The sequence below is a fragment of the Dendrobates tinctorius genome, unplaced genomic scaffold (genome assembly GCF_039654945.1).
Source record: "Dendrobates tinctorius isolate UK_male_01 unplaced genomic scaffold, ASM3965494v1 ptg000372l, whole genome shotgun sequence".
NCBI lineage: Eukaryota > Metazoa > Chordata > Amphibia > Anura > Dendrobatidae > Dendrobates > Dendrobates tinctorius.
Window position 1 is genome coordinate 1024113 of NW_027362038.1, and position 63227 is coordinate 1087339.

Consider the following 63227-nt stretch of genomic DNA (forward strand, 5'->3'; position numbering starts at 1 on the left):
ACAAAAGTGATGAGAGGATAATGGAGATTTTGAATCTCTGCGCACACTTTTGGACACTGGACACTTGTGGATTGTGTGAGGCCCACTGATATCTGAGCGCTATGTGACAGGCTCGATGGCACAGCTGCCTGTGACAAAAGTGACGAGAGGATAATGGAGATTTTGAATCTCTGCGCACACTTTTGGACACTGGACACTTGTGGATTGTGTGAGGCCCACTGATATCTGAGCGCTATGTGGCAGGCTCGATGGCACAGCTGCCTTGTGACAAAAGTGACGAGAGGATAATGGAGATTTTGAATCTCTGCGCACACTTTTGGACACTGGACACTTGTGGATTGTGTGAGGCCCACTGATATCTGAGCGCTATGTGACAGGCTCGATGGCACAGCTGCCTGTGACAAAAGTGACGAGAGGATAATGGAGATTTTGAATCTCTGCGCACACTTTTGGACACTGGACACTTGTGGATTGTGTGAGGCCCACTGATATCTGAGCGCTATGTGACAGGCTCGATGGCACAGCTGCCTGTGACAAAAGTGACGAGAGGATAAGGGAGATTGGATTGCTTTTAAAAAAGCAGTTTGCAGAGCAGTGGGTAAACAGCAATGCCAGCGTGTCAGGAAGCCTTAAAAGGCAGCCCAACAACCAACAACCAACACCACTGATACACCACTATATAGCCTCCCCTTGCACTGCACACACAGTGACTTGTGTGTTGTGCAGGCCAAATCGCTTGTCTTCTTCCCTGCCTAACGCTCTCCCTACAGAATCAGCAGCAACCTCTCCCTATACTAAGATCGGCAGAAGTAAAATGGCGGTCGGCGTGCACGCCCTTTTATACCCCCTGTGACGCAAACCAAAGCAAGCCAATCACTTGCATGCCCTTCTGAAAGATGGTGGTGACCGGTGCCTAGGTCATCACGTTGCCCACAGTGTCCGTGGATCCTGATTGGCTGAAAAAGAGCGCAAAACATACTTTTGAAACGCGACTTTGGCGCATAAGTCGCCAACCTCGTGGCCGACCTCATCCTAGGGTCGGGTTTCGTTTCATGAAACCCGACTTTGCCAAAAGTCGGTGACTTTTGAATTTTTTCGACCCGTTTCGCTCAACTCTAATTATATATATATCTATATATGCACTCTATGTGTCTATATCTATTCTTTGGTTTCTGTTAGAAACCCTGTCATAGGGCTCCATTATATGTCCATTTTGCAAGGCGGCGAGAAAATCTCACCATACGGATGCCATACGGATTACATACGGATTCTTACATGCGCAAAATACGCGACCACACCTTGATTACGGATGACATATGGAGCACTGTTTAGGGGCCATTCATCTGTATTACGCATGTAAAATACTGACCGTATTTTGCGTTGGTTAGTGTGACCCCGGCCTTATCCATACCCTCTCTGAGGAAGCTGACGGGGTGAAATGCCCGTAATAGGGAATAGTGGTGAATCTGCCATCTTTCTCTGTACACTCCCGGCATGTCGTCTGTAGGATCTGTAATCTCCATCTCTTGTTAGGATGGTTCCTCCTTTACACTATATGGGCTGTGCTGTATTCCTGGGATATCCCATATAGCACTGGCTGCACTTTATATCTCCTATCTGTACTCCAGGGATGTAATGCGCTGTCAGCTCTTTATTCTCTCACTATTTATACCCTTTGCTCTGTGTCCTCTCATTATATAAGCTATTCATCTATAAGTGCTGTCGGGATCCTTCAGATACTTCTTTCACCCGAAGGACCGATGTTCTTGGGTGTAGGACACCATATGTCTCTGATTAAATCAGCTCCGTCGAGAAGAATTACACAGACACAAGCTGTATGATACAACTCGGGATGCCTGCCAAGATGCCTCTGGCTTATCAGTTAGGCTTCCATCTTTTATAGCAAAGAATTTTAGTATTTACAGACATGAGCAGTATAAAAATGATTTCACAGCTTGTTTCAATCACAGAGAAAGCCATGTAGGCTGAGAGACAGGAATTTATCTGTTATCTGGTTTCGGTTCTCAAGGGAACAGAAAAGATAAGTTTCAACAAGAAAATGCAACATAGACAGAACTCAATTTAACTCCTTCAGTTCCTATCATTCCCCCCTTTGACATCTTTATTCTTCACAATCTGGAACACTGCATGACAGCTGATAGTGTCCTATTCACCAGGTACTATCCCAGGCCGACGGGTTGCCCGAGGGAGACAGGTATCTTCTTTTACCCTCTCCATCCCCCAGTTACTAAGGCCACGTCTGTCGTCACAAGAGTACGCTCCTTCATGCCAGAAATGAGATGTCAACCTAAAACTTAAAGAAAACAATCAACTTTGGTATATGTTCTGTCATTAACTTATCTTTCTCATCTGTTTCTGTATTTTTTCTTACATACAGAAAAACACCAAAAAACAAGTTTCAAAAATACATATAATACAAGGAGACAAACAACAATACGTAGTAGACTTAGTATAATCCCAGCTATCCAACCTCCTATACCCTTAAACCAATTGACTGGATTCAGAAAGGAGAAAGTATCTGACCACCAACTATCTTTATTGCGATCATTGTCTTTATCATACTGATCTCTAAGTTTTTGAACATCCTCTAATTTTAGCTTTAACTTTATAGTGTTGTTGGGATCTATATAATGACAGCAAGCGGGTCCGACGACCTGACACATGCCACCCTGTGCTGCCGTTAAATAATCCAGTACTATGGTATGTTGGTTAGTAACTATAATAAGTTGATTCTGGACAGCAACAGTGGTGTTAAGTATATCCAATATATCCCAGATTTGATCATCTAAATAATCTGTAGCCCTAACCAATTTATCCCACATTTGCGTGATCATAGGATAGATAAAAATAGAACTAACAATTTTATTAGCCACACTCATCTGCACTATATGTGGTCTCCCAGAAGGACGAGGTGTATTATCTGCTGCTCTTTTGTATAATGTATGTTTGGGTACTGCCTGCATATCCAATTGTCGGTTTGGAATGATAAAGGTAGCCGGAGTCAAATGTCCCAGAGTACAAGTACCTCTTACCCCTACTGGCAACCATTTATATGCATTGTCTCCACATACCCAGAACATATCACTAGGTAAATCCCATAAGGCTGAATGTTGTAATACCAGTCTATGGACTAAATCTATGAACGCAGATACATTCTGAAGCATACACCAATTTGGAAGTTGTCCTAAAGGGCTACACTACCCTACATCGGGATTTCCACAGGTGGGAGTTCCTTTCTCATATCCAGATGACTCGTTGCAAGGTATATTACCTGAAATATTAAAACAAGTTTCATTATTGCCCTGGGGAAATAAATTGGAATACTCCCAGGACGTATTATGCAACCTTCTTTCTAGCAGTATTGGTTTGAAGGCATCAGTAGAGTGGGAAGTTACACTAAAACTAACTTGTAGGCCGTACGTTGGAACTTGCCCCAAGTTGATTAATCGAGTCCTATTCCTAGGTACCCAAGCCCCCCCCTTATATGCCAAATATTGAAGGTGAGTGCTACTTCCTGAAAGGTTACCTTGCCACCAGGGATATCCTACCCATCCCACAACAGGTATACCGATAGTCATATTCCATAACTTCATATTATTTGTGGAATTATTAGCGAGTGTGTCAGAACAGTCAGTCCAAGCGAATAACTCTTCGGGTGGGACAGGGATAACAAGAAAGGGAATACTCGTGGCTGATACTGGTGAGTACGTGCAGATCCAGCAATCTGCTGGAGGCTGAGTATCATTCAACCAATCTCTCAGTAATTTCTCATGATGTTGTATAAACCTATTATTCAATGGCATCGGAGAATTTAAACTGTCCCATGCAGCTACTGTCATTATAGGAAATGCAAAAAACCAAAGCATTATGCTCTTTTATATATTCTTATTGACTCCTGTGGCTAGTTTGCAATGTGATGCGTGGATCCAGGTTGATCGTCCTTCTAACTTGACAGAGGTAGGCGTTGTCAAGAGTACTTGATAAGGACCTTGGTATCGGGGTCCAAGCGTCTTTCTGGAGTGTTTCTTGACATATACGTAATCACCAGGTTGTAGGCAGTGTGTTCCTTCCACACTATCCGGATCTGGAATGGAAGAAAAAACTAGAGAATGCATTTGAGTTAAATGCTTTTGTAACTGGATTACGTAACTAGTCAAACCATCCACATTAAGTGTTAAAACCTGTGGGTAGTACAACCCTGTGTTTGGTGGTCTTCCAAACAATATCTCGAAGGGTGACAGTTTAGTTTTCCCTGTGGGTGTGTACCTTACTGAGAATAATGCTAATGGGAGACACTCTGGCCATGGTCTATGGGTCTGTTCCATGGTTTTCTGTATTTTCAATTTTAGTGTCCCGTTCATTCTCTCTACCTTCCCTGAACTCTGTGGGTGGTAGGGTGTATGAAATGCTTGTTCTACACCTATCATTTGCATGACATTTTGCATTACCTCAGCAGTAAAATGTGTGCCTCTGTCTGATTCAATTGTCTCAGGGACACCGAATCGTGGTACTAGTTCCATCACTAGTTTCTTTGCAGTGGTTCGAGCTGTAGCCGTTTTCACCGGGTAGGCTTCTGGCCATCCAGAGAACATGTCAACACACACCAGAACATATTCATATGGTCCACTTCTGGGGAGTTGAATGTAGTCAATCTGCAGTCTCTGGAAAGGATATAACGGCCTAGGACTGTGTTTCCGTGGAGTCTTCACTACTTGTCCGGGATTGTGTGCTAGGCATATGGGACAGGTGGTACAGTGTAGCTGCGCCATCTTCCCAAACCCAGGAGCAATCCAAACGTTCGTGACTAGGCGTGTCATTCCATTGGCGGACATGTGAGTTGGAAGATGAACTGCTTCTGCCATCCTCGGATATAAAACCCTAGGCAAACAGTACTTCTGATCTTTCTTCCACATTCCGTCCGTTTTTTCGGCACCCATCTTTTCCCAAGTTTCCTTGTCTGTCTGGGCGGAGTCTTCTTGGAACTTTTGTAGGTCTGTAAACAATCCCAATGCATCCTGTTGCACTATGTTTACCTTTTCTGGAGTTCCCAAAGCAGCTTGCTTTGCCGCCTGGTCTGCTTTCTCGTTGCCTTTTGCTTCCATGTTGTCTTTTCTGGTGTGTGCTGGCACCCTCATAATGGCCACCTCCTGTGTCTGGGCCACATTCTCGAGGATTTCTCTGAACAGTGTGGCATGTTTTATGGGTGTTCCTGCTGCTGTCATGAAACCCCTTGTGCGCCACAAAACCCCAAAATCATGTGCTATCCCAAAGGCATATCTTGAGTCAGTGTAGATATTTGCTGTTTTTCCTTTGGAAAGTTTTAATGCTTCATTCAGAGCTGTTAGCTCAGCTTCCTGAGCGGACATATGGGGTGGAAGTGCCTTTGCTACAATAATCTCATGTGGTGACACCACAGCATATCCTGTGTGGAATTTTCCAGTGTCATCGGCATATCTGCTGCCATCCACAAAAAGTACAAAATCTGGATTTAGCAGTGGTGTGTCTGTGACATTGGGCAAGCCAACAACTTCTTGCTGCATCAGTTCTATGCAGTCATGTTCATATTCAACTTCGTGTGGGGGTTCAAAAGAAAGTGACAATTGTTCCTCATTTACCTCATCTATCCCCCCTTCAGAATCCGCAATTGGCAACAGTGTAGCCAGATTCAGATTCTGAGTTTTGGTGAACGTAACATTAGGAGGCATAAGCAAGGCACATTGTAGTCTGAGTTGTCTGGCCATAGAAATATGTTTAGCAGAAACCTGATTCAGGATACCGTATATATCATGTGTGGTACAGACAGTTAGTGGGTTGTCCAATACAATATCAGAAACCTTGTCAAGTAGTAATGCAATTGCAGAAACTGCTCTGACACAGGATGGTGTTCCTTGTGCTACAGAGTCTAGCTTAGCAGAATAGTATGCAACGGGTCTATTCTTTTTGTCATGTTTCTGTGTCAGAATGCCAGTAGCATGCCCTCTGATTTCAGCAGCCATAAGTTGGAAGGGCATATCATAATTGGGTATGCCTAATGCTGGGGCTGATATTATGGCCTTCTTTAGATACTGAAATGAGGTTCGTGCGGTATCAGTCAGTTGAAAGGGTGTTGTGTTGATACAATCATACAGTGGCTGCATGTGTTCACTAGCATGTATGACCCATTGGCGACAGGAAGAAACTAAGCCCAAAAATGCTCTCAACTGCTTATGAGTTTTTGGTTCTTTCATCTGTTGGACAATTGTGATTCTGTCATTGGTTAAGTGTCGGGTACCATGAGACAGACAATGTCCTAAAAATACAACTTTTGGTTGACAGAACTGTAATTTCTCTCTGTTGACCTTACACCCATTGTCTGATAAAAATATCAATAATGATAGCGTATGGGTTTTACAGCTAGGCTCATCAGGTGCACAAAGCAATAGGTCATCCACGTATTGTAGGAGCGCAATGTCAGGTGGGTGTGGCCAGCCGGCCAACACAGACTGTAATGCTTGTGTATATAATGTGGGTGAATGCTGCATGCCTTGTGGCAGTCTGGTCCAGGCATATTGTTTGCCTTTAAACGTAAAAGCAAATAAGTGCCAACAGTTTTTGTGAAGAGGTACTGAGAAGAATGCGTTTGACAAATCAATTACTGAAAAACATTTCGATTGGCTAGGGATTTTCGCCAATAACGTGTGTGGGTTAGGTACTACAGGTGTCAAAGGAACAAGGATTTTATTTATTTCTCTCAGATCATGAACCATGCGATATTTTGGAGCGTCACCCGGTCCTCCTTTCTTTTTGACAGGAAACAATGGCGTATTAGCTTGTGATTTGATCGGTACCAATGCTCCGTTGTTTACAAGATCAGTGACTTGTGCTTCAATGGCAGCCTCTTGTTGGGCACTAATGGGATACTGCCGCAGCTGAGGCAACCTTGTGTCCACGGGTACCTCCACCACAACTGGGGATACGGGAAGTAAACCAATATCTGCATTCCCTTTTGCCCACAGGGTGTCGGGCAATTTATCTAAGGCTGGGTCCCACGGATGTGGTGTGGTGTCACAAGTGTCATCAGGACTTTGTGACTCAAGGGCTTGAATTATCATGCAAGCCTCAAGAGTGTCCTCATCCCCATCTGGGATAGTAAGATGCACTGTACCGTCTTCTGCAAATTTGATATCTGCCTGTAGTTTCTTTAGTACATCTACTCCTAATAGGCAAATAGGTGCTCTTTTGACAAATAAAAACTTATTCAGGAACATTTTAGGTCCTATTTTAACTGGCAGAGGTTTGCTAAAAGGGATTAAGCTAGATTGCCCACTAAATCCTGAAACAAAGGTTGAGTATTCTGAAAGGAGATCTGGAGTTATTACCTTGTCATTGACCACCGAAGAGGTTGCTCCGGTATCTACTAGAAAGGGTACCTTTTTCCCGTTGACTTTGATTTTAACTACTGGTTCCCTAGAGTCAAGTTGCATTCTAATTGCACCTAGTCAGTCAGTGGATTCCTCCCTTCTAGGCTGAGATTCTCTATCCGCTTTTCTCTTACGGCAATCTCTCTGGAAATGACCTGGCTTCTTACAATAGTGACATGTAAAAGTTCTCCTCCTAACCTCACTGATTGGATTTCCTTGATTGTCAAATTGGGTCACCGCTACCCTTGTTTTTGCTGGTGGTGCATTCTTCCTTTCCTGCACATCTAATTCGATTCCCATAGCTTTTTGTCTTAATCCATGGGCATCAGGTACTGACCTCCAATCAGGGGTGCTTATTTTCAGGGGATCTCGTATTTCTTTGAGTAACCCTTCCATGAAGGCTTTTGCCAATAGTCTTGATACTCCCTCATTATTTGTATCAAGACCCTCATCTTGGAAAGCCGTTTCCAATATCCGGAAGAAATCGGTTACTGATTGTCCCGGTTTCTGCGGTATGGCTGTCATGTTACCTCTCTGTCTCTGTTTTGTCTGCATAAAATTGTCAAGGGCAGTTAAAAAGGGCTCTCTTGAAGCCTGAGTTCGAGGATTACCCTCTTGGTCATTATCAGCAGGTCTATTTGGTCCAATAGTCTGTGAAAACTCCCCTTGGGTAGTTATAGGTAATTTTAATCTACATAGGTCTTCCCCATCCAACCAGGTCCCTCTGTGTACGGTCAGTACTTGTCTTATGTATCGGGTAAACCCCATAGGAAAGGTAGTTGGATCTGGAGCATTGGACAATAATGACATACATTCTGGGGCAGACCATGGAGTATAAAGATTAGTTTGAATCTGTCTGGTGTGGGTAACACCCTGTTCATCTACTTCCCTAAAAGGGCGTGTTTGAGTCCTAACAGGGGCTAACCTGCTAGGGTGGTGATAACGGGGTGCTCCACAGGCTAGGCAAGCATCTCTCCAGTCTGGATTTTGTTGACCACAATTACTACAAATCCATCCTGGATTGCCATTATCAGGTGATGGTGATTGTACATCAGGGCACAGTCCGGTGGACGGTGGTATAACCGGCACTGTAGGTGGGGCTGTTATACGGGTTGGGGCAGGATAGGGTGGTGGTTCCTGTTTCTCAGGCACAGGGCTAAATTCTTTGGGGCGTATCCATCTTTTTGTTTTCTCATTATACACCCAGTTTTCTCGCTTAGCGACCTGTGATACTTTAATGCATGCCTCTACCTGTTCACCCCACCCGTTGTCTGCAATTCTTCCTGATTTTGTGTCTTTTATCTCCTTCCATTTTTCTTCGTCTAAAGCTTCTTTACCTTTTAGCTTAAAAACTCTTAGTACCACCTTTAAGTCTTTTGCTGCACTACTTCCACATCTATCTTTTATTATTTCACATAGCAATTTTCCTTCTTCCGCTGTTCTCCCCTGACTGTTTCCCATTTTCTTATCCTGTATCACTTATCCCTTCTGTTAGTCCCCCGCCTTAGGTGGTGTATTGGGTAAGCTCAAGACTCAGCTCTACTATACCTCGTTACCTTCTTCCTAAGGTGCTAACAGACTGGAGTTTCTGTTCCTCTTTGTACTACGTGTTTCGTGTACTTGTACGCTATATATGCTGCAAACAGAAGCACTCCCACAACACACAGGGATGTGAACAGGATATCCATTCACTGGGTTTCTTCAGTCATATCTTGTCACAGGCTTATTTTGTGATCCTGTGCTCATTCAATCATACTCTTATCTGTCACAAGGTTTATTCGTAAAGGGTGTTGATTTAAGCTTAGGCGGTGACCTCCCCGAAAGGACGCTGTCACATGACCCAGTTAGGCAATATCACCACTCTTTGAACGGATACCTACTGTGCAGCTTATTTTCTACTTTCCACAATCCTTCAAATCAAAGTAGTCACTCAACAACCTCCTCGATTCCTAATGCGGAACCGTCTATTGTGAAAAACTTGTCCGTCTGGGCTTTGTAGTATGAACTGTTCACCTAGTCTTAGGTTCCGTAATGTCTGACCTCTCAACGTGTTACTCAATGGGATATGTGTATTTAATGCTAACAATATCCACCACTGTTCTCCCTTTTTGACATAATGAAACTTTCTTATGTTTGTGTCTGGGATTGTCCCTGCAAATGTCCAATCACCATACCCGTTATGATTTGCATCAGTTCTTCTCCTAAAAATAGCAGTACACAGGCAGAATCTGCAATAACCTCTCATCCGAGCAAAAGTTACATATGTATGTCACACCCGATTTCCTCAGAGTTCTTATACAGACCCGATTTTACGGCCCCCTCCTCTACTAGATTCCCCTTGATACGGACCTTAGTTAAAATGATATATTATGAAGAGCAGAGAAGAGAAAAATGATCTCTTACCTGGCCAGATGTTTAGGTCTGCTGTTCACAATATCATCAATAACCGGTGTGGTCCGGAGGTCGGGTAATCTTGGAGAGGTGCCTATATCAGGTCCCTGTTCGGGCGCCAGGAAACTGTCGGGATCCTTCAGATACTTCTTTCACCCGAAGGACCGATGTTCTTGGGTGTAGGACACCATATGTCTCTGATTAAATCAGCTCCGTCGAGAAGAATTACACAGACACAAGCTGTATGATACAACTCGGGATGCCTGCCAAGACGCCTCTGGCTTATCAGTTAGGCTTCCATCTTTTATAGCAAAGAATTTTAGTATTTACAGACATGCGCAGTATAAAAATGATTTCACAGCTTGTTTCAATCACAGAGAAAGCCATGGAGGCTGAGAGACAGGAATTTATCTGTTATCTGGTTTCGGTTCTCAAGGGAACAGAAAATATAAGTTTCAACAAGAAAATGCAACATAGACAGAACTCAATTTAACTCCTTAATAATAATAATAATAATAATAAATTTTATTTTTATAGCGCCGACATATTCCGCAGCACTTTACATTTCAGAGGGGATTTGTACAGACAATAGACATTACAGCATAACAATAATCACATACAGCAGATTATAGCAAATACCAAGAGGAAAGAGGGCCCTGCTCGTAAGCTTACAGTCTATGAGGAAAGAGGTAGACACGAAAGGTGGGTGGTAACAGTTGCCCTGATTGTATGGACCAGCCATAATGTTAGGTGTGTGACAGTACGGACACAGAGGGCTAATGGATGCATAAAGCATGTGGGAGAATGATGCGGGGAACCTGGTTATGGTAAAACTTTTGGCTCTGCCACACAGGGATAGGTTAGGTTAATGTGTTGAGGCGATAGGCCAGTCTGAATAAATGCGTTTTCAGGACACGCTTAAAATTGTGGGTATTGGGGACTAATCGTATTGACCTGGGAAGTGCACAGGATCTATTCCCCTTATACACTGATATCCAGTGACAGATCTACAATCCGGTTCCATATATCTATGTATGGATTTATCTTATACTCAATAAATACGGTGCACTTATCTCATCTCTACCTTGATAGTGACACTCTCTTAGGAGACATGTTACTCTATGATGGCACTTTCGCACATGGCCACTAGATGGCGCTACAACATTTGACATTTACCTGAATTTTTATATCTACACATGGTTTACACAAATTATATTTTCTTGTGGTAACTCTATACTATTTACCATTAGAAGCTGTGTATTTCTGTAATTATTTGTATGTATACATGATTGATTACCACTTCTGTCTCTGTAAAAACAATCCCCTTTAACCCTTTCCGACATTGGGTGTAAATGTACATTGATGTCGGACTCCCTCCCTTTGATGTGGGCTCCAGCACTGAGCCCACGTTTTTTTTCCGGCACATGATGGACCGGAAATTCCACCCATCGGTGACCCTGTCATGTGATCGCGGGTCACCTTTGGGTTGGCATGACAGCTAGAGGTCTCCAAAAGACCTCTATGGTTTTGCCATTGCTGGATCCTATGAGCGCTGACAATATGGTCGGCGCTCATAGCAAGTGAGCTACACACAGGAGATCTGGTCATTGCCTCTATGTAGCAGAGCCGATAGGGTTATGGCAGCTTCTAATCTCCCATGGACACTATTGAAGCATGCCTGTAGAGACATGGGGAAGTAGTGGGTGCTCCGGTCCGCTAGCCGAAACCACATGGACCAAAGATCGTCCTGCCAAACTCCCGCTGTCATTTTAACGTGGTCAAAATGCTACTCAGACAACACAGGGTGAGGGTAAAACAGTGTGGGCAATGCTTTATTGTACCACAAAACAGGCAGATAACACATTGAACAGTCCCAGCAAAATACCCAAGATGGGGCACATTACAGAGTCTCACCCTCCACTGACCCGCTGGGATAATAGCAGCTGTGACTACAGATCTTCCAGGGTCACTCCCCCACCTGTGGCACACACAGAGAGGAGGTAACGACAAGCGTAGGAAGATGACAATCCAGACAAGGCCAGTTGATCCGAGTATCACAACCTGGCTTCATCTTCCAGGGTCGGTTACTCCACCTGTGGCCCACACACAGAGAGGAGGTGACAACAAGTGTAGGAAGATGGCAGTCCATTGAGTCCATACAAGGTACAAGGCCAATTGATCTGAGGATCACAACCCGTCTCCAAACATATCCATGGTTTATCAATGGTCAATAGAGCAGACCTGTATTCTTCTAACCCAGGCTGAAAACCCCTAGGTTGTTTCCTATAGAATGATAGATCTGTGTCCCTCATAATGTAGCCATGATGTAAAATGGCTGCTGTCCTGTCTCTGGTCCTTTTAGGATGTATGGATGTCTTGGCAGAATCTCTCTGGTTGTTTCTCTCTGTCTCTTTACTCTTTATGCAGAGTTATGTAACCTATTTTTAGACTTAACAAGTGTCCCTCATTCAGTATTTACATAAAGGGTAAGAATGGAGATGAGATTATTATAGCATTACTTGATTATTTTAACTATTTGCATAGTTTTTCCCTCTCTGCTTTAGAAGCCAACAAACTGGCTCCATAACACAATGCATAATTAGCATATCAGTAAACATCACCAGTGATCAAGGATAAGCGCACAATAAAAGTCAATATTACCGGCTTACACAAACAAAAGTCTGTTTTCTTGACCAACCAGAAATCAACACTTAAATTTGAAAGCCAACATACAGATAACATTCTATTATTCTTTGTTTGCTAAAAATAGTCGTCTGGTTAATTAACATACAATGCTGTATGTCTTACAATGACAAAAAAGAAAAAAGTGTTTTTAAAAATATATAAAAAAAATATATAAAAGTTCAAATCACCCCCCTTTCACCCCATTCAAAATAAAAAGAAAAGAAAACATATACATATTTGGTATCGATGTGTTCAGAATCACTTGATCTATCACTATAAAAAAGAATTAACCCGATCGCTAAACAGCATAACAAGAAAAAAATCAAAACGCCAGAATTACGTTTTTCTGGTTGCCACAATATTGCATTAAATAACGGGTGTTCAAAAAAAATTGTATCTCCACCAAAATGTCATTAAAAACGTCAGCTCGGCACGTAAAAAATAATCCCTCACCCAACCCAAGATCACGAAAGTCTTAGTTACTCACCGGTTAACGGTATTTTTCGGAGTCCATGACAGCACCACCTGAGAGAGGGGATCCGCCCTTCAGGAACAGGAAACCTACAGATACAAAAGGGCGGCACCTCTCCCACGCATCAGTTGGATTACAGAGCACAGAGGACCACAATGGTTAATAGCATAACTTATATACAATACTATACACGACTATTTAAATTACCCGTGTACGTATAAGAGGCAGGAGTGCACACCCAAAATAGACTAAAAGGGAGGGAATATACGGGTGCTGTCATGGACTCCGAAAAATACCGTTAACCGGTGAGTAACTAAGACTTTATCGGTCGTCCATGACAGCACCACCTGAGAGAATTACAGAGAGTAATAACTATTTAGGGAGGGACTACAGCCTGCAGCACCCTTATACCAAAAGAGAGGTCTGTGGAAGCACCCAGGTCTAGCCTATAATGACTAGAAAAGGTGCTCGGAGAGGACCAAGTAGCCGCCTTACATATCTGGTCGATGGAGACTTCTGATCTCTCGGCTCACGAGGTCGCCATGGCTCTGGTGGAATGCGACCTCAGCTTCCCAGGTGGAGACCTGCCTTTTGAAGTGTATGCTACAGAAATTGCTTCTCTAATCCACCTGGCTAGTGTATTTTTTGACACTCTACAACCTTTCCTAGGGCCTTGGTGGGAAATAAATAGGGCATTATCTTTCTTCCAAGGATCGGTAGCTGCCAGATATTCTATGAGGCAATTCCTAACATCCAGGGTATGTAGTTTTTCTTCCTTCTCATTAGCTGGATTAGGGAGGAAGGATGGAAGGACTATTTCCTGAGTCCTATGAAAGTTAGAAACCACTTTAGGTAAGTACGCCGGATCAGGTCTGAGTATTACCCGTCCTAACCTGTATATAAGGAGGACGCCTAAATAATGCCTGGATGTCGCTTACTCTGCGAGCTGAGGTTAGAGCTACCAGGAAGGCTACTTTGAGGGACAGATTTTTAATGGAAGCTGATGAAATAGGTTCGAATGGAGCTTCCGTCATGGCCGTAAGGACTAGATTCAAGTCCCATGGCATGAATCTATCCTTCACTACTGGCCTGGACCTACCTGCTGCCTTAATGAACCTACGGATCCAGTAATTACCTGCGATGTTGCAGCTAAAGAGAGCCCCCAAAGCTGATACTTGTACTTTAAGAGTACTAGTGGAAAGTCCCATATCCAGACCTTTCTGAAGAAACTCTAAGATCTGATTTATTGGAGTTGAACCCCCAGCAACTATTTCAGAGCGCTGCAGGAACTTCTTCCAAATTCTAGCATAGATCCTGGTAGTAATGGCCTTCCTATTCTTAAGTAGGGTGTTAATCAAGTCTGGGGAGAAGTCTTTTTCTTTTAAGAGTGCCCGCTCAAACTCCACGCCGTCAGATGTAGGCCAGCCACCTGAGGGTGGAAGACTGGGCCGTGGGATAGGAGATCCGGGATGTCCGGAAGAACCCAAGGATCGGACACCGACATGGTCCTGAGGCATGAGAACCATGCCCTCCTGGGCAAAAATGGAGCAATGACTATGACCCTTGCTCTGTCTCTCTTGATTTTTCTCAACACCAAGGGTAGTAGCTATAGGGGAGGGAAGGCGTATGCTAGCCTGAAGTCCCGCTTTATCAGAAAGGCATCTACTGCCAGGGGGTTCTCTCTGGGATTTTGGGAGCAGAATAGTCTTAATTTCCTTGGTGGCGAAGAGATCTACCTCTGGCTGTCTCCATTTTTGTATAATCAGGTCGAAGATTGAATTGTTTAGGGACCATTCTCCTTGTTTTAGTAGGTTGCGGCATTTATGTCAACAGGACAAGGGATTCCCAGCCAGTCTCCCATGCCGGTACTGGCCCGGCCTCAAGCTGCTTAACGGCTGCGCTCTGACGAGGGCATGCACATTCAGCTTAGAATGGCTGTTCTGCTAGTTGGAACAACCGTTCTGCCACATTCCTCAGGGGTTTGGAACGAGTCCCACCTTGGTGGTTGACACAAGCCACTGTGACCTAATTGTCGGAGAACACTCGCACATGATGGCCCTGCAGATACATAAGTAACTTCTTAGCTGCCTGCTCTACTGCTGTGAGTTCTTTTCAAATTAGATGACATTTTTATCTGGTGATGGTCCCATAGGCCCTGGACTAGGACTTCACCCATATGAGCCCCCCAACCGGAAGGGCTAGGATCCGTAGTGACTATGGGGGATATGTCACACTCCCAGGGAACCCCTCTGGACAAATTATCCTTTTCTAGCCACCACTCTAGGGACTCCCTTGTGCTGGCTTTGAGTCTGCTACTGCCATGGTGGACCTTATTGCTTTAACTAGCTTGTCCATCTGGTCTAATGGGAAGCAGAATCGGCTTGAGTCTTCATCCGAAGAGGATGAAGTGGAGGCCGGGGAATCCGTGGAGTAATTGTTCCTAGGGGCAGCTGAGGACTCCGACCCTGAGAAACTAAATTCTCTCCCCCTAGAAGAGTCCCTTTTAGATAGGGCTTTCATCTCTGTCCCTGTAAGGATGGGGGAGAGTGCAAGGGCCTGTCAGTCTATGCCTGGGCCCCCGTCCCTTTCCAACCCCTACCGTCTGTCGCACACATGGCTGACATAGTCTTTTGGGGTGGCCGTCTGGTAAGGGGCAACTACAGAGCGCACATTCCCTGTGCTTCTGTTTTACTGTAGCTTTCCTCCCCTGCGAAACCAGCATAAGGGAACACTGCATCAGGGTACATTCACGGAGATCTCTTACCCATGCAGATGAGGCAGGTACCGGATCACGGAGGGAGGCAGGGGGAATCCTTTAGACTGGAGGAACTTCTGCGGCTCTGCTCACTCGTCCGCTTCCACTCGTATGAGGCTTCACCGAGGCCTCCTTCTGTGGGTGCTCCTGCACGTCCTGCTGCTCTATGGGGGTTCTGTCATCCATCGCTGGGCCTTCAGAAGCACCCCGGCAGCATCACCTCCTGCCCTTTAAGGCCTCCCAGTATCCGGTCAGCAGGGCACTGGCGCGGCACCTCCCCCAGGAACCCTCCCGCGACCTTCCCCCGCATGAACCGTCCCCCCCACCGCCTCGGGTACCGCGCGTCCCCCCGGATCGCGGCGCACACGCGGCGCACACTAGGAAGTCGGCCGGCACCCGACTTCCGGTTTTGGCGTTCCCGGCCCCGCCCCTTCCACCGCGTCACTTCCGCCGCGCGTCAGAGGCCGCGGGAGCGCGCGGAAAGGAGCCGGCACGGCGCCCCCGGCTCCGGTATGCCCGCCGCCCCCATGCGCGCCAGCCTGCGCTTGGCGACCGGACGCAACCGCCGACCTGGCCGGAGGGGGTTTGAGACCGGACCCCGGGGGAAAATGCATCAGGAGGGGCCTGCATACATACCTGGTGCCCGCATTCTGGAGACGGCTGTCCACCGGACCCTTTGCTCCGCCTGCTCTAACCACTGCCGTGGCGACCTACCCAGCCCCATCGTGGCGCTTCCAGGTACCCCGAGCTTGACCGAGGTAGGAGATCCCCCCGCTACCTGAGTCGGTCAGCCGGCCTGGGAATCCCTCGACGACTCCATGATGGACGATCTGAAGCAAGTCCCGTCCTCTAGGAACAGGAAACCAACTGATGCGTGGGAGAGGTGCCGCCCTTTTGTATCTGTAGGTTTCCTGTTCCTGAAGGGCGGATCCCCACTCTCAGGTGGTGCTGTCATGGACGACCGATAAAAATGGAGATGTGACGGGTATTGGAAAATGGCGCAATTCTTTTATACTTTACCTAATAAAGAGTTCTTTTTACCGATAAATGTTTGTTTTGGGTCGATTATTTTCTGTTGGTATTTGGTTTAACCTATAAATCTCCCATATAATATTCTCACCTTGAATTTATCCTATAAAACTCCCATATAATATTCTCACCTTGAATTTATCCTATAAAACTCCCATATAATATTCTCACCTTGAATTTATCCTGTAAAACTCCCATATAATATTCTCACCTTGAATTTATCCTATAAAGCTCCCATATAATATTCTCACCTTGAATTTATCCTATAAAACTCCCATATAATATTCTCACCTTGAATTTATCCTATAAAACTCCCATATAATATTCTCACCTTGAATTTATCCTATAAAACTCCCATATAATATTCTCACCTTGAATTTATCCTGTAAAACTCCCATATAATATTCTCACCTTGAATTTATCCTATAAAGCTCCCATATAATATTCTCACCTTGAATTTATCCTATAAAACTCCCATATAATATTCTCACCTTGAATTTATCCTATAAAACTCCCATATAATATTCTCACCTTGAATTTATCCTATAAAACTCCCATATAATATTCTCACCTTGAATTTATCCTATAAAACTCCCATATAATATTCTCACCTTGAATTTATCCTGTAAAACTCCCATATAATATTCTCACCTTGAATTTGTCCTCTAAAGCTCCCATATAATATTCTCACCTTGAATTTATCCTATAAAACTCCCATATAATATTCTCACCTTGAATTTATCCTATAAAACTCCCGTATAATATTCTCACCTTGAATTTATCCTATAAAACTCCCATATAATATTCTCACCTTGAATTTATCCTGTAAAACTCCCATATAATATTCTCACCTTGAATTTATCCTATAAAACTCCCATATAATATTCTCACCTTGAATTTATCCTATAAAACTCCCATATAATATTCTCACCTTGAATTTATCCTATAAAACTCCCATATAATATTCTCACCTTGAATTTATCCTATAAAGCTCCCATATAATATTCTCACCTTGAATTTATCCTATAAAACTCCCATATAATATTCTCACCTTGAATTTATCCTGTAAAACTCCCATATAATATTCTCACCTTGAATTTATCCTATAAAGCCCCCATATAATATTCTCACCTTGAATTTATCCTATAAAACTCCCATATAATATTCTCACCTTGAATTTATCCTATAAAACTCCCATATAATATTCTCACCTTGAATTTATCCTATAAAACTCCCATATAATATTCTCACCTTGAATTTATCCTGTAAAACTCCCATATAATATTCTCACCTTGAATTTATCCTATAAAACTCCCATAATATTCTCACCTTGAATTTATCCTATAAAACTCCCATATAATATTCTCACCTTGAATTTATCCTGTAAAACTCCCATATAATATTCTCACCTTGAATTTATCCTATAAAACTCCCATATAATATTCTCATCTTGAATTTATTCTATAAAACTCCCATATAATATTCCATCCTTGAACGCACGCCGCGTGCATCATGTTTTTGTACAATCTGTGAATAATATATATAGGTTCTTCTCATCTGAGTTATTTTTGAAGGTCAACAAAATACGATTTTCCTGTCATTCATTTCTCACACTCTAGGTATAATAATGACTTTTCCCTGTGTGGGATTTTTCATAAAAAGGTTGACAACTAGTTGGACAACCCCTTCTCATTCCTCATGTTTGGTCCTGTTAAAAATAAAAACACTTACACAAACCTCCCATGGTGGCTCCATTTCAGCGGTGTTGGCACTTGTGTTCTTGGGTCTCTTTTGAGGTTTTTACATCATGTGAGCCCTGTGCCCAATCAGCGCTGACGTCACTGTCCCCACCTACGTCCGAAGGAAGGAACAGTGAAGCTGCCGCTGATTGGGTGCAGGGCTCGTGTGATGTGAGAACCTCACATAAGCCTCGGGACAGTGAGTCTCGACACCGCTGAAGTGGAGCCGGCACGCCAGCGGAGTATGAATGTTTTTATCTTAATGAGGCCAAACATGAGGAATGAGTTCACTGAAAAAAAAAATATATACCGTATTTTTTGGACGATAAGACGCACCTAGGTTTTAGAGCAGGAAATTAGGAAAAAAATTAACGCAAAAAATGTGGTCAACTCTGTACTTAATATCCCCTATCCTGGTATATATGGTCCCTTCACTCCCATCCTGATACACATGGCCATCTCATCCTTACCTAGTATGCATGGATCACTCATCCCTATCCTGGCAGGAATGATCGCCCTCATCCCTATGCTAGTATGATAGCCCCATCCCTATCCTGGTGTGCAGGGCCCCCATCCTTATCCTGGTATGCAGGGCCCCCATCTCATCCTAGTATGCAGGGCCCCATCAGAAAATATTAAAAAAAAATTACACTTACCTACCCAGGGCTCCCTCACAGCGTCCTGCTCCGATGCCAGCAATTGTTTTAGGCTATGTGCCCACGCTGCAGAAATGCTGCAAAATTGTCTGCAGCATTTCCACAACTCCCTGCCGTGGGTAAAATGCATGCGGAATTTGCAAGCGTTTTCCGGCAAAACACAAGCATTTTGCAAGCGTTTTTAGCTTCCATAATGCTAGCGCTTTCCAACCGATTTGAAGCATCGCTTGAAAAAGTGATAAACAGGTTGGTCCCACTTGTCAAGCATAGTGCTTGACAAGTGTGACCAACTTTTTACTATTGATGCTGCCTATGCAGCATCAGTAGTAAAAGATAGAATGCTAAAAATAAGAAAAAAATATGTGTATACTTACCCTCTGTTGGCCCCCAAAGTCCTCCCGGTCCTTAGCGACGCTGCCAGCAACTTCCGTTCCCAGGGATGCATTGCGTGAATGACCTCTGATGACGTAGCTGTCACGCAACCGTGACGTCACAAAGGTCATTCGCGCAATGCATCCCTGGGAACAGGAGTTGCTGGCAGCATGGCTGAGGGCCGGGAGGACTCCGGGGGCCGACAGAGGGTAAATATAACCATTTTTTTTTATTTTAATTCTATTTTTTTTTTACAGGAATATGGTACACAGGGCATGGAGGAAAGTCTCCTCCAGACCCTGGGTACCATCCGCACATGAAGCACTCACTTTACGTATAGTGGGCATAGCCACATGTGTAAAGTGAGCGTTTCAATGCAATCCTATAGCAGCGGAATCGCCGAGATTCCGCAAAATTAATGGACATGGTGCGGATTTTACCGCAATGCGATTCCACAGCGAAAAAATCCAAGGCATGGGCACAGCAATTGCGGACTCCCATAGGATTGCATGGGAATGCGTTGTTATAGCGTTATTTGCACAGCTGCCGGAGTGCTCACCGGGACTGTTCATCAGAGATAGCGGTGAGTATTCATTGTTCTTCAGTAGCGCGCAGTGTCAGCCACTGGCTTCCTGCTGCTGCCAGCGGTCACGTGTGCCGCTACATAACAGAAATGAATATTCATTGGATTCATTCATTCATCAGGAGACTATTTGATATTGAACTATATTCAAGCGGGACTAGATGAAGAAAACCCTAAAATCATGTATCATGTTATCCAAAACAGTCAGAAAACTAGCCCCATATTGGCAGATCCCAGACCTCACACTATATACTGTGTAAGTTTATAAGCCCCTCCAGTGTCAGGAATAGATAGTATGTGAAAATACCGTATATACCGCTCAGGGAACACTTACCTTTCAGAGATAATTTCCATATTCATACTAAATAATGGCACAGATCTCCCAGACATTATGATTGCACATATCCCTAGTCTGTATAACGATATTGCACTCATTCCCTGACAGACCGCAGCATGGCCATTAGTTAGAAGCTGCTAATGATCTTTGGAGCAGGTACGTTTTCCCTGAGTGGTACATATTGGGCCGTCTGAAGACTGAGTTTAGTCTAGGACAATTTGTCTGCACTACTAATTAACAGCAGTTACATTACCAAACTAGGGCAGTCCCTATAGGAGAAAAACACAAGAATTATACTGTATTGTCACATACTATCTATTCCTGACACTGGAGGGGCTTATAAACTTACACAGTATATAGTCTGAGGTCTGGGATCTGCCAATATGGGGCTAGTTTTCTGACTGTTTCGGATAATATGATTTTAGTTTTTTTTTGTCTAGCCTCACTTGAATATAGTTCAATATTAAATAGTCTCCTGATGAGTCGCCTTTGGTGAGGACGACGAAACCCATAGAAATGAGAGTCTTGGAGAGTGTGTATACATCACCTCACCCTATGTACTGTACTGAACTGTGGGGTACATGTTTTTTCTTTTAGTCACCTATTGACTAACCTTCAGGGGATGAATTATGGGTATAGTTTTATATTTGGAATTAATAAAACTTAGTTTTATCCTTTTGTCAGCATACATGAGGAATGACAAGAGACAACCCATTTAAGAAGATTCAATTTTGGCTAAAACTATTCCAACATTATGAACACAAAAAAGACTTCTCCCCTATGTGACATCTCTGATGTTTATTAACAGTTGATTTCCAAGTAAAACATTTCCCACATTAAGAAAATGAAAAAGGTTTCTCCTCTGTGTGACTGCTCTGATGTCTAACAAGAAGCGCTTTCTGGTTAAAATATTTCCCACATTAGCAGGAAAAAGGCTTCTCTCCTGTGTGAGTTCCATGGTGATTAACCAATTGTGATTTTCGGTTAAAACATTTCCCACATTCTGAACATGAATATGGCTTCTCTGCTGTGTGAATTCTCTGATGTGCAATAAGAGTTGAATTCTGAGTAAAACATTTCCCACATTCTGAACAGGAAAAAGGCTTCTCCCCTGTATGAGTTCTATGGTGTTCAACCAAATGTGATTTCCGGTTAAAACATTTCCCACATTCTGAACATGAATATGGCTTCTCTGCTGTGTGAATTCTCTGATGTGTAACAAGAGTTGAATTCTGAGTAAAACATTTCCCACATTCTAAACATGAAAAAGGCTTTTCTCCTTTGTGAGTTCTTTGGTGTTCATCAAGATACCATTTCTGGTTAAAACATTTCCCACATTCTGAACAGGAAAAAGGCTTCTCCCCTGTGTGAGATCTATGGTGAATAATAAGAGTCCCTTTGTGCTTAAAACATTTCCCACATTCTGAACAGGAAAAAGGCTTCTCCCCTGAGTGAGTTCTATGGTGAATAATAAGAGTCCCTTTGTGGTTAAAACATTTCCCACATTCTGAACAGGAAAAAGGCTTCTCACCTGTGTGAGTTCTATGGTGATCAACCAATTGTGATTTCCGGTTAAAACATTTCCCACATTCTGAACATGAATATGGCTTCTCTTCTCTGTGAATTCTCTGATGTGTAACAAGACTTGAATTCTGAGTAAAACATTTCCCACATTCTGAACATGAAAAAGGTTTCTCCCCTGTGTGAGTTCTCTGGTGGGCAACAAAATGTGCTTTGTGTGCAAAATATTTCCCACATTCTGAACATGAAAAAGGCTTCTCCCCTGTGTGAGTTCTCTTGTGGGAAAGAAAACATGATTTCTGTCCAAAACATTTCCCACATTCTAAACATGAAAAAGGCTTCTCTCCTGTGTGGATTCTCTGGTGTTCAACACAATGTGATTTATTGTTAAAACATTTCCCACATTCTGAACAGGAAAAAGGCTTCTCCCCTGTGTGAATTCTCTGGTGTTTAACACAATAGGATTTATTATTAAAACATTTCCCACATTCTGAACAGGAAAAAGGCTTCTCCCCTGTGTGAGTTCTCTGGTGTCTATTAAGAACCGATTTCCGATTAAAACATTTCCCACATTCTGAACATGAAAAAGGCTTCTCCCCTGTGTGAGTTCTCTGATGTGCAATAAGATTTGATGTATTTATAAAACTTTTCCCACATTCTGAACATGAAAAAGGCTTCTCTCCTGTGTGGGTTTTTTGGTGTGCATCAAGATTCCCTTTGTGGTTAAAACATTTCCCACATTGTGAACATGAATATGACTTCTTTGCTTTAGGAGCAGTTTTAATGCCTCTTTTGTGACTTTGATTTTCCTTAGTAGTCAATAATGAATCAGAAGATGGGACCTGTTTCATAGGATCAGATGACAGATCTTTGCTGTGAATGGATGATGATATATCTGGAGTAATGGCATTCACTTCATCTGTCAATGGAAAAACAGATAAGGCAGGTTACAGTTAATACAATAGTTAGGGTTACTGTTAGGCTAAAGTAAGGGTTATTGTTAGGGTTACTGTTAGGCTAAAGTCAGACTAAAGTTAGGGTTACTGTTAGGGTTAAATGGTTAAAATGGCCCGTCAGTTTTATAGTGCAGAGGAGGCTTATGCACTTTTATGTTCTGACAGTGAAGAAAGTGCAGTGTCAGATGGCGATGTGGATTTTGAGGGCTTTAGTAGCAGCAACAGTAATAGATCAGAAATGAGCAGTGATTCTGGTCCATCCTCACACACAAGGACCAGTACAACAAAAAGGAGAAATAGCGCTTCTGGAGAAATGTCTCCAACTCAGGGAACAATGCCCAGTACTAGCGCTGTCCCTAGTGCTCTTGCATTGGCGCACACCAATGACAAATTGCACTACAACTTTTGGGGTCCAATTTCTCCTGTTACCCTTTGGAAAAAAAATGGAGGGTGAAAAGATCATTTTTTGTGGAAAAAACATGACTTTTTATTTTCACGGCTCTACGTAATTAACTTCTAAGAAGCACTTGGAAGCTCAAAACGCCCATCACACATTTCCTTGGGGGGGTCTAGTTTCCAAAATGGGGTCACTTGTTGTGGGTTTCCACTGGTTACACACATCAGGGGCTCTCCAAACACGACATGGCAACCACTAATTATTACAGCATATTTTACATTCAAAAAGTTAAATGGCGCTCCTTCCCTTCTCAGCCCTGCAGTGTGCCCAAACAGTAGATTTCCCCCACATATGGGGTATCATCGGCATGCTCAGGAGAAATTGCAAAACAAAATGTATAATCCATTTTCTCCTGTTACCCTTGCGAAAGTAAAAAAAACTAGGTCTAAAGGAAATTTCTTGTTATAGAAATGTTTATTTTTTCCTTCCACATTCCATTCATTCCTGTGAAGCACCTGAAGGGTTAATAATCTTCTTGAATGTGGTTTTGAGCACGTTGAGGGGTGCAGTTTTTTGAATGGTGACACTTTTGGGTATTTTCTGTCATATTGACCCCCCAAACACTTCAAATGTGAGGTGGTCCCTGAAAAAATGGTTTAGTAAATTTTGTTGTAAAAATGAGAAATCGCTGGTCAACTTTTAACCCTTATAATCTCCTAACAAAAGAAAATTGTTTCCAAAATTGTGCTGATGGTAGACATGTGGGAAATGTTAATTTAACTATTTTGTGCTATATGACTCTCTGATTTAAGAGCATAAAAAAATGTGAATATTGCAAAATTTTCAAAATTTTTGTCAAGTTTCCTTTTTTTAACAAATAAAGGCAAGTCATATCAAATAAATGTTACCACTATCATAAAGTACAATATGTCACAAGAAAACAGTCTCACAATCACCAGGATTCATTGAAGCATTTTAGAGTTATGACCTCATAGAGTGACACTGGTCAGAGCTGAAAAAATTGGCCACAAAGGCAAAAACAGGCTCTGGCATGAAAGGGTTAATATTTTGTTGCACAACCTTTTGAGGCAATCACTGCGATCAAACGATTCCTGTAACTGTCAATGAGACTTATGTGGTGCTCTGATTACATATTCCTCTGTATTGGCTTATGACAGGTCGCTGATCCCTCACTGACCTGCCCCCATTATTACATAATGCATATAATAGCATTGATATTATTGTTGATAATGCCTATAATATTGTGGCTATTGTGAGGCTTAGAAAAAAAATTACATCCAGCAAATTATCACCGGCGATGGCGGCGCCTGCGTAGTAGCGTCTATAAGAGACTACACTCATCACTGTCCCCAATCTCCTCTTTTTCCTGTACTGATCTGGCTGTTCATCACTACGACACTCTTAGAAGCACCTTTGACCAAGTAGCGCCCCTCACCCTCAGAACTTCCAAACACAGAGTAAAACAACCCTGGCTCACATCGCAAACTCAACTTCTCCAGCGATGCTCTAGGAGTGCTGAACGCCTATGGAGAAAAACCTGCACACCAGAAGACTTCATCCACTTCAAATTTATGTTAAGAACCTATAACGCTGCCCTTTACCTCGCCAAACAGAACTTCTTCACCACCCTGATCTCCTCACTAGCCAACAACCCCAAGAAACATTTTGACACCTTTCACTCCCTCCTCAGGACAAAAGCACAAGCCCCTATCACAGACATTTGTGCTGATGACCTGGCCTCCCACTTTACAGAAAAAATAGATAATATCCATCAGGAAATCTGCACCCAACCACCAAGTGCTGTGATTCCCATGGCTCACTTTCCACATTTGATCCCATCACAGAAGAAGTCTCCAGACTCCTGTCTTCTTCTCGTCCGACTACATGCACGACCGACCTCATTCCCTCACATCTCCTCCAGTCTCTCTCTCCAGTCATCACAACTCACCTAACTACAATCTTTAACCTCTCCTCGGGCATTTTCCCATCCTCCTTCAAACAAGCCATCGTTACTCCATTACTAAAGAAACCCGCTCTCAACCAATCCTGCACTAACTACAGACCAGTCTCCAATCTCCACTTCATCTCTAAACTTTTGCAGCGCCTAGTCTACTCCCGGCTTACCCATTACCTCTCCACTCACTTCCTCCTAGACTCTTCACAGTCCGGCTTCCGCCCCTACATTTGACTTAAAATGCACTCAAAGTGACCAATGACCTTCTGACAGCAAAACGCAATGGTCACCACTCTCTGCTCATTCTTCTCGACCTTTCTGCATCTTTCGACACTGCTGATCACCGTCTCCTACTCTCTAGGCTCCAATCACTGAGCATTTAGGACACTGCTTTCTCCTGGTTCTCTTCCTATCTTTCCGACTGCTCCTTCAGAGTTTTGTTCTCTGGCTCCACGTCATCTCCTCTTCCTCTCAATGTCAGGGTACCTCAGGGCTCAGTCCTTGGCCCTCTTCTCTTCTCCCTCTACACCACCCCAATTGGACAAACCATCAGCAGATTTGTCTTTCAGTAACATCTTTATGCTGATGACACACAATTATACATGTCATCCCCCCACCTTACCCCCGCTGTACTACAGAACTCCAGTGACTGTCTGTCCGCAGTCTCCAACATCATGTCCGTTCTCTATCTGAAACTCAACCTCTCAAAAACGGAAATTCTTCTGCTCCTGCCGTCTACTAATCTCCCTAAATCTGACATTTCCCTCTCGTGGGTGGCACCATAATAACGCCACGGGAGCAGGTGCGCTGTCTGGGTGTTGTTTGACACCAATCTCTCCTTCACATCCCATATACAATCTCATGCCCGCTATTGCCGCTTACACCTAAAGAACATCTCTAGAATCCGCCTTATCACCATGGAAACAACAAAAACCCTCACTGTAGCATTGATCCACTCCCGCCTGCATTATGGGCAGCATGGTGGCTCAGTGGATAGCAACATCTGTAAGGAGTTTGTATGTTCTCCCTGTGTTTGCGTGGGTTTCCTCCAGGTACTCAGGTTTCCTCCCACATTGCAAAGATAGGGAATTTAGATTGTGAGCCCCATTGGGGACAGTGATGATAATGTGTGCAAACTGTAAAGCGCTGCGGAATATGTTAGCGCTATATAAAAAATAAAGATTATTATTACTGCAATGCTCTATTAATTGGCCTCTCCGTTACTCTACTATCCCCTCTCCAGTCCATCCTTAATGCTGATCTGTCACAGGACAGTGATATCCCACCTGGGACTATTTAATAAAGTTAAAAAAAAAATTAAAAAAAAGTGTTAAAATGATTAAAAAAAAAATTGCCAAATAAATTAGAAAAAAAAAAATATTCCCCCAAATAAATCCATTTTTTGGAAATAAAAAAAAAAACAAACAATAAAACTACACATATTAGATATCGCCGCGTCCGTAACGACCCGCCCTATAAAACTGTCCCATTAGTTAACCCCTTTAGCGAACCCCTTAAAAAATAAAAAAAAACGAAGCAAAAAATAATGATTTATTATCATACCTCCAAACAAAAAGTGTAATAACGCGCGATCAAAAAGACGCATATAAATATCCATGGTACCGCTGAAAACGTCATCTTGTCCCGCAAAAAACGAGCCGCCACACAGCATCATCAGCGAAAAAATAAAAAAGTTATAGCTCGCAGAATAAAGCGATGCAAAAATAATTATTTTTTATATAAAATAGTTTTCATTGCATAAAACCGACAAAAACATAAAAAAAGACCTAAATGAGGTATCGCTTTAACCGTACTGACCAGAAGAATAAAACCGCTTTATCAATTTTACCGCACGCGGAACGGTGTAAGCGCACTCCCCCAAAAGAAATTCATGAAACGCTGGTTTTTGTTCATTCTGCGTCCCAAAAATCGGAATAAAAAGCGATCAAAAAATGTCATGGCCCGAAAATGGTACCAATAAAAACGTCAACTCGTCCCGCAAAAAATAAGACCTCACATGACTCGGTGGGTCAAAAGACGGAAAAATTATAGCTCTCAATACGTGGTGATGCAAAAACTATTTTTACAATAAAAAGCGTCCTTTAGCGTGCGATAGCTGCCAAATATAAAAACCTCCATAAATAGTAAATCAAACCCCCCGTTATCACCCCCTTAGTTAGGGAAAAATAATAAAATAAAAAAAAAGTATTTATTTCCATTTTTCCATTAGGGTTAGGGCTAGGGGTTAGGGCTAGGGCTGAGATTAGGGTTAGGGGTGTGTTGGGGTTCGGGTTGGAGTTAGAATTGGGGGTTTCCATTGTTTGGGCACATCAGGGGCTCTCCAAATGCAACATGGCGTCTGATCTCAATTCCAGCCAATTCTGAGTTGAAAAAGTCAAATGGTGCTCCTTCCCTTCCAAGCTCTGCCATGCGCCCAAACAGTGTTTTACCCCCACATGTAGGGTATCAGCCTACTCAGGACAGATTGCAAAACAATTTTTGGGGTCCAATTTCTCCTGTTACCCTTAGGAAAATAAAAAATTGGGGGAAAAAATGATTTTTTTATTTTCACGTCCGAGCGTTATAAACTTCTGTGAAGCACTTGGGGGTTCAAAGTGCTCACCACACATCTAGATAAGTTCCGTGGAGGGTCTAGTGTCCAAAATGGGGTCATTTGTGGGGGGTTTCCACTGTTCAGGTACATCAGGGGCTCTCCAAAGGCAACATGACACCCGCAGACCATTCCATCAATGTCTGCATTCCAAAACGTCACTACTTCCCTTCCGAGCCCCGAGGTGTGTCCATACAGTAGTTTTCTCCCACATATGGGGTATCAGCATACTCAGGACAAATTGGACAACACCTTTTGGGGTCCAATTTCTCCTGTTACCCTTGGGAAAATAAAAAAAATGGGGACTAAAAGATCATGTGTGTGGAAAAAATACGAATTTTTTATTTTCACGCCCGGGCGTTATAAACTTCTGTGAAGCACTGGGGGGTTCAAAGTGCTCACCACACATCTAGATAAGTTCCTTGGTGTCATTTGTGGGGGTTTTCCACTGTTTTGGTACATCAGGGGTTTTCCAATCGTGACATGGTGTCCGATCTCAATTCCAGCCAAAAACGTCAAATGGCGCTGCTTCCCTTCCGAGCTCTGCCATGCGCCCAAATAGTGGTTTACCCCCACATGTGGGGTATCAGCGTACTCAGGACAAATTGCACAATAACTTTTAGGGTCCTGTTACCCTTGGGAAAATAAAAATTGGGGTGAAAAGATCATTTTTGTGGAAAAAATATGATTTTTAAATTGTACCGCTGTACATTATAAACTTCTGTAAAGCCCTTGTGGGTTCAAAGTTCTCACCACATATCTAGATAAGTTCCTTAGGGGGTCTAGTTTCCAAAATGGGGTCACTTGCGGGGGGTTTCCACTGTTTAGGTACATCAGGGGCTCTCCAAACGTGACATGGCGTCCGATCTGAATTCCAGCCAATTTTGCATTGAAAAAGTCAAACGGCGCTCCTTCCATTCTGAGCTCTGCCATGCGCCGAAACAGTTATTCCCCCCCCCACCAATCAGGTATCAGCGTACTCAGGACAAATTGCACAATAACTTTTGCAGTCCAATTTCTCCTGTTACCCTTGGTAAAATAAAAAAAATTGAACCTGAAAAAAAGTTAGATGTTCATTTTTTTTTAAATATTCAAAAAAATTCCTGTGACGCACCTAAAGGGTTAATAAACTTCTTGAATGTGGTTTTGAGCACCTTAAGGGGTGCAGTTTTTAGAATGGTGTCACTTTTGGGTATTTTCTATCATATAGACCCCTCAAAGTGGCTTCAAATGTGATGTGTTCCTAAAAATAAAATGGTGTTGTAAAAATGAGAAATCGCTGGTCAACTTTTAACCCTTATAACTTCCTAACTAAAAAAAAATTTTGGTTCCAAAATTGTGCTGATGTAAAGTAAACATGTGGGAAATGTTAGTTATCAAGTTTTTTGTGTGCCGTATCTCTGTGATTTAAGGGCATAAAAATTCAAAGTTAGAAAATTGCGAAACTTTCAAAATTTTTGCCAAATTTCCGTTTTTCTCACAAATAAACGCAAGTTATTTGAATGAAATTTTACCACTAACATGAAGTACAATATGTCACGAGAAAACATTGTCAGAATCACCGGGATCCATGGAAGCGTTCCAGAGTTATGACCTCATAAAGGTACAGTGGTCAGAATTGTAAAAATTGGCCCGGTCATGAACGTGCAAACCACCCTTGGGGGTGAAGGGGTTAAAACACATTTGTTCAGAGCGGCCTATCACGTTCACTAATCAAAGTCATTCTCTGTGTAAGTGTGCGTGTGTATCCCATTCACTATCTCCATCCATCCCTCAATCCCACAAGATGGTTGGACCATCATTGTAAATACACCATTGTAAATACACACCTGTACTCTGTATCTCCCCCACCTCATTGTAGAGTGTAAGCTCTCACCAGCAGGGTCGTCTTATTTTGCTTTAATTATTGTATTGTTAACATTGTTACTTATGACTTGTGTTTTGAAACTGTTAAACTGTAAAGCGCTGCGGAATATGTTGGCGCTATATAAATAAAGATTATTATTATTATTATGTAATAATGGGGGGCAGGTCAGTGAGGGATCAGCGACCTGTCATAAGCCAATATAGATGAATATGTAATCAGAGCACCACATAAAGCCCCGCCCACAGCCCCGCCCCAGAGCACGAGAATCTCATTAACTGAAAACTACAAATACAGATTACACAACAGTAAACCAGAGTTGCCCTCATTTATGGTGGACCATTGGAGCTACTATGGATCCTGAGCAGAAGATTAGAGAAATAATATTGCTCCCCATTTCAGGAGAGATTGTGCAGTAATCTAAATTCCTTAGGATCAGAAACAATGTAATTTATGATGTGGAGTGACTCCATGACACCAGGGCTGGAGCCAACACATCTCCTGCAGGCGGGAATAAATGTATATTACAGCCATCAGCCACGCACAGCTTAGAGATCTATCAGGGCACAGGTGGAATGTTTGTCCTGGAGATTATCACAATCCTCCTGGAAGTTAGTTGGTTTTAATACAAATTGAAAAGTCAGGATAAAGGGAAACTCTGCTGTTATTGGACAGAAATTCACACTTGGCCTCACTGCACATTTACTGTTGTCGCTCATAAAAGGGAAGATTGGCCAGAAAGACTGGACCTGGTCTTGTAGGGACCATGAGACATTCAGCAGCACAGAAGGGAGAGAAGATTCATCCGATAAGATCTCAGGGATCTAGGAAGCCAACAGCATCATTACCCTCCGCTTTCTCTTACAGGCCCAGCATAAGATTTTTATTCAAGTGATTTCCTATCTTGTCAGCACATTCTACGTACGCTGTCATTTGGCTTTATATTTACAGAGCTGGGCAGGTAACGGTCAGCGTCTCCTAATGTGAAGGAGAGAATGGCTGATGAAATTATTAACCCTTACATAAGTCAGTTCAGATATGGTGTACCAAGATGGCATCTGTGTCTTCAGACAACACCCTGGAAGGAATCCTTGGAATGCAGAAGCTGAGATACTGGATACCATATATGGAAGTGAAGATGAAATGGACCTATCATAGACTGACACTGGCTACTCAGAAGATTGTGTGACACCCATCTCCTGTCTCTCTGTCATAAGAATAAACTTCAGTTGTGTGCAAGCCTTTGCTGAGAAAGGAGTAGACATCTAACTCTGTGTTCAGTGTGACTCTTGAAGCGCGCACTCAGCCTCTATTGGGTCAGGTACAAGCAATCATATAGATCTCGCTTTAAGGAATCACCCTCACACTAATCCCAGGGGTTAGGCGGATCCTCCAGGTTGTAAGTTCTATAGAAAAGGGCTTTCAATGCCCAAAGTCATTTGAACAGTTTTGGGTGGAGGAGAATGTTGTGGTCTAGAGGCAAAATGGTGATCATGGTAATACGGCCGGACTACCACACCGATAAAGCAGCCACAGCCGGTGACTGAGAGGAATCTGTGATGTCTCTGCATTCAGTGGTTACAACTCACCTGGGTAGTCATATGTGGGAATCTCCTCTTTACACCACTCATCATCTCTCACATATGTCTCTGTAGTATTAATATGGGTCAGATCTTCACACTGAAACAAATATTGTAAAAGTCACAGACAGATGGAGAAGTCCCATCTATGATCAGCTCTAATCCTGCCATCTCCACCGTTCTCATTACACAAGTATAAAACATATAATACTGGTAGATACAGCAAGACTGAGCACAAGACCTTCACAGCCGTCTACACATCATAGGGGAGCTCTCCTGACACCTTCTCCATCTACCTGATGATCCTGAGGAACATTGGGATCTTCTTGGTTACAGTCCTGTGGAAGAAGAGGACGGGGACATCTCTCTGGTGTTGTCCTCTTACTGGATAGATCTGGAGGAAACACATACAGGGATTGAATTCATTCTCTACATACAGATAATTATAGGCCGTGTGTATATAGTCCTATTACCTGGAGATGTGAGGGGCTGGGGAACCTCCATTATGACATTCTTGTACAGATCGCTGTGTCCTTCTAAATACTCCCACTCTTCCATGGAGAAATAGACAACGACATCCTGACACCTTATAGGAACCTGACACATACAATCATACCGTCATCCCCCGATCCCTTCATAGCGTTACTGTATAATGTCCCAGCATTCCCAGCAGTGTCACCTCTCCAGTCAGCAGCTCAGTCATCTTGTAGATGAGTTCTAGGATCTTCTGGTCATTGATGTCCTCATGGATCAGGGGTTGAGGTGGAGGCCCCGTGATTGGGCTCAGGGGTCTTCCCCATCCCTCAGACACAGGGTCCTGACAGCGATCACTAGAGGTCTTCCTCACCACTGTGTAATCCTGGTTATGGAGAGACACATGAATAAATCTCACTACAGACATTTCCAGAGTCCTCACCTCTCCAGTTCTGTCCATCTGTTATTCCCATAGATAAGAATGATGTAATGTGAGGTCATCAGAATCTCTCACCTCTCCAGTGAGACGGAAGAGGATCTCTAGGGTGAGGTGCAATATCCTCTCCGCCATCTTGTCTCTGTCCATATCCATCCTTGATGGGTAAATCAGGAAAATTCTCTTTTGTAGAAGATCTTCACTGAGAGGATCCGATATTGTAGAGACCTGAATGAGAAGAAGATGATCCGATGTAACATCATAAGAATCCTGTGTAATAATACAATTACTGGAGATAATAAGAGAAACATATGAGGAGATTTATTATCTTACAGGGTTTAGTTTTCTTCCCTGACATCTACTAATAAAACCTATATATTTAGGCCACAGACAACAAGCAGCTTCCTCCTCGGAGTCGGCAGCTGAACAAGTTCCTCATAGACTCATCTTCCATAACGCTAATTCTCGTCTCATTACCGACACTGGAATCGGCATTAGCAATACTGCAGGAGATATTCATTACACGTGACATGAGAAATAACTCCTTCATGATGAGGACGACATCTTCATCTTCTACTACGGCTCTAGAGACAGATTTGGCCAGAGTCGGTCACTGCCTCCATCCCCACCGGCCGTCTATATGAAGGTTTCCCGTCTTCCCTACACTGGAATCTTCTATCACGTTAGATCTCAGCTCTGAGTCACACACAGAAGTTTGAGGCTTTTAGAAAAGATTTTTTGTTTCCACAATCAACGCGGACAGAAATGATTGGATCCCAAAGTCTCCATGTACAGTGATTTATGGGGATTATTTCTGGCCTAAGACTTTCCTATATTACAAGAAAAACTCCAGAAAAAGCCGACATTAAAAAGTTTCTAATGAAAAATTGGCTCCAACAATTCTTGTAAAAAGAAAAACATAAAGCAGAAGACACGTTTTACTATTTTTTAACAAGTGAAACATTTTTTTTTTACAAATTAACTCCTTTTGGAACCATAACATAGATGTACACCGCAGGGACGGCACAGGAGCGGCTGCAACAAAAACCATGGCAGTTTAAAGGGAAGGTGCCATCAAAGCCGGATGTGGCGTTGGCGTGCTTTCCACTTGCCGGATGTGGTATTGGCGTGCGTTCCACTTGCCGGATGTGGCGTCGGCGTGCGTTCCACTTGCCGGATGTGGCGTCAGCATGCGTTCCACTTGCCAGATGTGGCGTCGGCGTGCGTTCCACTTGCCGGATGCGGCATTGGCGTGCGTTCCACATGCGGCATTGGCGTGCGTTCCACATGCGGCATTGGCGTGCGTTCCACATGCCGCATGTGGCATTGGCGTGCGTTCCACATGCCGCATGTGGCATTGGCGTGCGTTCCACATGCCGCATGTGGCATTGGCGTGCGTTCCACATGCCGCATGTGGCATTGGCGTGCGTTCCACATGCGGCATGTGGCATTGGCGTGCGTTCCACATGCGGCATGTGGCATTGGCGTGCGTTCCACATGCGGCATGTGGCATTGGCGTGCGTTCCACATGCCGCATGTGGCATTGGCGTGCGTTCCACATGCCGCATGTGGCATTGGCGTGCCTTCCTCATGCCGCATGTGGCATTGGCGTGCGTTCCTCATGCCGCATGTGGCATTGGCGTGCGTTACACATGCCGGAAATAAAAGGCTGTGGACCGGCGCATCATCAAGCCAACTCGGTTGCATATTCTACTTCTATGTGGTTGAAGAAACCACAAGTTATTTTGGCGTGCGTTCCACTTACTGGAAACACTAGGTTGTGGAGTGCACGCCTCTGCCTCATGGGACACAATTAGTAGTCCGCCTTCATTTGAGTGTCGCAGATTTTTTCCTTGCGGCTCACGCACCTTTATGGCACCCTGGTGTGCGTTTCAACCACCGGAAGTACCATGGTATGTATTTCATACTCCCCTCCCCCCCCATTTAGCTCAGCACTATGGCACCTGACCTCCTATCACAAGGATAAGTCCCCTGATGACTCAGCTTGGAAGAAACGCATTGGGCCCTTCCATGGGGGGTGCAGGGCTTGTTTAGCACAGGGGGAGCTGTGGACAGTCAGGGGGGAGTCTTGGGGATAGACTACTGTTAGCCCTTTAGGGTCTTGTAGGGAATTTTCTTCCCCTTGTCCTATATGGAGCATCCTGGACCCAGGATCTCCTTTTCCTCCCGCACCCCCTTCATGAATGGCTGAGCTTGTGCCTTTCCTCACTTATTGCTCTGGCATATTTCGGGTGGTAACTCTATTAATGTCATCCAGATTCCAGTCATTACTGTTATATGCAGCCAGAATCTGTCAGTCATTGTTTGCGGGGTTCTGTGGGATTCTCCCAGATCCATAACGTGAGATTCTGGGACTTGCTGGTTGCAGTTCGGCCATTGCAAGTGGGAATCATTCCTCCTGATCGGGCTGTGCTCCTCACGCCCCTTTATTTGTGACTTCACCGATACATTTATATTAATTCACTCTGGGGGACACAAAATTGTTTTTATCCTACTATCTTACTAAAGGTTATGTTTTATCTCCCATCCACCACACTCCAGCTGTGATGGAAATATATACATTTCATACAGATCTCACTTGCATATATCCTTATATACTGATAGACACATTTTCATAGCTATCTTGAACCTTATAATCAATTGCTGAAAATGACCTACTAACCCCATGAGCCAGTCTGGAGAACCAGCATAGTCTCATGGTAGCATTGTCTTGTGATATATCAGCCAGCCATGGGAAAGGAGGAAGTTGGACCAGATGCACTAGCTGATATCGGAGGTTTGCTGACATTGCTAGACAATGCATAAGAGTAAATCATATGATGCTAAATCACCCTGTCGGACACTGCCATATAAGTTCATTTACTCAAATAGTCAATAGCATTAAAACACAAACCTTATGTTAATTGACTAACCACTCCTTTCTGTATGTAATGATAAAACCATATACGCGTATGTGCAATAAACCAGCAGAGTCCTGCTGGAAAGAGATACTGCTAACAAGGTGTTTAGGGTGTCTTTTCTGTTGAGCGCTCAATGAGACTCTGTTCTAATTAGGACAGGCCGCAGCACACAGAAATATAACTATCCAAATTTCCATATCATGTGGCGCAGAGACGCGGGGCTGTGGACGAAACGCACGGGGACCCTGCTGACCAGAGAGACGGAGGTGCCGACTAAGGCCTTGGCTCATGGGGACGGAGATTTGCGCAACTCCATAAGGTAAGAAAATCTGGTTATCTTACCAGAATGTCCCCTGTGCCCAGTCCGGGTCTGTACCTCTAGCCGGTCAGGTGTGGTCACCACCGCATTCCCAGGTAGTGTAAAAGTCCACACCCTTATCCAAACCCTGGGATAAGCCAAGGTGTCTGCTTTGGGTCCTGTTTGTGTCTAGATCCGGGATAGAGCTGGTGGAACGGTGATTGATTGTGCATGTGGTTGCTGGGAAACCGATATCTGAGATTCAACTTCCCCTGCTAAGTCCTCACAAATAAACCTGTACACAGGGAGGACAGGAGAAGCCTATCCAGGTATGGGTTGTGGGGGCTTAGAGAGATATCACTAGTCTAGTCTCCTATCAAGCTATCACATATACACCCATGCATCGGAAGGGACAGGAGTACCCAGATCGCCAGGCACGTGGTAGTGTTTAGCTTGGGGGAAATATCGCAAGCCAAATCACTTGACAGGTTGCCACCGATTCACCTGTACATCGGAAGGACAGGAGAGGCCAGCCAGGTACAGATGGTGGCAATTTTGTGGGAGTTATCACTGATTCCTGTTACCGGCGGGACAACCGGTACAGTGTGTTAACATTCCCGGGTGACTGAGCGTAGTACACCAAGTGTGATTGGCAGTTGTTGGTTACCAGAGCTGCTTGTGCTACGTGTCACTAAAGAGGGCCTCAATTTCTCCCCGGACGTCTATATGTGCATCAACGAAGATCTGAAGCAGAAAGTTTTTTTCCTTTTCTTTTACACTTCCTCTTTTGCCCGTAGGGTGCTTCTCTGATATTTTTCATATTGTCACATTTGTTCTGTACTCTGCTTTTCCCTTGTTTTATCTTGCATTTGGTGGAAGTTTTTTACTGTAGTGTGAGAATTTTTGGGAATGCTGGGTTGTTGAATATATACCATTGTCTCAGTTTGCTCTTTTGTTTCCATTGTTCTCAGAAGATTTTACTGAGAGATGCAGGCAGAGGAAAGGGGAAGTGTGTGTATCCTCCATTTGTGCACGGACATTTTATTGCTGGAAGTTGTACTGAATTTTGGATTTTTGATTTCTTTTTGGAGGTGTTCTTTTCAAGTTTTACCAACTTCTTGATTATTCTTTGTTTTCTTTTTTCTCCATTTTTTGAGTTTTTATTAGTTTTCCATTTTCTTTTGAAGTTTTTATAAATATTTTGGGTTTTTTTTTGCTTTTTTCTTTCCTTTTTAAGCAAGTTTAAAAAAAGGGTTGTGAAGTTTTTGAAGTTTTAATCACCTTTATCTTTGAAGTTTTTGGAATAGACATAGTAAGTGTTATTCAGAAAGTTAAGAATGTAGATTTACAGGGGCAGCTTTTAAGCTGCAGCATGGCATAATGCATTAAGAAAAAAGGGAAGTTAGTTAGTTGAGCTGAATTGAAGTCCGCGTTTTATAAAGTGGCAGCGGACTTACAGCATAGAAGTACTGAGAGTTAGGTGAACAGGAAAGGATTATTTTTACGTGTACAAGAGAGAAAAAAGTGTTTTCAGCGGAATTCTAAGCTGTGCCGTCTGTGAGGCACCCCGCTTCCCACTCCCCCCCCCCCCCCCCCCCGGGAGAAGGCACAAGTCCAAGCATGCCTTCTCTGACTGCAGAAAAGGGGAAGGAGTCCGCTGCTCCTTCCCTCTCCTCCCTCTCCACTCCTCCCTCATCTATTTTTCCTCCTATATTTCCTCCTCCCTCATCTTTTCCCTCTGTCTTTCCTCCTCCCTCATCCCCCTCGTCTTTTCTCTCCCCTCCTCTTCTATCACCTTCCTCCTCTCCTCCCTCTTTCTTTTTTCATCTCCCCACCTTTCCACTCTCTCCTCTACCCCTCCCTGCTCCTCACCCTCTCTCCCACCTCTCAGTTCATTGTCACCAGCTGGGCCAGTGCCAAATCCAGAAAATGAGGTGTCCTTATCTCCACAGGGCATCCTCTCTAAAGAGCCAGCTGATACCAGGAGAAGAAAGTGAAACACTCCCTACACATAACACCACAGGTGCCCCCCCAATACAACAGCTAGCAGAAGGGAGGTGCAAGTCATCAGCGTCTGCAGCTGCTGGGTCTTACAATGAGGATCCTAAGTGCCAGGCAGACCTGCAACCTCAGAAGAGGGGAGCACCCACACAATGTCACAGTTTCTCCTCTGATGAATATGAAGAGGGGACAGCATACATGCTGCCCAGTACTAGGTGAAGAAACCCACAGACACCAAGTAGGCAGGGGCAGATAGAGCCAGAACTCTTACACTATGTGCCCTTCACCCCTAGTCAGGTGTTCAGTATTCTGAAAAATCTGCCAGACCCAGATATGGACCCCATGCCATTTTACTGAAGAATGCAGCAGAGCCAGCAAACATCTGCAATCTGGATTGATCTCTGGTCCATAATGGAATTAAAAGCAGGTGAAACACTCTGGCCAATCATGAAGGAACACTTCAAGCTTCCATCAGAATTAGATGTGCACTCCTGGGAGTCAGGATCAAAGCTAATTGAGCAGCTCAGAGAGTGGGCCAAAGCCAGACAAGCACTCAGCCTACATAACATGAGCCAGGCCGAGAAAGAGTCTGTAGACAAGTTTCATGGCAGAGTGAGGCAAGTATTCCAAGACTTAGGCTTCACTATTCATGATCAGATACACAAACAAATGTTGGCAGAGGCCTTTAGGCATGGACTAAGAGAACCAATCAAGAAGCTGCTGACAGTGACCAGGCCTGAGTACAGGTCAATAGCCGTAGATGCCCTGCTCGCAGTAGCCAGAAGAATTCAGTCCCACCCAGGAGTGCGGAAGACAGCCCCTCCTATGGTGGCCACCGATGTGGAAGAGCACCCACCCTGCAGGGACGGGAGACCCATCAGGTGTTACAACTGTGGCAACCTTGGTCATTTCCGGAACCAGTGCACAGCACCCCGGCAGCCCAGGACATCACGCAGGGGAATAGGCCAAGCAAGAAACACAGGAAACAGTGAAGAACCCTGTCTATAGGACAGAGGCAAGCCAGGTCCGCAAGACATCACGCCCCTGACATGTAAAATTCCATCAGCGGACCCAATACCTCAAATCTCCGGGGGTTGTCATATCTTTCCTTGTGGACACTGGTGTAGTCAGAAGTGTGATGAGGCATGTGGAACTCCCCAACCCCTCCTGCCTATCAGAACACTGTGTCTTGTGTGGGGATTGAAGGTCAAGTCAGACATTCCCAGCTTAGGGCCCCGTCACACATAGCGACTCACCAGCGATCCTGACAACGATATCACCTTGTCAGGATCGCTGGTGTGTCGCTACATGATCGCTGGTGAGCTGTCAAACAGGCAGCTTCACCAGCGATCAGTACCAGTGACACGCGGGTAACAAGCGACGCACGTCGCTTAGTTACCCCCATTGTATCTTAATTACCAGCGTGCTGATGCAGAGAGCTGGTAACCAAGGTACACATCGGGTTTCTAAGGGGCGCGCACCCCTTAGAAACCCGATGTGTACCTTGGTTACCAGCTCCAGCTCGCTGGTCTCCCGCCTGTCACACGCAGCGATGCGTGCTGGCCAGCGGGAGACCAGCGACCCCAAAAATGTACAGATGTTTCAACAACGATCAGCGATACCCGGCAGGGGGGCCAGTCGCTGATAGCTGTCACACACAACGATCTCGCTGGTGAGATCGCTGTTGCGTCACAAAAAATCGCTATGTGTGATGGGGGCTTTACAAGCCCCTGAGCGTGTGGACACAGCCAGGACACTCCATCCTGTTTCAGTTTATGGTGGAGAGCAGCCCACCCCACCGGATGAGAGACATTGGCATGACATTTTCTCCACCTCTGACCCAAGAAGAATCAATCATGCTGGTGGCCCTACAAGAGCCTTGAACCGGTGCAAGCCTACTCAAGGAGGTGCTGGATATAGTACCCAATAGCCTGTGGCCCAAGGGAGACTTCAAGTTGCGCCAGGGTGGGTGTCACTCAAGTTTGGAACCCCGCACCCTCACAATGCCCACCATCCCCTGTCCACCACCCAGAGTCAAACTGTCTCTGACCAACTGGAGGTCTGAGTGGAATCGCTGTTCAACAAACGGCCGAAGAACTTGGGTATGGGCCAGGAAATTTTCAACCCAAAGGGACCTTACACGCTTCGTGAAATGGCTGCACTGCTTCCGGCTCCAGAGGATCATCTTGGACAAGATTCTGAAGGTGCTCCCTGAAGTTTATCCAGGCCCTGGACCAGAAGAAGGCCACTCAGCTCCTCAAACTGGTTAACAAATGCTGACCTGAGATCAAGCTAGGTGAAAGGAACGGCTGCTTGCTGTTAAAGAATGTGAAAAATGAGGATGAATGAACTCCTGGAGATCAACATCCAACACTGCGGAGACACCATCACATGTTTCTCAATGCAGTGATTCTAGAGCAATGCCCCCCCCATCCCTTATGGGAAATATGTAAAAACATGCAAAACACAAGCCGTGGAGACACCATCACATGTTTCTCAACGCAAGCAATGACTAGCCAGGTCTTTCCCCGGGAAGGAACAACCACGGGAAGGGAAGTCTCCAATGAAGGAAACCACCTATGCTAAAACATGGTATCCATCCACAGACAGCTGTTTCGGGGTATTGCCCCTCATCAGTGTGGAGTAGGAAAATGGCCAGTAGAAGCAATGTCTAGAGGCATAGGTGGTTTCCTTCATTGGAGACTGCCCTTCCTGTGGTTGTTCCTTCCTGGGGAAAGACCTTGCTAGTCATTGCTTGCGTTGAGAAACATGTGATGGTGTCTCCACGGCTTGTGTTTTGGCTGGTAAAGAAGACGTCCCAGCAAAAAGACCCCCTGTGATCAGAGCAGGAGTTACCACAATGACCGCCTTGGTGGAGAGCAAGAAAGCTCAGCTGAACGTCATCTCTGATGAAGAGGACCCCAGTAAACGGCTTGTTTCCCTGCCGGCTCTGTGCCAGAAGATGGTAGTCCCTCACAGAATTGTGAAGAGCAAGGCCAGATTGAGCCACCTCGTCCATAGGAATCATCGTGCAGTCCCAGCTTTTCCCAATCAGGAGGAAACCTGTGAAAGGAGAAGCAGCCAGGTTCAGAATGGTGCATGACTTGAGGGCTGTGAACAAAGCAACCATGTTTGAAACCCCAGTTGTGCCAGATCTGCACACTCTGCTGTCAAACATGCCAGTCACAGCAACAGTGCTCACAGTGATGGATCTGTCCAATGCTTCCTTCAATGTTCACCTGGACGACCTGAAAACGCACAAGGGGGGTGCAGAACACATGGACAGTGATGCCCAAGAGGGCCCAGAACAGCCTTTCACAGCTCACCAAAGCATTGTCCTCCATCCTCGTCAACTGGATTGCAGAACATGCATAAGTCATCGACATCTCTACCTGCACAGCCCTTTCCTCATCTCCTCTACTCTACCTGGTGGAGCAGCAGCGCAAGTTCTTGAAAAACAGAGTCCAGGTGTCAAAAGCAAGTTACGTTCCTGAAGACACCGTATTGCCCGCCAGACAAACCGCTTGACAGATGACCGGAAGACCGCTGGCCTTCCTTGGTCTAGTCTCGTACTGCAGAACTTGGATCCCTGGTGCTCCAGTCTTAATGCAGCCTCTGTACAATTGCATCAACGCATTGCAGCCTTCATCTCGTACAGGAAACTGAAAGACTCCATAGTCTCTGCGCCAGCTCCAGGCCTCCCTGACTACGAGAAGCCATTCCATCTTTACCGAATGGAAAAAGAAGGTCATGCCACTGGCGTCTTAAAACAGACCCACAGAGGAAAACCAGAGGCCTCTAGACTACCTCTCCGCTGGCCTGGATCCAGTTGCAAGGGGGGGTGGCCCTCCTGCATGAAAACAATATTTGCAGCACACGCCCTCCTGGACAAGGCTGCTGATGTCATTATTGGACAACCAATGGAGATTCTCTCCCCACCACTCTTCAGTGCTCTCAGCCGTTGCCTGACTCTACCCCCACGGGGGGGATGCAGATACATCTTCCACCGCCATTCTACTCCCACTCACAAGAGGGGGATGCAGATACGGACTCTTCAGAGAAAAATCTGCAGGATACCATAGATCTGCAGTAACCAGCAATCAAGACATCCTATGGTCCAGAAGTTTGTCAGTCCAAGAAGCAGAACTGATAGCGCTGACGAAAGTACTCGCATGGCATGGCACACGACTTCGGACCCATCTGGGCTGCAAGAGACTTCATCATAGCAAGCGGGTCAACCGTGAAGCATCATGGAGCCATCAGGGACCTGCTGGATGCTCTTCAACTTCTAAAAGTGGTGGCAGTGTTAAAGGTCAAGGCACACGGAAAACTGAAAACAGTAGAGGCATGGGGTATCAACATGGCAGACGTGGCAGCCAAAGGAAGACCATTTGGAAAAGTGGGAGAGGTCATAGAGCCGGACGGCAACTACATAACGACTGAAGACGAGAAAGCCTGACAAAAAATGACGTCCTGGGATCTGTTCAAGAAGTAGTAGGACCAGACCCCAAAGGAGGAGAAGGAAAGCTGGATGCTGAAGGGCAAAAGCACTGAACTCCAAAACCCTGTCTACCTCAAACGTCTACCTCAAGGCACACCCACACTACCTCAAAGTATGTACCCTATGGTGGTTCAATGGATACATGGCCCCCACACAGAATTGAAGACACAGATGAATGACCTGATTGATCTGGACTCCCACCTTAACAGCCAAATTTCCAGCAGATGTCTAGCACCCAACAAATGCAACATTGGGCGAGTGGAAAAAGTTCTCCCACATCATCTGGCCTGAAGCTTTCCCAGTAAGGAACCAGTTGGTGAAGACTACTGCAAAGAAGCTACTCTAAAAAATAGTGTGTAGATATGGGGTTCCAGAAGTGATAGCAAGTGATCAGGGACCCACATTCACAGCAAACCTGACACAAGAGATCTGATCAGCAGTAGGGTCAGACTTAGGCCTACACACTTCCCACCATCCCCCACCATAGACTAAGTGGGACACTTAAGAGCAGCATGCTAAAAAATTGCCCAAGAGACAAACCATGGCATTAGACACTCCCATAGGCTCAGTAAAAGCTGTCACCAATATTAAATTTTATTTTGGTCTAAACTCAGGTTAGGGGTATTCTTCCCAGCAGTTGACTATGCAATGTGATACTTTGCTTGTGTAATTGAATTTATCAAGACTCTTGCTAATGTCCATTCTCGAGTTTCTTCTTCATGGCCAGGTCCAGATTTGGTGCCTGGTATGCACGCCCTGAAGTCAGGAGACTAAGTGTTGGTTGAAAAAGTTTGTAAGGAGAGCACTCAATTCCAGATTTGATGGCGCTTCTCCAAGTGCTGACGCCACCAACCTGGAGGAAGAACCCCCACCTGGATCCACGCATCGCATTGCAAGAAAGCTCTCATACCAAGAGATACACCTGAATCGTAGAATCGTAGAGTTGGAAGGGACCTCCTGGGCCATCTGGTCCAACCCCCTGCTCAAATCAGGATTCGCTAAATCATCCCAGTCAGATGTTTGTCCAGCCTCTGTTTGAAGACTTCCATTGAAGGAGAACTCACCACTTCTCGTGGCAGCCTGTTCCACTCATTGATCACTCTGTCAAAAAGTTTTTTCTAATATCTAATCTGTGTCTCCTCCCATTCAGTTTCATCCCATTGATTCTAGTCTTTCCTTGTGCAAATGAGAAAAAAGTTGATCCTTCTACAATGTGACAGCCCTTTAGATATTTGTAGACAGCTATTAAGTCTCCTCTCAGTCTTCTCTTTTGCAAACTAAACATTCCCAAATCCTGCAAACTTTCCTCATAAGACAGGGTTTTCAGACCGGTCACCATTCTGGTCGCTCTTTTCTGAACTTGCTCCAGTTTGTTGATGTCTTTTTTAAAATGTGGTGCCCAAAACTGGACACAATATTCCAGATGAGGTCTGACCAAAGAGGAGTAGAGGGAAATAATGACTTCACATGATCTAGACTGTATGCTTCTGTTAATACATCCTAGAATTGCATTTGCCTTTTTTTGCTGCTGCATCACACTGTTGACTCATATTCAGTCTGTGATCTATTAGTATACCCAAGTCTTTTTCACATGTGCTGTTGCTTAGCCCTATTCCTCTCATTCTGTATATGCTTTTTTCATTTTTATTGCCCAGATGTAGTACTTTGCATTTCTCCCTGTTAAAAACCATTCTGTTAGTTGCTGCCCACTTCTCCAGTTTATTTAAATCTTTTTGAATCCTCTCTCTCTCTTCTCTAGTATTAGCTATCCCTCCTAGCTTTGTGTCATCAGCAAATTTAATCAGTTTACCCTCAATTCCTTCATCTAAATCGTTGATAAAGATGTTGAACAATACAGGTCCCAGGACAGAGCCCTGTGGTACCCCACTTGAGACATTCTTCCGATGTGCAACCATTTACGACCACTCTTTGGGTCCGATCACTAAGCCAGTTATGAATCCACCTAACAGTTGCCTTGTCCATTCCATACTTAGTCATTTTTTCAATAAGGATTGTATGAGAGACTTTGTCAAATGCTTTGCTGAAGTCAAGATATACTATATCTACAGCATTTCCTTGATCCAACCCAACCTGAGCTGGAATGATGCTGTGGAAGCCCTACCTGACTGAATAAATTACCTACCCGCTAGAGAATACACACCACTGACTGCATAGACTGCTGACTAAGAGACTTTGATTACAATGCAATGAACCCCCGCTAGGGACAGACCTCCTGACCGCCCATTTTCAAAAGTCTGTATGGAGGGGGGGCGTATGCATCAGGCATGCGTCAACCCACTGGCAGCATAAAAGAGTTGCAGCGCTTGTGAAAGGAGCAGGATTCTTATAAGGAGGGATTGTGATGGAAATATATGCATTTCATATAGATCTCACTTGCATATCTATATATATATATATATACACACACACAACAGCTCCGGCTCTGCCCCCGTCCGCCACGCACCAGCTCCGGCTCTGCCCCCGTCCGCCACGCATCAGCTCCGGCTCTGCCCCCGTCCGCCACGCATCAGCTCCGGCTCTGCCCCCGTTCGCCACGCATCAGCTCCGGCTCTGCCCCCGTCCGCCACGCACCAGCTCCGGCTCCGCCCCGCCCCAGCTCCGGCTCCGCCCCCCGTCCGCCACGCACCAGCTCCGGCTCCGCCCCCGTACGCCACGCACCAGCTCCGGCTCCGCCCCAGCTCCGCCCCAGCTCCGGCTCCGCCCCCGTACGCCACGCACAAGCTCCGGCTCCGCCCCCGTACGCCACGCACAAGCTCCGGCTCCGCCCCCGTACGCCACGCACAAGCTCCGGCTCCGCCCCCGTACGCCACGCACAAGCTCCGGCTCCGCCCCCGTACGCCACGCACAAGCTCCGGCTCCGCCCCCGTCCGCCACGCACAAGCTCCGGCTCCGCCCCCGTCCGCCACCCACCAGCTCCGGCTCCGCCCCCATCCGCCACCCACCAGCTCCGGCTCCGCCCCCATCCGCCACCCACCAGCTCCGGCTCCGCCCCCGTCCGCCACCCACCAGCTCCGGCTCCGCCCCCGTCCGCCACCCACCAGCTCCGGCTCCGCCCCCGTCCGCCACCCACCAGCACCGGCTCCGCCCCCGTCCGCCACCCACCAGCACCGGCTCCGCTCCCGTCCGCCACGCACCAGCTCCGCCCCCGTCCGCCACGCACCAGCTCCGCCTCCGCCCCCGTCCGCCACGCACCAGCTCCGGCTCCGCCCCCGTCCGCCACGCACCAGCTCCGGCTCCGCCCCCGTCCGCCACGCACCAGCTCCGGCTCCGCCCCCGTCCGCCACGCACCAGCTCCGGCTCCGCCCCCGTCCGCCACGCACCAGCTCCGGCTCCGCCCCCGTCCGCCACGCACCAGCTCCGGCTCCGCCCCCGTCCGCCACGCACCAGCTCCGGCTCCGCCCCCGTCCGCCACGCACCAGCTCCGGCTCCGCCCCGTCCGCCACGCACCAGCTCTGCCCCCGCCCGCCACGCACCAGCTCCGCCTCTGCCCCCGTCCGCCACGCACCAGCTGCGGCTCCGCCCCCGTCCGCCACGCACCAGCTCTGGCTCCGCCCCCATCCACCACGCACCAGCTCCGGCTCCGCCCTCATCCGCCACGCACCAGCTCTGCCCCCGCCCGCCACGCACCAGCTCCGCCTCTGCCCCCGTCCGCCACGCACCAGCTCCGGCTCCGCCCCCGTCCGCCACGCACCAGCTCCGGCTCTGCCCCCGTCCGCCACGCATCAGCTCCGGCTCTGCCCCCGTCCGCCGGAAGTGAGCTGCTTCTACTTCCGGTTACAGCTGTTAAAAAAAATCCAAGTCGGCTTGGCGTTGTGCTGACGTCATGCCCATGTGACCAGAAGGGGCGGGGCCTCCTCCTCCATAGAGCAGAGCAGCAGACAGGAACCTGCCGGTGTCATGGCAGGTAAGTGGATGTTCATGCACGAGCTGGGAGGGGGTGATGTTGCTTGCATGGGGCTGCATGTTGGAGGGGGGTCTGCCTGGGGAGAAAGAGGTGATGTTGTTTGCATGGGGCTGCGTGTGCTTGCTGAAGGGGGGGTTTGCCTCGGGAGAAGGGGGTGATGCTTGCATGGGGCTGCATGTGCATGCTTGAGGGGGTCTGCCTGGTGAGAAGGGGGTGATGTTGCTGGAGGACGGTTCTGCCTGGGGAGAAGGGGGTGATGTTGCTTGCATGGGGCTGCGTGCGCATGCTGGAGGGGGGTCTGCCTGGGGAGAAGGGGGTGATGTTGCTTGCATGGGGCTGCGTGCGCATGCTGGAGGGGGGGTCTGCCTGGGGAGAAGGGGGTGATGTTGCTTGCATGGGGCTGCGTGCGCATGCTGGAGGGGGGGTCTGCCTGTGGAGAAGGGGGTGATGTTGCTTGCATGAGGCTGCGTGCGCATGCTGGAGGAGGGTCTGCCTGGGGAGAAGGGGGTGATGTTGCTTTCATGGGGCTGCATGTGCATGCTGGAGGGGGGGTCTGCCTGGGGAGGTGGTGATGTTGCTTGCATGGGGCTGGATGCTGGAGGGGGGGTCTGCCTGGGGAGAAGGGGGTGATGTTGCTTGCATGGGGCTGCATGCGCATGCTGGAGGGGGGGTATGCCTGGGGAGAAGGGGGTGATGTTGCTTGCATGGAGCTGCGTGTGCATGCTGAAGGGGGGGGGGTCCGCCTCGGGAGAAGGGGGTAATGTTGCTTGCATGGGGCTGCATGTTCATGCTGGAGAGGGAGGTCTGCCTGGGGTGAAGGGGGTGATGTTGGTTGCATGGGGGTGAATGCTGGAGGGGGGTCTGCCTGGGGAGCAGGGGGTGATGCTTGCATGGGGCTGCATGTGCATGCTTGAGGGGGTCTGCCTGGTGAGAAGGGGGTGATGTTGCTGGAGGACGGTTCTGCCTGGGGAGAAGGGGGTGATGTTGCTTGCATGGGGCTGCATTCTGGAGGTGGGTCTGCCTGGGGAGAAGGGGTTGATGTTGGTTGCATGGGGCTGCATGTGCATGCTGGAGGGGGGGTCTGCCTGGGGAGGTGGTGATGTTGCTTGCATGGGGCTGGATGCTGGAGGGGGGGTCTGCCTGGGGAGAAGGGGGTGATGTTGCTTGCATGGGGCTGCATGCGCATGCTGGAGGGGGGTCTACCTGGGGAGAAGGGGGTAATATTGCTTGCATGGGACTGCGTGCTAGGAGTCTACCTAGGGAAGGAAGTGCGCTGCCCCTCTCCCTGCCGGGGGCGCTGTCACTGTAACCAAGGTCACACCTTTAAAAGATTCTGTAATGCTGTAGATGAGCCCCGGATGTAACCTGAAAGATAAGAAAAACAAGTTATATTATACTCACTGGGGGCGTTTAGTGTCGCTGTCCAGTCCGGGTCCTCCCATCTTCATGTGATGACGTTCCCCTTCTTCCCCCTGTTGAGGGCAGAGTAAATTACTGCAGTGCGCAGGCGCTGGGAAAGGTCAGAGAGGGCCTGCGCTGCTGCAGAAATAAGAAGGAGGACGGCATCACATGAAGATGGGAGGACCCGGACCGAACCGCAACACCCATCGGACCGGATCCCGGGGTGAGTATAATCTGACTCTTTTTTTCTTATCTTTCAGGTTACATCCGGGGCTCATCTACAGCATTACAGAATGCATTACAGAATGTTGTAGATAAGCCCGATGGCGGTGGCCGCAGCTTATTGGCCAAAAATGGGAGCACAGATTCCCTTTAAAGCTAGGACCCCCTGTTTTGGTAACTGTGACGTGGTAGTGGGCTTCATACAGGCTTATCAGAATGTAAAGTAATAACCTCATGTTCAGTTTGTACATTGTTGCTGATGGGCATTAGATCACGGTGTGAATATTGGGAGGGGCGGCCGTGGCTTTTTGTACAATTTAGGCAGGATTTTTCTTACATAAATTTCTTTGTTTTCTTCTAGGTGTTGTGGGTTTCCTCTGTCTTTTTTCACCGTGCCCTCCACAGTAGTGACCTCTTTAGATGGCAATTCATCATTTGCCATATCTCCACCAAGTGGAGTGCTGGTGCCTCCACCATCCGTGTTCTGCCAAAATTGGTGTGACCCAGCACCCCTCCGATGTCAGATAGATGAGTCTAAGATCTCCGAAGTTCCCGTCCCCTCTTTCCACTTCTCGTGGCTTGCTAGGGTTGGTCCTGTGGGGGTCTACCACCTTTTCATTTCCTTTGTCCAATATTTATTTCTCACCTTTACCTTATCTGCTGTACGTACTGTCATGCTTCTCTCTATTTTTTCGGGGCTTTGTTTTATGGGTTTTTTTGGGGTCATCCTAGGACTTGTTATATATGGCACAGGGCCCACCTAGGTCCCTGATAAAATTTGGTCACCAAGGAGGATAGCAGGCCCAGGCTAAGCCACAGAAAACCAGAGAGGTTGGTAACTTAGCGGATGCAAACCCCTGATCCTGTCCACACAACTAGCAGTAGCCGTGGAGCATACCTACGATGATCCTAGACGCCTCGGCACAGCCGGAGAGCTAACTAAGCCTAACGCAAGAAAGGGGAAATCTAAACTGCCCCAGAGAAGACCTCAAAGGAATAGCTAGCCCCCAAACATATACTGTCGGTGAGACAAGATGAAAACACAAACGCAGGCAGAAAAATAGACTGAGCAAACGATGGGGCCCACACTGACCAGACAGGACAGGAAAGGAAAGACACTGTCTGCAATCACGCAAAAAACCCTGCAAAAATCCAACACGTCTGATGCACAAAAACACTGAAGTCGCACAACGTCGCCCCCACTAGATCAGCACTCTGGTATATTCTGAAAGCAAAGCAAAAAGAGACCAATATAAAAGGGGACAAAACAAACTGGCACGTGCAGTAACATATGGGCGGTGATACAGCCCCAGGCAGAGCTAGCTGACCCGCATAAAGCAGAGATAAACATAACCAGATCACGAACCACTTAGCTGAACATGCAGGGAAAGAGCAGGAGACATCAGACCTCAGGAGGCACAGGAAGAAAATCACCAGCAGGGATAGAGGGAGTCAGCTGCCTTAAATCCTAATCAGAAACCCCAGATCTCCAATCGTCTTCCTCATTATCAGGTGGCAAGCCTCTGTCAATCAGATCAGCTCCACTACCTCCAATAACCACCAGAGGGAGCCCAGAAAGAGAACTCTCAATCTGACCCGCTCCACTATCTTCAGTAATCACCAGAGAGAGAATTCACAACAGTACCCCCCCCTTGAGGAGGAGTCACCGAACCCTCAACCACGCCACCAGGCCGGTAAGGATGGGCCCGGTGAAAAGCACGAACCAATCTTTCGGCATGAATGTCAGAAGCAGAGACCCAAGAATTATCCTCCTGGCCATAACCCTTCCATTTGACCAGGTACTGGAGTCTCCGTCTAGCAAACGAGAATCCAATATTTTCTCTACCTCATACTCCAAATTACCTTTAACCAATACAGGGTCAGGAGGTGCTTCCATTGGAACTACTGGCTCTACAAACCTTTTCAACAAGGATTTATGGAACACGTTATGAATCTTAAACGTAACTGGAAGAGCCAAACGGGATTAAGGATTTCCAAAATCTTATAAGGTCCAATGAATCTTGATTTGGATTTTGGAGACGCAACCTTCATAGGAATATTCTTTGAAGACAACCAAACCATATCACCCACTTTAAACCTGGGACCAATGGTCCTATGCCGGTTGGAAAACTGTTGGCATTTTTCTTGAGAGTGGGACAACTTATCCACCACTTGGTCCAAAATCTGCTGCATTCTCTCTACCACAGAATCCACACTTGGCCGAAGATTCCACCTGCCCTGAAGAAAATCGAGGATGAAACCCAAAGTTACAGAAAAAGGGCGACATCAAAGTGGCAGAACTAGCCCTATTGTTTAGCGCAAATTTGGCCAAGGGCAAAACTGAGACCCAGTCATCCTGATCAGCAGATAGGAAACATCTCAAATAGGATTCTAAAGTCTGGTTTGTTCTCTCAGTTTGCCCATTGGTCTGAGGATAAAATGCAGAGGAGAAAGATAACTGAATTCCCAGTTTGGAACAAAAAGCTCTCCAAAATCTGGAAACAAACTGGACTCCTCTGTCCGACACAATGTTCTCAGAAATCCCGTGCAACCAAACCCACCTGTTGTAAAAACAAGGGCACCAACTCAGAAGAAGATGGCAACTTTGGGAGTGGTACAAGATGGACCATCTTAGAAAATCTATCACAGATGACCCAGATAACAGTCATTCTTTGAGAGACAGGAAGATTAGAAATAAAATCCATTGAGGTATGAGTCCATGGCCTCCTGGGCACTGGCAGGGGCATCAACAACCCACTAGAACGAGAACAGGGCTTGGACCGAGAACTAGTCCCACAGGACTGCACAAAAATTCCTGACATCACGAGATAAGGCAGGTCACCAAAAAGACCGACTCACCAAATCTCTGGTACCAAAAATACCTGGATGACCAGCCAATGCGGAGAAATGAATTTCAGACATTACGCTTTTCCTCCACAGGTCAGGAACATACAATTTCCCCATAGAGCAACGTTCAGGTTTGTCCTCCTGAAATTCCTCCAGGGCACGTCTCAAATCGGGTGAGATGGCGGAAAGAACTACACCCTCATTTAGAATGGTAGTAGGCTTGGTCACATCAAAAGAATCTGCAAAGAAACTCCTAGAAAGGTCGTCCGCCTTAACATTCATAGTGCCTGGAAGAAAAGAGACCACAAAATTAAACCGCGTGAAAAACAAGGCCCACCTAGCCTGTCTAGGATTCAAGTGTTTGGCTGATTCAAGATAAATCAAATTCTTGTGGTCAGTGAGGACCACAACTTGATGTCTCGCTCCCTCCACCCAATGTCTCCACTCTTGAAATGCCCATTTCATGGCCAACAATTCCCGATTCCCCACGTCATAGTTATGTTCAGATGGGGAGAATTTTTGAGAAAAGAAGGCACAGGGATTCATCTTAGAACTCACCGGATCTCTTTGGGACAAAACGGCTCCTGCACCAATCTCAGAAGCATCTACCTCCACCTGAAATGGGAGTGAGGCATCAGGTTGCCGTAGAACCGGAGCCGAAGTGAATCTCCGCTTAAGCTTCTGAAATGCCAAAACTGCCTCTGGAGACCAATTCACCACATCAGCGCCCTTTTTGGTCAAATCAGTCAGTGGTTTAACAATACCAGAAAAAATACTTATAAATTTACGGTAGAAATTAGCAAAACCCAAAAACTTCAGGAGAGCCTTCAAAGAAGTAGGCTGAACCCAATCATAAATGGCCTGTATCTTGGCCGGGTCCATTTCAATAGCCGACGGGTACAAAATGAATCCCAAAAATGAAATCCTCTGTACACCAAAGAGGCACTTCGATCCCTTAACATACAGAGAATTTTCCCTCAAAACCGGAACACCATCAGGTCATGTTCCACATGAGAATCCCAATCACTGGAAAAGATCAAAATATCATCCAGACAAATGATCAAAAACTTATCCACAAGGTCCCGGAATATATCGTTCATAAAAGACGAAGACAGAAGTGGCATTAGCCTAAAAGCATCACCAGGTACTCAAAATGTCCCTCCTGAGTATTAAATGCTGTCTTCCATTCATCCCCGTGTTTTATGCGAATAAGATTATACGCCCCCCTGAGGTCAAGCTTGGCAAACCAACAGGCACTTTAACTCTGGAAAATAAATCAGAAATCAGGGGTAACGGGTACTGATATTTAACAGTGATTTTGTTAAGGGAATGATAGTCCATACATGGCCTTAGTGAACCATCTTTCTTGGCCACAAAAAAAAGCCAGCACCTAAAGGTGAAGAGGATGGTCTAATATGACCATTCTCCAACGACTCCTTGATATAGGATCGCATAGCATAATGTTCGGGTACCGATAAGTTGAAAAGCCGACCTTTGGGAAATTTACGCCCGGGCATTAACTCAATTACACAGTCATAACTCCTGTGAGGAGGCAAACACGCAGACTTACTCTCACTGAATACATCAGAAAAATCAGCCAAATAGGAATATCATGAGACTGGGGAGAGCTGGAGAAAACAGGAGTGTCACTAAGAACACATTGACAACCCCAACTCACCACAGACACAGATTTCCAATGTAAAACAGGATTATGAGTTTGCAACCAAGGGAAACCCAGAACAATAGTATCATGCAAATTGTGCAACACCAAAAATTTACAATTTTCTTGGTGGTCTGGGACGACCCACATTATCACCTGGGTCCAAAACTGGGGTTTATTCTCCGCCAAAGGAGTAGCATCAATACCCCTCAAAGGGATAGGAGTCCACAGGGGTATCATGGGAAAACCACAACGTTTAGCAAAGTCTAAATCCAGCAGATTCAAAGCTGCTCCTGAATCTACAAAAGCCTTAGCGGAAAATGTAGACAAGGAGCAGATCAGGGTAATCGCCAAAAGGAACTTAGGTTGTACACTGCCTACCACAAATGTGTGAGCAAAACGCTTTTCTCGTTTAGGGCAGACAGCAATAGTACGAGAGGCGTCCCCGCAGAAAAAACACAACTTATTACGCCTTCTAAACTCCTGACATTGCGCCCTAGACAAAACCCTATCACATTGCATGGGTTCAGAAGTTCGTTCGAAAGGCGGCAACGCCTCTCGTGTAGTTTTACGCTCACGTAAACGTCGATCAATTTGAATGGCCAATGACATGGAGTTAAGACCAGAGGGGACAGGAAATCCCACCATAACATATTTTACGGTTTCTGCCCAACCCTTCCGAAAGAGAGCCGCTAGGGCATCGTCATTCCATTTAGTAAGGACCGCCCACTTTCAGAATTTTTGACAATATAACTCTGCAGAATCCTGACCCTGGTTCAATGCCAATAAGGTTTTCTCAGCTTGATCAACAGTATTAGGTTCATCATACAACAACTCCAAGGCTTGAAAAAACGTATCCACATTAGCCAGAATAGGATCTCCAGGTGTCAGAGAAAAAGCCCAATCCTAGGGATCGCCGCGCAGCAGGGAGATGACAATTTTAACCTGCTGCACCGAGCTCCCCGAGGAGTTAGGCTTCAAGGCAAGAAATAATTTACAATTATTCTTAAAATTCAGAAATTTAGACCGATCCCCAGAAAACACATCAGGAGTAGGGATTTTTGGTTCAACAGCAGAAGATTGAGCGAGATAGGCAGAAATTCCCCACACTTCAGCAGCGAGCTGCTCAACACGATAGGACAATTGCTTAGTCTCCATTTAGACAAAAAATATCCTCCTACGGCCCCAGAAAAAAAATGAAAAAATATATGGAAAAAAAATTGACACTTAGAGTACCCTAGAGTCTACAGTTAGGCTGGTGATTCTGTTATGAATGGGTCACCGAGGAGGATAGCAGGCCCAGGCTAAGCCACAGAAAACCAGAGAGGTTGGTAACTAAGCGGATTGCAGACCCCTGATCCTATCCACACAACTAGCAGTAGCCATGGAGCATGCCTACGATGATCCTAGACGCCTCGGCACAGCCGGAGAGCTAACAGCCTAAAGAAAGAAAGGGGAAATCTAAACTGCCCTGGAGCAGACCCCAAAGGAATAGCTAGCCCCCAAACATATATTGTTGATGAAAACACAAACGCAGGCAGAAAAATAGACTGTGCAACGATGGGGCCCACTGTTATGAATGAGTCACAGAGGAGGAAGAAACAAAAAGCAAGCTAAGCCCAGAAAACCGGAGAGGTTGGTAACTAGCGGATTGCAGACCCCTGATCCTATCCACACAACTAGCAGTAGCCGTGGAGCGTGCCTACGGTGGTCCTAGACGCCTCATCACAGCCGGAGAACTAAATAAGCCTAAAGAAAGAAAGGGAAAATCTAAACTGCCCCAGAGCAGACCCCAAAGCAATAGACAGCCCCCAACATGTATTGACGGTGAAACAAGATGAAAGCACAAACATCAGGTGACAAGCCTCTGTCAATCAGATCAGCTCCACTACCTCCAGTAACCACCAGAGGGAGTCCAGAAAGAGAACTCGCAACCCCTTTGTCAATCTGACCAGCTCCACTATCTTCAGTAATCACCAGAGGGAAGCCAGAGAGAGAATTCACAACAGGTCCTCTTCCCTTTACCCATGCTCGTGTCCTATAGTGGATTCAACGAGAGAGGAATTTTGTGTTAAGTACCTCAATACATTTTTTGCAGCTAAAGAACAGGGGACTTTGGTACAAAATGTTTTTTTTTTTTCTCATTAATCTCTAATGTGCCTTAACCCCTTTCCTACATTAGATGTACTATTCCGTCCATCTGACCTGGGACCTACAGTAAGTCCCAAGGATGGAATAGTAAATCTAACGCGATCAGCAGCACTCACTGGGGGAGCGCCGCTTATGGCAGCCGGGTGTCAGCTGATTATCACAGCTGACACTCTGCACTGTGTCAGGGGTGGTCACGGACCGCCCCTGGCACATTAACCCCTGGCACACTGCGATTAAACATGATCGCAGTGTACTGGGACATTGGAGAGAAGCATGCAGGGAGAGGGTTCCATCCGTGCTTCCCTGATACCCCCGGAGCGATGCGATGTGCTGTGTCGCTCCGAGGGTCCTCCTCCCTGCAGGCCTCCAGATCCGATATGGCCGCGGGGGCCTGCAGGGAGGCGGCTTCCTCAGTGCCTGCAGAGTGCAGGCACGGAGGAAGCCAGCAGTGCCTGTCAGATTGCTGATCTGACAGTGCTGTGCAACCTGTCAGATCAGCGATCAGACACATGACAGTGATGTCCCCCCCTGGGACAATGTAATAAAGTTAAAAAAAAAAAAAAAAAAAGTGTAAAATTAATTTATAAAAAAAAAAAATCCCTAATTCATTTTTTGGAAAAAAAAAGCAATAAAAATACACACATTTAGTATCGCTGCATCCGTAACGACCCGCCCTATAAAACTGTCCCACTAGTTAACCCCCTTGGTAAACCCCTTTAAAAAAAAAACCAATGCTTTATCATCATACCGCTGAACAAACAGTTCAATAATGCGCGATAAAAAAAGGATATGAATAAACATGGTACCGCTGAAAACGTCATCTTGTCCTGCAAAAAACGAGCCGCCATACGGCATCATCAGCGAAAAAATAATAAAATTATAGCTCGCAGAATAAAGCGATGCAAAAATAATTATTTTTTATATAAAATTGGTTTTATTACAGAAAAGCGCCAAAACATAAAAAAAGACAATTGAGGAATCGCTGTAATCGTACTGACCCGAAGAAAAAAACGCTTTATCAATTTTACCACACGCGGAACGGTGTAAACGCACCCCCAAAAGAAATTCATGAAATGCTGGTTTTTATTCATTCTGGGTCCCAAAAATCAGAATAAAAATCAATCAAAAGACGTCACGTGCCCAAAAATGGTACCAATAAAAACGTCAACTCGTCCCGCAAAAAATAATACCTCACATGACTCAGTGGGTCAAAATATGGAAAATTATAGCTCTCAATATGTGGTGATGCAAAAACTATTTTTACAATAAAAAGCGTCTTTTAGCGTGTGACAGCTGCCAAACATAAAAACTGCCATAAATAGTAAATCAAACCCCCCGTTATCACCCCCTTAGTTAGGGAAAAATAAAATTTAAAAAAATGTATTTATTTCCATTTTCCGGTTAGGGCTGAGATTAGGGTTAGGGCTGAGATTAGGGGTGTGTTGGGGTTAGGGTTGGAGTTATAATTGGGGGGTTTCCACTGTTTGGGCACATCAGGTGCTCTCCAAACACAATATGGCGTCTGATCTCAATTCCAGCCAATTCTTCGCTGAAAAAGTCAAATGGTGCTCCTTCCCTTCCGAGCTCTGCCATGCGCCCAAACAGTGGTTCACCCCTACATATGGGGTACCAGTCTACTCGGGACAAATTGGACAACAACCTTTGGGGTCCAATTTCTCCTGGTACCCTTGGAAAAATAAAAATAGTGGGGACTAAAAGATCATGTTTGTGGAAAAAATATAATTTTTTTATTTTCACGCCTGGGCGTTATAAACTTCTGTGAAGCACTTGGGGGTTCAAAGGGCTCACCAGACATCTAAATAAGTTCCTTGGGGGGTCTAGTTTCCAAAATAGTGACATTTGTGGGGGTTTCCACTGTTTAGGCACAAAAGAGGCTCTCCAAATGCAACATGGGGTCCGATCTCCATTCCAGCCAAAAAGTCAAATGGAGCTGCTTACCTTCTGAGCTCTGCCATGCGCCCAAATAGTTGTTTACCCCCACATATGGGGCATCAGCATACTCAGGGAAAATTGCACAATAACTTTTGGTGTCCTGTTTCCTTTGGAAAAATAAAAATTGGGGGTGAAAAGAATTTTTGGAAAAAATATGATTTTTTAAGTTTATGGCTGTACGTTATAAACTTATGTGAAGCCCTTGGGGGTTCAAAGTTCTCACCAGACATCTAGATAAGTTCCTTGGGGAGGGGGTCTAGTTTCCAAAATGGGATCACTTGTGGGGAGTTTGCACTGTTTAGGCACATCAGGGGCTCTCCAAATGCGACATGGCGCCCCATCTCAATTCCATCCAATTTTGCGTTGAGAAAGAGTTCTGCCATGCGCCGAAACAGTGGTTCCCCCCACATCAGGTATCAGCGTACTCAGGACAAATTGCCCAATAACTTTTGCAGTCCAATTTCTCCTGTTACCCTTGGGAAAATAAAAAAATTGGACCTAAAGTAATTTTTTTGTGAAAAAGTTAAATGTTTTTTTTTTTAAACATTCAAAAAATTCCTGTGAAGCACCTGAAGGGTTAATGATCTTCTTGAATGTGGTTTTGAGCACCTTGATGGGTGCAGTTTTTAGAAAATACCCAAAAGTGACACCATTCTATCATATAGACCCCTCAAAGTGACATCAAATGTGAAGTGGTCCCTAAAAATAAAATGGTGTTGTAAAAGTGAAAAATCGCTGGTCAACTTTTAACCCTTATAACTTCCTAACAAAAAAACATTTTTGGTTTCAAAATTGTGCTGATGTAAAGTAAACATGTGGGAAATGTTACTTATTAAGAAAACTCCAAGTTGGAAAATTGCAACATTTTCAAAATTTTCACCAAATTTCATATCAAAGAAATTTTACCACTAACATGAAGTACAATATGTCACGAGAAAACAATGTCAGAATCACCGGGATCCATGGAAGCGTTCCAGAGTTATTACCTCATAAAGGGACAGTGGTCATAATTGTAAAAACTGGCCCGGGCATTAACATGCAAACCACCCTTGGGGGTAAAGGGGTTAATTAATTGTTTTGATTTCTAAAACTCATTATCATTCATTTGTATGTATGCATAGATTTATATATTTTAGTTCTAACTATTTGACTTGTAATAAAATAGTGTGACAGATACGAGTTGAATTTTCATTTCTAGAATGATAAAGCTCGGTGTGACATTAGTCTTGGTAAGACGCACTTTTTTCCCCCAAAATTTGGGGGGAAAATGGGGGTGCGTCTTACAAAGCGTACATGCCTTACCGATGCTGTGGGTGTTGGCCGCAGGCTGGGATGAGGGGGGGTGTCCGGGTGCCTGGTGGTTGCTGGCTGCTGCTGCGGGTGTCTCCGGTGCCTAGCGGTACTGCGTGGGTGTCCGGCGCTGGCCGGGGTTCTGCCAACATTTTGCGACATGCCAGAGCCCCAGTACTTCCATGTTTCCCTGTGCGTGTGCTGTAGACTCCGGGAATATGGCCGGCGGCGGCGCATGCGTAGAAAATGATCTCGGGACCAAGATCTCGAGAGATGAGATCTCAGCGCTGAAATCTCTCTCAAGATATTGATCCCGAGATCACCGTCTGTGCATGCGCCGCAACTGTGGCGGCGGCGTACAAATTATCGGAGTCCACTGCCCACGCACAGGGAAACGTGGAAGTATCGGGGCTCTGGCATGTCGCAAAGTGTTGGCAGAGCTCCGGGCAGCGCTGGACTCCCACGCAGCACCGCTGTGCATCGGAGACACCAGCAGCAGCGGCCAGCAACCACCGGAGACCCCCGCACCAGCGCCGCACATCGGAGCACCCCCTCATCCCTGCCTGCGATCTGCAGAATCACCCCACTCCTGCCTCCTCCAGCAGCGACCCTGGGACACCGCTTCACCGCAGCCACCACCCCCCGATAAGCAATAAAGACGCATGGATTTTAAGAAGCACCACCATTTTATTAAAAAATATTTTTTCCTTATTTTTCTCCGAAAAATCCAGTAACCGCAGTTGGATCTGTATCGGGCTGTGTCCACACCGTGCGGTTTATTGGGGGAACTACCTGCAGGGAAGTCCTCACCAGTAGACCAGACCCGCACTTCCGTGGAGCCCGTACAGCCGGATCAGCTGTATGTTTTGCATTTTTTTTGTCCATAATTGTTTTTTCTTTCTTAAGCTGCTCCTCTCTGAGGGTCTGACTGCTGCTGTCACCACTGATGGGACAGGCGATGGTAGATTTTCCAGAGGAAAAATATCTTTGTAATGTTAGGCAATATTCACGGTTTATTTTTTGGATACTAATGGCTTACAAAATTCTGACGACCTGTGACAGAGCTGGAATGAATGTGTCGCGTGGATTTATGTCTTGCTACATCAATGAAGGAATGTGCTCCTCAGACCTCCTGAAGACCACAACCCTGGATCAGACCTAAAATCACAGGACAACAAGGGGATGTGCACACGTTGCGGAATTTTCCGTGGGGAATCTACATCTTTTGACAGAATCCGCAGGTCAAAATCCTTGCGTTTTTTATGCGGATTTAGTGCGGATTTGGCCTGCGTTTTTACAGCTGTGGATTCCTATAATGGAATGGGTGTAAAAACGCTGCGGAATCCGCACAAAGAATTGACATCCTGCGGTTCCGCGCAGATTTTTCCGCAGCATGTGCACAGCGGGTTTTTTTCTCCGTAGAACAACATTGTACTGTAAACCACTTGCGGATCCGCAGGAAATCCGCAACGTGTGCACAGACCCTAAAACCTCCCCCTCCTTATCTATGAACTGCCCCAATATGGCCACAGCTGTGTATCACTCTCCCATATTGATAGTTCTGCTTCCCTTATTTCCTGCCTGTTCTGTAGAATATGTGACTCTTCACATCCTGAGTCTCGCGCATGCTGGCATAATAATCAGCAGAGTGCGATCCTCTGCATATTGGCCTGCACTCGGAGCAATGTTCTTCTATCAGGCCGGGCAGATCGGGGGGGTTTTCTCATCTGGACTCGCAATGTGACTGAACTCAGATGGGTCTGAGCAGAAAACATTGGCTGCCATCCGGCCCATCAGAGACATTTATAAAGATACAATTCTGTAATATGGAACGTGGTCCTGTAAAAGATTAATAGCTCATGATTAACAAAAACTGGGCTAGCACAATAATGAGAAGTGAGAACAAATCCTCCCTGTGGAGATCTGAGGTTGTGGGGTGTAATAATCACCGAGGCAGGTCACCGATGCAACTATTCTTATTCCATAAATTCAGGGTTGTACAACAAATCCATGGAGATGGCCAACATGTAATGTCCTCAGTCCACAATGTCCCCATCTTACATCTCCAAAACTCCATAGTCCATGGGGTCCTTTAAACGATGGTCCGTCTTCTGGTGGCAGCGGTCGGTCTCCGGCACCTTCCGCTGAGCCTCTAGTCCGTAAACAGATGCAGCCGAAACAAAACTGCAGCGCTCCCAGAGTGAAGCGTAAATGGCCGTGCATCAACTGGCAGGGAGGCCGCAAGCGTATGTCCGGTGCTCGGCTTTCTCTGCTCTGTCTGTGTGCGGTACTCACAGTCACAGTGTGCACAGCACCTTTCTCTGTTTCTGTCATGGGGCGCAAGGCACCTTTATCTCCCGTGGTCCCGCTGTGGACAGCGAACGCAGCCTGCCGCAGCGCCGATGCTCGGTGGACGGAGCGAGCTGCTCTCTCAGCTGTGCGCTGCTGCTGGTTATCGCCAAACTGACTGCTGCAGCGCACGCTTTTCCTTTTATCCTGGGTCATGAGGTCAGTCCAGCTCCTCATTACGGCCCCATGCAACATGGGAGGCAGCCTCAACAGTTCTGGACCAGGCTCGGTACAGGTACCTGCAGCCCGGTCTTCGTCCTTACAACAGCACCACCACCAGCAGTGTCACCGAGCATCTGCACCCTGTCCCATGGAAGTGTTCAGCTCTCAGTCACCCAAACCCTAGACAGAAAGAGGAAACTACTCGCCCACGGGCCCTGGTCCTGAATAACTTCATGTACACATTCCTGGCCTTTGAAATGCTGCCATTCCATCTAATGGAGAAAAACAGTTTTAAAGAAGTGATTGTGGTGGCTGTTGTGCAGTACGTGGTTCCCATCCACCACTAATTTTTCAAGCGGGGCTATCACTGTCCAGCACACACATGTTGCAGCCAAAATCAGGTGTGCACCACCATCAGTGGCAAGGTCCAGATAACTACCGATAGGCGGAACAGTAAGCACGGGCAGGGACGTTACTGCGCAGGAGCTGTGGACAGTGACTAAACAAGAGATGGATGAGTGGTTGGGGCCGCTGAACATAAGTCTTGGCCTGGTGGGGTGCGATAAGGGCTCATGCTCACTTGCGGTGAAATCGGACAAATTCAATCTGATAAAAAAAAATCAAATTGAATTTCTACCAATGTTAATCTATGATGGTGTGCTCATCTGCGGTTTTTTTCCAGCTCAGATCGGATCAAGATCAGGCTGGAGAAAAAAATCGCAGCATGTTGCGATTGTAATCACAAATCGGATCGCATCCTGCAATAGAAGTCAATGGGTGCGATAGATAAATCGGACAGCACTCGGACCATGCGAATGCTGTCCGATTTATACGCACCGCTGTCCTTTGAAAAGCCGGCAATTCATGTCCAGCTATTGTAAAATCACACTGACAGCTCAGAAAAGAATAGATAGATATGTACACATAGAATACATAAATATATATACATGTCAGTGACACAAACACAGTGCCTTGCGAAAGTATTCGGCCCTCCGGAACTTTTCAACCTTTTCCCACATATCATGCTTCAAACATAAAGATACCAAATGTAAATTTTTGGTGAAGAATCAACAAGTGGGACACAATTGTGAAGTTGAATGAAATTTATTGGTTATTTCAAATTTTTGTGGAAAGTCAAAAACTGAAAAGTGGGGCGTGCAATATTATTCGGCCCCTTTAGCTTAATACTTTGTCGCGCCACCTTTTGCTGCGATTACAGCTGCAAGTCACTTGGGGTATGTCTGTCAGTTTTGTACATGGAGAGACTGAAATTCTTACCCATTCTTCCTTGGCAAACAGCTCGAGCTCAGTGAGGTTGGATGGAGATCGTTTGTGAACAGCAGTTTTCAGCTCTTTCCACAGGATGCCGTCAATCACCACTGGGAGGACCGGTCGCCCTCCAACATACTTGGCTCGCCAGTTCTTTGGGCCTTGTGGTCCTACTCCTGGGGGGTTGGCCCTCTGCCCCAGGGGTTGCTCATTTAAACAACAGAATCTTACGATGTGGCCTGCCTTGCATCAGTGACGACAGATGGGACGTCCATCCTGGTCATAGCGATCGTTGTCACTCCCCTCGGAGTGGCAGGATCCTCTTCTTCCGTAGCCACGGGACATCCTCTGGACTGGAGGCCAGCTGGATCTTCTCCTTTGAGGACATCTGCATGGACTGCACAGTTTTGGCGAGTGCAGCCATATTTTTGGTCAGCTCTTGGACCTGAAGGCGCAGTTCTGTAGATGGATCATTATCCAAAGTCTGTGCGTCAGCCTCCGAGGGAAAGATGCTGCTTCTTGGTGGTATGTGATTGCTGGGCGCCTAGGGGGTGCTGGACGGCTGACATTTGGTTCATTCAGCACCCGGTTAGCCCTGTCTTTAAAGTCTGCAAAGTCTAGGTCAGGGTTTTGTAGGGCTATGATGCGCAGCTGTGCTCTGGGTACTGGATAGGAGTCCCTCAGTAAATTGCTCCTTTAACAACCTGTCTCCATCTTTCACACTGTCTGAGTCAATCTGCTTTATGGCTCTCAGCGCCTCCTGCAAGTTAAGAGCATAGTCCCATATACTGTCCTGCACTCTTTGCTTACACCCAAAGAATCTCATTTTTATTTCAGCTGCAGTGTGGGTGTCAAAGGTGCTTAGCTTAGCCAGAATCTTTTTAACAGTCTCTTTATCAGTGTCCTGCCAGGACTTTACTTCTCTTTGCGCTGCACCAGTTAGCTGCCCAATAAGGATGTTCACTTTTTGGTTTTCAGACAGAGGATACACCTCAAACAAGCTGCACAGTCTCTCTTTGAATTCACTCAGGGTATGTGACTCCCCTGAGTACTGCGGTAACCAGGCCACTCCCGGTATATAGGGCATGGACAGCGGCATTATGGGGACTGCTGCGCTGGTTCTTGAGGTGCTCTGGAGGTGGCGCTGGCTGCTGGATTCTGCGGTGCCATTGGAGCCGCAGCTGCGCTGGCCCCTGCATCTTGCAGCGCTGTGGGGGGTGCGGTGGCGTCCACCGCTGCATCTTCTCTTGCCTCAGACATTCTCTTCCCCCCTAGTTAACGTTTGCCAGGCCCCGTGTTTCACTGACTTACCGGTTGCCGCTCCAGAGGCTGGATGATCGGGGATACCAGGACTGCAGGCCTCAGTTCCTCACTTCCCGCCCGCTGGTCTCTTCCCGCGCAGCACTTCACTTTTCGCGCTCTCTTGCAGGTTCCACCCATGAAGGCACACCCCTTTGGCTTCCCGCACGCGCCAAATGGCGGGGTAATGGCGGCAATTGCAAAATAAGTCTATGGCACACAATACAGTCTCTGGCACACAGGACCCGGTAGCACCGGGCTTCGTAAATCCTGTTTGTGACGCCAAAATGGATCGCCTGCCAGGGCAGTGGGGTTACTCAGTACCGGGCCGGTGTCTCAGAGGTACGTGTCACGGTGGCGGTGACCCGGTCTGTGGCCCTAGGAGTCCATCCAAAGGGGTGAAATGTGGCTGAATAAAGTTTATAGGTGGATGATACGTGACGCCACCTGTGGTGCTCGGCAATGAAGGGGTTAAGCCGACACTGCAGGCAGATCCTCTGGGACAGATGGTATAAGGCAGCAAGGTGTAAGAGCTCCCCACAGGTAGAGCTATAGTCCCAGGGCAGTGGTAATAGGTGTTGAGGGAGAGGGTGCAGTGTTACGCACAGAGATGTAGCAGTGCGGAAGAAGTTGCAGGAAGGAGGCAATGGCACAACAGGGTGCAGTTTCCTTTACCTTTACTTTGCTTTGTAAGTGCAGTCGAGGATCCAGATTACAGATGGAA

At 46.1% G+C, this 63227-nt stretch overlaps 1 protein-coding gene and 1 pseudogene across 1 annotated transcript; both read right to left on the reverse strand.

Moving 5' to 3' along the window:
- Positions 1-2366: 2366 nt before the first annotated feature.
- On the reverse strand, positions 2367-3896 carry LOC141075806 (uncharacterized; annotated as a pseudogene).
- Positions 3897-21219: 17323 nt separating this feature from the next.
- On the reverse strand, positions 21220-59950 carry LOC141075793 (uncharacterized). Its single transcript, XM_073562938.1, has 7 exons — positions 59720-59950; positions 32333-32482; positions 32024-32203; positions 31818-31941; positions 31641-31738; positions 31354-31444; positions 21220-22880 (listed from the first exon to the last, which is right to left on the reverse strand). Exons 1-7 carry the CDS (start codon positions 59948-59950, stop codon positions 21361-21363), a joined length of 2394 nt encoding a protein of 797 aa, XP_073419039.1. The 3' UTR covers positions 21220-21360.
- Positions 59951-63227: the final 3277 nt, after the last annotated feature.

Excerpts from the sequence above, each read along its gene's own strand:
- LOC141075793 (XM_073562938.1), bottom strand. The coding sequence starts at position 59,950 with ATGAGGAGCTGGACTGACCTCATGACCCAGGATAAAAGGAAAAGCGTG. Across the intron at positions 32,204-32,332 it reads TCTTCCGTCTCACTGGAGAG|GATTACACAGTGGTGAGGAA; the intron begins GTGAGAGATTCT and ends CTCCATAACCAG. Across the intron at positions 31,739-31,817 it reads CCAGCCCCTCACATCTCCAG|ATCTATCCAGTAAGAGGACA; the intron begins GTAATAGGACTA and ends TGTTTCCTCCAG.